General features: G+C 37.2%; 3 protein-coding genes across 4 annotated transcripts in view; 1 reads left to right on the plus strand and 2 right to left on the minus strand.

Annotated features, from left to right (window-relative positions):
- Positions 1-786: 786 nt before the first annotated feature.
- LOC117403537 (beta-1,3-galactosyl-O-glycosyl-glycoprotein beta-1,6-N-acetylglucosaminyltransferase 4-like) lies at positions 787-7,594 on the minus strand. The gene is made up of 2 exons (XM_034005710.3): positions 7,462-7,594; positions 787-5,510 (listed from the first exon to the last, which is right to left on the minus strand). Exon 2 carries the CDS (start codon positions 5,507-5,509, stop codon positions 4,232-4,234), a length of 1,278 nt encoding a protein of 425 aa, XP_033861601.3. The 5' UTR covers position 5,510; positions 7,462-7,594; the 3' UTR covers positions 787-4,231.
- Positions 7,595-9,634: 2,040 nt separating this feature from the next.
- Positions 9,635-47,241, minus strand: LOC117403656 (ankyrin repeat domain-containing protein 31-like). The gene is made up of 25 exons (XM_058992171.1): positions 46,545-47,241; positions 45,904-46,097; positions 45,361-45,566; positions 42,431-42,573; positions 41,582-41,729; positions 41,294-41,384; positions 38,933-39,084; positions 37,592-37,765; positions 33,850-33,992; positions 32,308-32,458; positions 32,032-32,105; positions 30,294-31,344; positions 29,524-29,697; positions 29,040-29,182; positions 25,507-28,060; positions 22,408-22,575; positions 21,499-21,641; positions 20,798-20,957; positions 18,353-18,465; positions 16,050-16,137; positions 15,153-15,249; positions 12,381-13,443; positions 11,128-11,268; positions 10,579-10,711; positions 9,635-10,005 (listed from the first exon to the last, which is right to left on the minus strand). The coding sequence occupies exons 1-25, from the start codon at positions 47,067-47,069 to the stop codon at positions 9,866-9,868; spliced, it is 8,169 nt and encodes a 2,722-aa protein (XP_058848154.1). The 5' UTR covers positions 47,070-47,241; the 3' UTR covers positions 9,635-9,865.
- Positions 47,242-53,232: 5,991 nt separating this feature from the next.
- LOC117973436 (3-hydroxy-3-methylglutaryl-coenzyme A reductase-like) overlaps positions 53,233-65,367 on the plus strand; it is a 12,648-nt gene continuing 513 nt past the window's right edge. Inside the window, exons 1-20 of one of the 2 annotated variants that reach the window (XM_034925751.2) lie at positions 53,233-53,612; positions 55,521-55,703; positions 56,224-56,335; positions 56,733-56,820; positions 57,264-57,348; positions 57,658-57,763; positions 57,882-57,988; positions 58,381-58,500; positions 58,609-58,769; positions 58,990-59,222; positions 59,318-59,490; positions 59,775-59,969; positions 60,073-60,231; positions 60,457-60,614; positions 60,704-60,809; positions 61,281-61,451; positions 63,399-63,539; positions 63,694-63,852; positions 64,027-64,181; positions 64,405-65,367. The exon at positions 64,405-65,367 is cut by the window's right edge and continues 513 nt beyond it. In XM_034925751.2, the coding sequence (XP_034781642.2) occupies positions 55,539-55,703; positions 56,224-56,335; positions 56,733-56,820; positions 57,264-57,348; positions 57,658-57,763; positions 57,882-57,988; positions 58,381-58,500; positions 58,609-58,769; positions 58,990-59,222; positions 59,318-59,490; positions 59,775-59,969; positions 60,073-60,231; positions 60,457-60,614; positions 60,704-60,809; positions 61,281-61,451; positions 63,399-63,539; positions 63,694-63,852; positions 64,027-64,181; positions 64,405-64,459 (2,649 nt within the window). In that variant the 5' untranslated portion in view covers positions 53,233-53,612; positions 55,521-55,538 and the 3' untranslated portion in view covers positions 64,460-65,367. Of the gene's footprint in view, positions 53,613-53,669; positions 53,792-55,520; positions 55,704-56,223; positions 56,336-56,732; positions 56,821-57,263; positions 57,349-57,657; positions 57,764-57,881; positions 57,989-58,380; positions 58,501-58,608; positions 58,770-58,989; positions 59,223-59,317; positions 59,491-59,774; positions 59,970-60,072; positions 60,232-60,456; positions 60,615-60,703; positions 60,810-61,280; positions 61,452-63,398; positions 63,540-63,693; positions 63,853-64,026; positions 64,182-64,404 lie in introns of those variants that run through there. The other variant, XM_058992225.1, reaches the window with a different exon arrangement.

Below are 65,367 nucleotides of genomic sequence, written 5' to 3' on the forward strand. Positions count from 1 at the left end.
TCCTGTTTTGAAAGAGACACATGATATCGGTTTCTGCTAAGGAAAGTTCTGTTTCCTTGCTTTCCTCTCAGGACATTTTCATTTCCTTTTACTGCAGCGGGGTCAAAAGCATGTTGCTGGCTGCAAAGCATTTGGCTCAATAGGGGATGCAGCTGGTTAATGACAGGAAAGAACGTTTACGGGTCCGTTTCATTCTGAAAGTGAAACGAGCAGCAAGTGCAACAAGTTTTACAATTAAAACACATTTGCTCTAGCATGTTTCCTCAAAACTGCAAAACAGCATGACCTTTGACAATACCTAAAAGCATGACTTGCAAACAGAGATCTCTTTAACCAAGTGTAGTACCACTCGGGTAAGCAGTGCTTATATCCTGTTGTCTCGTCCACGGGTCTCTGTGCTGTCTGTAGTGTGCCATGCCTAACCTGACATGCCCTGTTACACTGGGAAGCTGCACAAAACACTGCTTTCCTTGCCATCATCTTCATGTTTCTCCAGCCGTAGAGCTAGGCTATATGAGTGATGTCATTTTGGAAGTCTGCTGTTGAAGCTGGCAGGGGGTTCAGAAATGCAACACGAGGGGGTTGCTTCCCCTGCCAGTGTACAAACACCTGGAATAAAAGCATATTCCAGAAAAACAGAAGAGTCTTTCCTTCACAGAATTAGGCTCTGCGTCAAGAAGGTAGCGCTTATTGATTTATTTAGTCTGTTTAAAGAGTTTTGAATGCATGTCGCTGTTCTTGCTGCTGATAAAGAAACCAACAACAATCTGTTTTATTCGTATCGAGTCTTTTTAATCAATCTTCAAATTCAAACTTTGTGAGAAAGGGTCAATGATACTGCTTAGAGGCACAAATTAATAACCTTGTTTTGTATTTGTGATGACATTATTAAAGTACATTTTATTGCATACATTATTATCTTTGCTTGACAAATAAGTGGCTTTTGCATAAAAGTGACATCAAACCTTACAATACAACTCATAGAATTAGTATAAATTGCATATTCTGTAGACTCAAGTAAACATTCTTGATTTTTGGTCAAATTCATTGACTCTAAACAGTCCTTAATTACATACGGTAGAACCTCAGAGTTAGGAACACCAAACTTACAAACTGACTACAGTCACTCACCCATGTGTGCAATGCAACCACATAGGAGCTACTATAAGCGGCGTGCTGGTCATGGAGAAGGCACAATTACTGTACCAACAAATGCATCCAGAAAGGTGAGGCAGATTTCAAAGCAAGTCGGACAATTTTACAAGGAACATTTAGTTTTAAACAAAGCGCAGTTCCTTTTCCATGCCAAAGGAGGCCGAATGTCTGAGCAAGCTGCAGGAATGCATTTTGTTTAAAATAAAATAAAAGCAAGCGCTACGTTAACCCGGGTTTTCCTGGATGTTTAAATCTGTGTTTTTGCTACAGTTCCAATTTCCATAGTAACTGAAATTTAGCCTTTGTATCATTCTCCAGATTGAGGGTGTAGATAGCAGGTGTACATATTAAACCATTGAAAACTCATTTTCAGAGTTACAGTCTTTTCAGACTTACGATCAACCTCCATTCCCAAGGTGTTCAGAACTCAGAGGTTCTACTGTGATTATATAAAAAAGAAAAACTTAAAATCATAATTAATAAAATCATTACCAAAAAATATTTTTTCAAAAGGCATTACCAAGTAGAAATGTAAAAAAAAAAAAACATTACTTTTTTCTTTAAAAAACAGCTACATAAAGGAGATAATAAATATAAAAAAAATATTTTAATTGCGTATAGTCGAATAACAGTACATTCAAATGTTTTTTTCCGTGAGAATTTGGCCAAGATGGCATTTCATAATGTAAAATCCTTTACTGCATATCTTCTCATCAGAGTCCCCAGTGTACCCTTCAGTAAAGGCACTCTTGTGTTAGTGTCAGGTGGTTTGAATCCTGGTCGCGCTGAGTTGTAGATCTTGGCTGGAGGCCCAGATGGAGCACTGCATTGGTCTCTGAATAACACAGCCAACTGGTTTTTTTTTTAATACCACAGGGAGTATATGGGGATTTCCAACTAACGTTATTGCAATGCAGCGGTTTTAAAATAACTTTGTAACAATTAGGAAGTGACTCAGGACAAAGTGGATGCCTCTATTCACCCTCAGTGAGAACTGTTTCCACTTGTAATATTCAGCCAGAATGTGGCTGGGTGTGTTCGTTTTTTTATATATATATTGGAGTTCCATGTCATGATAGTTCTGTTGGCAGCCACTGGCTGACTTGGAGACAGTAGTCTTCTGTTCTAAAAGTTTGTGTATGCTCCCTCTTTCCCCTCCCCAAACTGTGTGCTCTGATACTGCAGACTAAAGTCATAGAGATTATTTCCGGATCTCTCCACACTACCTTCACAAAAAACCCTATCTGCTCCTCTCATGTAGCCATTGATCTGCTGTCAAGTGCGCCATGAAGATCTGCTCTGCTTCGTTTATTGTACTCGCACAGTAGTGTATACGGGTTCATTATTCAATCATTATGTGCTTCAAGATGTCTTTCCTCATTCATTATTAAGGTGCAATTCAGTGGGCTTTTTTTAGGTTACTTGAATTCTGTTTTCTTTGTATTCACTCACAAGAAACCTTTCTCCCTGTGTAAATTCCTTCAGGACTGTAAGTGCTTCATTATAGAGAACATTGAACATTCTTCAAAGGAAACTTGATTAACTGGCAAACTGTGATCATTTCTGTACAGCACACTATGTATTGCCAGACCTTCAATGCAGCTTCAGCACATAAGGAATCCGATATGAAGTTGTACAGCTGTAGTGTCTTCACATTACACTGAAAATACAGTACATTCATACTACTAATATAAAATATATTATTTCCATTCATTTCAAAAGATCAGTTGTTTGTAACTGCAAAGCTGATCTTAAAGGTATAGAAATGAAATCACTGAGAAGTTAATTTCTTCTGTTTGCATTGTCAGTGAAAATACATGCAGTGATTGTCATGACTACTGTTTTGATTTACTGCATAAATCCAGCAGATCTGGGAGCCTGTGAACACCTGCCTGACCTTTAAAGGGAATCATTAGTTCCTAAAACTGCCTAGCTACGGTATACACTGTTCCCCTGGGCAAGGACACTGTATAAGAGCATTCGTTACTGCCAGCAAAGCACAGCAGAGAAGACCTGTTTTTCATTTCTGCAAAGCCCAGTGACAATGTGCAAAAATGATGCAGAGGAAGCCATACTTGCAACAAAAGGTTATAAAAAATGAATTTCAATCTGCCCAGAACGTACTTTTTTTTTTTTTTCTTAAATCATACTTGATTTCTTTCTCCCCAGTTTGTGGCTTTTCCATATTTTAGTGCAATTACTGCAGGCTCTATGAATTATAAATGACAGGCAGAGTTTCACTGGCTCACATATACATCAGAGATAGAAACTCAAACATGTCCAGCTCCCAGGCCTGGCTTTCACAGCTCCTATTGTTTAGATATGCTATAGTAAAGACTGTGCTTATCCCAGTCACTGGCGCCTCAGGAGTTGCTTGTGCACCTAAAGGGGGGGAAACGTTTTTTAACTTGGTTTTAACTTCTCAAACTCCTGACTCCTGATCATTTTAAATAATAGATAAATAATAGAACTTAAATGGTGGGGATTTTTGAAACTCTGAACTGAGCGTAGGACTGGGATTCTAACCCTGAGCATTCACTTCAGTGAGCTGCCATTTGATTCCCTACTAATCAAATCTCGTAGAAAAAACAGGCTTTCTTCCATGATAAAGAGAGGGAGCTGGGAAAAACAGTCTGATTAGCAATAGGCCACAAAAGACTTGTAGACTTTCTGTGAAATTTAACAATGATGAAACCGGTACAGTAAAAAAAAAATGAACATAGCTACAGAGTCATTTATACATCGGAGCTGGCCAGAACAAAGTCATCCATTGTATGCAAGATGCAGACGTTAAATTGTTACAGAGAAATTTCAAAGACTTTTGCATTATTTCTAAAACTGTCATTTTTAAATGGTGATACTTCAGAGATTACTCTGGCTTTTACCAGTTCTGTAAACAGCACACTTAAAGGCATAAAGGTAACACGATCACGCATATAAAATAATTTCTTAAAAAAATAACTCTGTGTCACAAATTACCTTCTTGAAGACGTCACAAAAAAGCAAGGTTCATAAAAATATACAATTCCTCTTTGGGAATTTGAATAACATGTTTGCATTGCCACCAAAATGCACATCACTTGGTCAAGTTTACCCAATGCACTTGTTTTTCTTCAATTTTCTCTTCCAAACATTTGAGTAGAACGGGGTCTACTTTAGGATCAAACTTGTTCGCAAACCAATGGCCAAAATTAATGAGCCAATGAAGTTCTGCTGCCCCGTAGATACAGATGCTGCGAATGTGGGTTCCAGTGCAGGGAGGGTAATGGGTGCCCTCAAGGTAGCTCCACTTCACAAGTCGTGTCTTACTCTTCAAGTCTGTGAAGTCAGGATCGGACCTTGGAATCTCCCCTGGTACCTCAGGGACTCGCACCAGGGTAGCCCAGAAATGCTCATCAGGAGAATACGTGTCCGCAGACCAGGCCAAAAAGTCTTTCACTAACTGGCTCCCATTAATGTGCAGAATAAACTTGCGGCTCAAGACAAAGTAGGCACTTCCGCAAAACATTTCGATGTTGTGGGGTGGATGGTCCTTGATCTCCTTGGTTTTAAAAGGCAGCTTCTGGTATTCGTAAGGTGCATCGCGAAGCTCATAGCGGTAAGTGAAGCGTTGCTTTTTCAAGCTGCTAGGTCTGCTTGATTCCAGCATGTTGGCCCCATTCAGTTTCTTTAACTCCGACATGAGCTCGAAGTTGGGCTTGAGTGGAAAGTCCTGGCCGCACAGATTGATGACGTACTTCCACTGGACTGGGGAGCTGAGGAGGTCTGACAGACAGTTGAGATCGGCCTGAAGCCTTGAAATATGAGCGTACTGCACCGATTCCAGTCTGGATGCAATAAAGACATTTGGGAAACATTTGACTACATTTTGGACAGCAGCTTTGAAGCTTTGGGAGGATTTCTGATCGTAGTGGATGCAGTAGACATTCTGAGGCATGTAGATTGTATGCAGGAGTCTTTCAAACATTCCTGAGTGTTTGTGCACAACCAGAGAGTAGGCCAACGGAAACTGGCGCTCTTCATCTGAAACCGATTTCTCAGAATATTGTCGCAACTTAATATATCTTTGGCAGTCAGCCGTCATGTCCCTGACATCGTCATCCTCCAAATCAATAATCACTTTCCTTCTAATCTCCAGAGACTTGCCGATCTCCACTGGATCTGCATCATAGATGGCAGTGCAGTTGACGTTTTGATTTAATTCACTGAATTTGAAAGAACTGGAGCTCCTCCAATAAGGCTCCACAAAAAAGCGTTTCGGTGACACAGTTTCAGAAAGGATTTTTAAAACTCCCAGAATTAAAAGCACAATAAAAAACAGTTTATATTGAAAGGCACATCGCTTTATCTTCATTCTGTGAGAAAAAAAGAACACCAGTGAGTTGGCTAAAAATGTCATTAAACAACATGTTTGTTTGCTTGTTTTTTTTTTAACAAACTCTGTTTTTTCTACTGTAGCATCATATATAAGCAACAATTATGAATAGCAAGTTTTCTGTTGTTAATAACGGTCCGGTCTTTATTTCAATAAAATAACAGAATTAAAGAAACAATAAACATGACACATAAATACCCAAGTGCAATAGCTGCACAGCTGAAATCTAAAATCTAAATACGGATCTTATCTTTTCAGTCTGTGCTGAATCGATTCTCAGGAGTGCCCAAGTTTGCTGGAGCCAGCCTCTGTCAAGCCTGTTGGCTCGATGCCTGACTCTGCTGGCTGGAAACAGTGTGCCCCACCTTTTCACAGTAGCTCCTACTGGCCAGGCAGGGCTGGTAGTTTGCGTGAGCTGCTGTCAAGTTCCTTATTGTAAAGAGGTGATAGGCTTGAAGGTGGGAGCAGAGGACACCCACTGACCTGAGATGAACTGGGGAGTTACTGTGGTGAGGGAACAAGGGTAAAATAACTGGATCTAAATTAAAGGAGAAAAGTGGCATTTTATGTTAAGGTCTAACGCATTTGATGCATTCTACTTGTTATACTGGCCTATTTTCTTGTTAAATGCTTCCCTTAAGAATGCCACATAGTCCAGCAAGTGGTTTGTGCCAATACCATTAATAAAACAATGTTTTAACTGTACAGTATACTTGGTTCCAATTGCAATATACCATACATTCCTAATGGCTTTCTTAATGGAATTAATTCATGATAAATTACACACTTCTTCAAAGGTAGAAGCAATGCATTTGTTTGCTTTTCAGACAAGAATGATGTTATGTGACAGAATGTGAAAGAAAGCATGAGGTGTGTAATTAAAAATGCAGTTCTCATGAACGTGAAAGAAACAAAACAGTACCCAACTGCACCATACAAACCACTAAAGCTTTATTTTGCAAGATGGGGAATGGTACACTTTCATTTTTTACAAACCTGGTAAAATACATTGCAAAGTAATGAATGCAAAAATGCATTTTACAAAGTGGTCAATTAAAACAGTTTGTTGTTTTTTTCTGACACGAGTTTACAGCTTTTCTTTTTGCTGCTGCTTTGTGCTGCTAAGATATACATTTCAAAAGTTCTGGGAAAATCCTGTCCTTACTTTATGATACTAACTCTAGGAAGACATTTTAATTATGGTTCTGCTATCTTTATCTTTATAGTGACTTTGGAAAAGTGTGAGTAAAAACAGTCCTTTGTTTTTCTATTTGAATGTTGCAGCTTTGCGCTCACCCCCTAGCACGGGAAAGCACCGTGCTGTGCCTCATACAGAATGGCAGCACATTATGCAGCACATCACAACCTTGCCTACACTCCGACAACAACGGTACCGTTCGATACAGTATAGCAGCCTTGCTTCCCGTGGCTCCTAACACAAATACACACAAACATACTTTTTTAGTATAACGCTTTTATTATTATTATTATTATTATTATTATTATTATTATTATTATTATTATTATTATTATTATTATTCTTTTTATTATCGGAGACGTTTACGCCTTTTGAGTTATTACCATAACAAGAGTAAATACAGTTTGCCTAAAAACTTTATATCAGCGTAATATTTAGCATACTTTTATTATTTAACTATATTGAAAACATGTAGCATGCAGCCGTGTAAAACCTATTTGGATAATATGTTTAAACATATAATAGATCTCTATTCTAAACATTGAATAGAGTTAAGTCTGAAATATAACCACGTTGATTTGTGGTATATCAGCTTTTTTTTCCAAATGACACTTTCTAAATTTTATATATAATAATAATCATCGTTTCGTGATTCATGTAACTACCAGTACATCGTCTAAAACGGCATCAGTACTGATCCACATGAAAAGGAAAATAAAGTTAAAATACTTACAGTTATTATAGCGGGCACAGTATGAATACGAAAGTGAAGAACGCTATTTCAAGTAACTCGTGCAGTTCATTAAGATCCAAATGACAAAAAACTTTCTCCGAGGGCGATTAAGATTGCCGAATCAAGACTGACGAAGAAGAAATATTACAGTATGTTCATTTTATACATAGAAGGAGGTGACGCGCACGGAATGGGTGGGGCAAGAGAGTATGTGAAATTAACACAGCTGCTGATTTTAGTCCTGCTCCTGTAGAAAACAATAACGATCAATACATGTAGGCTAGAAAGCGTTTATACTTTGTTTAGCTTGTGCGACGCTAAACAGTTAACAGTATAATTTACAGCTACAATTGAATGTGTGGCAATGGTTACCACTATATTTGTAATCTATACAATTAAATGCAATGTAAATTACAATTCCACTCCACTTCCTCCTCACCTCATGGTTTGAAATTTAGGTTTCATACAGAAGGGTAAGTTGCATAGGCAGGGTTTTCCCTGGCTTTTATATCTGTAGTCATTAGTTAAGACAAATCCAGTACGATTATAAGATAATTCCCTATGAGCAGTTTAAACATCAAAATGTGCCTCCCTGCCAGTAACTTCCACACTCTTTTGTCTTATATTGTTTGAATGGTGGTAGGAAATGGCAATGAAGAAAGCTTATTGAGAACATCATGTTAAATATATATCCAGACAGCTACTAGTTTCACATTACTACAGGATAGTTTTTTTGTAGTGGTTACAGTAAATACTGTAATAAGTTCTGAAACCTTTTTTGTTTGACAAATGTTAAAGAAAAGCTGTACTGCAGTGGAAGCAGGTGTGTAAAAATGAGCCTGTGTCACACAGCCTGTCTCTCGCCACTCCAGTGAATGCCCATGTAGCTGTACATTAAATATGTATGTTGTTTTTACAAAAGACAAGCTTCTAGAATTTCCATGGACCCCAGTTTGAGAACCACTGCATTATACTACAAACATTTAGCATAGTAATTACTAGGTAACAGAAGAGTATCTGTAAGTTATTAATTACGCCATACTCCTTATCTAATGTCCAGTTAATATATAACAGGCAAAGACGACATGTGCAAAGGTAGTGCATTATGCTACAAAACAAGGTTGAGAAAAAATAATGGGTTGGAAAAACTGCCAGAACATTGGTGTAATATATTATTTGGACACCATAATCTTAAAACCTGTGGTTAGTATAAAAATATTTGGGCGTGACTTCTAACACATACAATATGTTTGCTCTAGATTACAATAGGAATGTTAATGAACTCAGAAAGAAGAACATATACCAAGATATAAAACCAAACTTGCTATCAGAACACTGTATTGCAAACCTGTTATTCCGTTTCCTGCCATTTCCCTGAAACATTTTGCTTTCAGTTGATAATTCAATTTTGTTTGCTTCCCTGGCAAAATTCATCCCATAGACATTCAAAACTAGACTTTGGTCGATCATGATCACATTGAAATAATCTTTATACATCCAAGAAGAATTCTGCCAGAGTGACATCAACCTCCATGGAGACAAGTGGGTCTTATCGAGAGCAGACTGTGTCAGAGTAGATAAGTAGGTCTTTCCTACAGCAAATTACATAAGACAAATACACATACGACAGGTCAAACTGGCACTATACTTTGTTCCATATAGTAACATGTACAGTAAGCATACCACAACACTTTTTGTCTTTGTTTGCTGTGTTGCATCACCATTAATCCACATGTAGTCTAGGAGCCCAAATGATTTGCAATGTATAAGAACACTTACCCACAATGTCCTGAAAGAAACTGGAAGTAATTTAATACATTGAGTTTAAAACTGAGGGCTTTGACATTACATTGCAGCCTAAACCAGTTAACCCCCTCTGCAGCATTAAACTATAATGCAATAGCTGAACTATTTAATATATGACCAGGTTTAGTCACTTCTCACATGCTTTAGTTTCCTTTTTACCCTTTGACCTCTCTGTCCATCAAGTAAGTAAACTAATACTTTGTAAGACGCTATGGTCTGTATCTATGGACATTTATGTTCTGTTGGAAGCTACTACTGTACCCTATGGCGTTATTTCATGCCCTTATGAAATTCCCCAATTGACAAGTGAACCACTGCATGTCTATGTACTGTATCCATTAGAATAATTTTAAAAACACTCACACACTAAATGTTTAAATATATTTTAATAGCAATAGCTATGTTTTTTACACAGATAAAAACTGAAATTCTTGCAAACAAGCTTGACTGCCCGAAAACCTACATGGCTCTTTGATAATTATACAAAATAGAGTTCAATGTACAGTCTCCAGGCAATGCAAAATGTAACTAAACATAAACAACCCCCTCCACTGTATTCTTACAATCAACCACTTAAGCGGAAATGAAATGAACTCTGTTAGAAAGCAAAGTCCTCACATTCCATAAAGAGAATCCAATGTTGATCCATAATGTGGCATGGGAGGAACTCATCATTACTTATTAAGAGAATCTCATTAAGTTTCAGGAAATTGCTGGTGTTCGTCTGAAAAGCTGTTTCTGTTGAAAAAAAGGCAGTTATTTTAGCTGCACTTATTCAATCAATTAATCTGGTAAAGTAAATAATTACGTTGCATACAGATGACCATAAATTGAGTGCACTTGCTTCAGTGTTAATGAGCCTGAAACGGTCTTTGTTTTGTTAGAAAATAATAGCAAATAATCATGTTAATTATAATGGCTACAGCAATATCAAACACAGCACAATCCTGGCCATGGTAAATATGTATCTATCAACTATCATTAAAGAAGCATAAACTAGAAGCGAGTTTGTGTAATGGAATTACTACACTGTTCAAGATTTATTTCAGATGGATTTAAACTAATCGTGGGCTAGCTTGAGAAAAATCAGGGTGTCAAAGAAAGGTAGGCTACTTTCTAAAGAATGATGTTTAGGGCTACTTTAGGTAGAGATGCAAGGGGAAGGGGAACATTTGAATTTGCCAGAGTTGGCATAAAAAAAATATCAAGTTGGCATTTAAATTAGTTTTATGAGATATTAACAGTTAAAATAGTAGATTTATAATGGAGAAACACTTATGTTGCACTTTGGCAAGCTGCATCTGTACCGACCTGCACAGACAGCTGGTTTAGGCAAAGGTGCCGACATTGTTTTTGGCTGTAAGGATGGAAGAGCCTTTTCTGTTGTAATCACTGGATCTACAATACTAAAATACTTTGATAGTTCCTTTCCTTTGTAAGTAACCTGAAAAAAGACACCCAGAAACCAGGTCATTACCGAACACACAAGCCACCAGTAAAGTCAAAATATTAGTTTACAAATAATTAAAAAAAAGAACATGCTGGTTAAGGTTACAACAACCTTTTTCAGTAAACTATGATGTCACTGCTCATTTTAGACTATATATTTTTATCACTTCTTTAAAAGCATAACCTTTTGCCAAAACGCCCTGTCAATAAGCAAGTATTTAATCTCTTCTCTTGTTTAATTTTAATATTTATGGAACCACTGCTTCTCGACTACAAAGTGTACAGCAAACAGTTTATAAAACTGAAAAAAAAAAGTTGTAATGTGCTGGCATTCAGTTTTATGAGGAAAGCAGAAGCGGGTCAGCAGAGTTCAAAGGTAACACTGTCATAAGATTGTATTTATATCTGTACCTTGCTCCATGCAAATGTTGAGCTGAAAGGGATGTCATTGCCAAAAAGTGTTTTAATCCATTGCACAGGACTGTGAAAGACACTTCCATTGCCAACCTTAATGCTTCCATCATTCAGAAGTGCAGCTTTATAACAAGAGCCCTAAAAATCAAAGATGTACATATACATGAAACAAATCATGGAAGCGCTATAGTCATTAGATAAAAACATAAGACAAAAATACAACACTGAAATCTACATGAAAAAACATAATATTTCCAACTACAGTAAGGTACTGTATAATCACATTTGCAATTTTATAGTAGATATTCCTCCTTAATTGATTGTCAAGGTCCTTGGTTTTCACCAGAGTAACATATTTAAACCAATTAGTTTTTTCATTGAATCATCAATAAAACTAGGTAACTGTGCAACAGGTTGTGTATGATTTGTTACTCAGAATGCAACTGCTCTATGATATGTGGATGCCTGCTTGAACTGCAACTCTGGCAGTTGTTTTTTCCTGCTCAGTCCGGTGACAGACTCATAGTAATCTTATCTTGTTCCAGGCTTTACATGTACAGCACGAATACAATGAAAACACTGTATTTGTAAAACTCAAGTTAGGAATGTTTTTTTGATTCTATATTAATGGTTTAATCGAAGTATTACAGAGGATGTATATGAGAGGCTTGAATCCAAAAATATGTGTTTCCCTATTGTGCATGGTTATAACATTAAGTGGAGAATTGCACAACCACCAGGTTGTATGATGTTTTGATGAACCCAAAGTCTACAGATACACATCTACTTCAGCAAACTGAGAACTGTAATTGCAAATTACAACTAATTTTAATAAGAGTCCCTGTATCTCTGGAAATACAACACAACTTCTTTAATGTACTAAGCCTGCAACGCCCCCCACCCCCTCCCCGTTTTATCATGATCTTTGGTTATAATGGTCATATTGTGTGTCCCCAGAGAACCGCATTATAGCGAGGGAGCACTGCATTTGTTATAGCATATAAATCTGATGTTATTTTCAACGGATGACATTATGAAGGATTTATATACTGTAAAAATTACTAATTGTTAAATTCCTTAATGATTAGAATATTAAATCTAGTCATACACATCTAGCTACCTATCCCCCTTACAGATGAGACTCACAAATGGTGTTCCATAGCATTCCTTATTCAGTTTTATAAAAATGAAAGACTCCCCCCCCCCCCCCCCAACAAAAATAACAAGTGCATTTTTGCCTACAGAATTACCTGTAGGTTAACTTGTAAAACGTCTTCCCCAGGCTTGATGACTCCGAGTCTGATAAGATGAATTAACTGTTGTTTTTTCCTTTTTTCTTCCTCTGTGTCTCCTTGCTGTAGCGGGGTATCTGGTTGACTGGTGTTACTCTTGCTAGCACCCTGATCCTGGACTAAAGACTGAATAACTTGTATATGTGCAGTGCTTTTCTGACTAATATTATTCTCAGTAGCAGTTTGTAGTACAACTGGAACTGCTGTGCTGGACTGTGGTCTGCTTTGTTGACTACCTCCTTGACAAATTAAGCCTGCTTGAGCTTTCTCCTGAGAATAACTGGACAGAGGCATATCATGAATGTTACTGTTGTCTTCCTTTGTATTTTGTAGGGTTGTTTGTATATTTGGTCTGTATTGGTTGTTATTGATACTTTTATTTTTTTTCTGATCAGATGAGCTTGTGATATGTTCAGACAAAATTGTCTGAGAATTGAATTTGGGGTATGAGTGCTCAATTTGTAAGTGTCTACTGATAAAATCAGCAGAAAACGGTGGTCTTGATATGCAGCTGGGTTCAGACCCAGCAATGTCACAATCAGTTGCATGGTATGATTTTATTCCATGAGTAGCTGTTTCACTGCTTGCTGAAGATAAGGTTTCTGCTAACTCACTTGAGGCCTGTGATCCAGAGTCTGGGCTAGATGGCATTGAAAAGCAATGGCCCTCCAGGATGTGCGTCCTGTCCTGATGAGGACTAGAGGCTGTGCTTGTAGAAGCAGTCTCCTCAGAGGCAACCTCTACAAGACTCCTTGCTCCCTCCACTCTTCCTTTCAATACAATAGGATCTTGGTGGCAGCCGGCAGTAATATCTGTTACAGTTGCATTTTCACTGGCTTGGGTTAAGCGTATGGTTTGGGTTATGTTGCTCTGCATATTAAAAAGGGTGTTTCTTTGGGTCTGTATGTTCTGCTTTAGTTCATCCTGTTTCTGCAGCACCTTTAAAAGCCTTTTTTGTCGGTTGGCCAGTGATGTCAGACGCTGTCTTAAAATTCCTTGCTTGAATGAATCTGATGATATCCTACAAAAATAAATAATAACAATGATAAAAGAGCAACTTGTCATTTCATACCCATGTGGCCTCTATACAGTTCTCAAAATGTCATCTAAGTACAGGTGGTACACTAAGAAAACACACACCACTAATGTGTAAAGGTAGTAAAAAAAAAAAAGTATAATTTATTGTAATAATAAAATACAAACAGAGCAGCTAGCTCTGGTCTCAGTAGGATGTACACCTGAGCCCCAGATGCTGGCTTGGGTCATCATTTATACCTGAGAGAGCTTTATCTCAAATTACAAGACATGCACAGCATTTCAAATACAAGGCATTTCCATATATAGTTATTCATAAGTAGTTTAATTAATGTGTACATATGTGACTCTCAGAAATGTGTTCATATTAAGCAGATAATATGCAGATAAGCAGATTATATACCGTGTTATATATTACGTACAGTGTAACCATTAACCTATCCCCCTACAACACCAACAAATAGATCTGATCTATTTGTTTTTTCTTACTGATGTATTACTTAGATCCACTTGGGGCAGAGTGTGTACCAGCTGTACCTAGCTAGATGACATAAAGTTCTAAGTTTAAAAAAAAAAAAAAGTCAGAAGGTTGTGATAGCTGATGTGATCTAAACAAGAAGAATATTTTAAGATAACTGTTATATTTCTGACCCTTTCTCTTTAAGGTTTGTGTTTTCCTAATTAGATGTACTGTTTGACACACGTCAAAGTTGTTTTGTCAAATGTATTTGCTAAGAAACGTTAGCATTGCTAAAATCAGTATAAAGGTGCTTTTGTTTGCATAGGATATCACTAAAGATACTTCTGGATTCCACTCCCCCCAATCTATCATCTGCATTTCTAAATTGTCAAACTGTTTAGTTAGTATTATGTTGACTGTGGACAAATATGTATGACCCATATGCAGTGTAACACTGAAACTAGTGTGGTACCATAGTAATGCAATTGATTATCAGTGTGTATTTAAATGGTAACAACCAGACACATCGAGAGTATGAGGAAATTCAAGTTTTTTGTTGATACAAAAAAAAAAAAAGTGTGATGTTATAATAGTGAGGTAGACTGCTGTCTCCAAGTACACCCAATGCTTTATGTTGTTATACCTATTATATGACAAGTGCTTTGGTCTTTACTTGTTTTAAGTGCCTGGATTTTTATTGAAAAAAAAGTGATTAGGTGACATTTCTTCTTAGTTTGATTTTAAAAAGAATCATTGAAGCTGGCAAACAAGTGCTTAATTATGCCCTCCTTAATTATGTAAAAACTATCTTGAAAATGGTATGGTTCACAACATAACATGACACACAGTGAAACACTTTAATATAGGCCACCTCTCATAGAACAGACACCGGTATATAGTGACAACCGTTAGGATTTTAAAGTACAGCAGACACACATTTCTCATTTGAAATAACCTGCACTGTATATAAGGGCCACCTGTCTCTAAAACACTTTTAGAGGTTGTTATACAATATTCAGTTTGGCAGTGTGTAAATATTTGCAAATATGTTTTGGAGTCTGTATGTAAATGGCAGTTCTTTTTGCATATTGTTCACCTGCAGGTCTCATTTTTAGCTATTCAAATCTACAAAAGATCTAGAAAAGATACAAGGTTAACAGGAATCATAGTTATATTGGTATTTTACAGTACTGTCCATATTTAGAAACAGTAGGTGGCTTGGACTTATCCTTTACCTGTACTTTTTTGCAAGATCATCCTTTTCTGCTTTTTGCTTGATAAGCACTTCATTTAGAACAACTTGCATCTGCAAAAATTGTTCACGGTACTTGCCTACACCAACAAAATAATTTAAGAACATATTAAAGAATATTGTTATATAAAATACACACATAAATCCGTTACCTAAAATTAGCTTATGTTATAGTGAAAACAAACTCGAAATTTGTGTTTTTGTGAACTACAAATATGGCCAGACGTTAAAATAATGGGACAAAGACCCATTATATTTTACTGTACAAGTGAATACACATATATACAAACATAAAAGACAATTACTCAAAGTGCACTCTACAGCAGAAACTTTATAGAGAAAAAGTCATGACCTCAATTTGGCAACCCATTAGGTTAGAACTCAATGCCACTGTCAGTTAGCAAATATGAATATATGAGGCTTTGACAGTGTGGTGATGGCAGCTGTGTAAAACAACTGCCACTAAATGGTTAGTTCTTCTTTCATGATACCCACAATCAAACTGAGAGAATCACAGAATTCAGTTGTGTGCTGAGTATGATGCTAGTATCTTGAATAATTACTATAGGTCTTTATTGTCTGGAAACCAAAAAGTCACATCACCCCAATATGGCAGCCATTTGAAGTAACTTACATTTTTCCAGAGTTTTCATTAATGCACTCAAAGTCCCAGTAGTTACTGTAGATAAAAGAGCCAGGCTAATGGCAAAGTGAGAACCTTTCTTAATTTATAAAATATTTTACAGCAATATATATATATATATATATATATATATATATATATATAATTTTCTATATATATATATCTATATATCTATCTATATATATATATATATATATATATATATAGATATATATATATATATAGATATATATATACCTGTATCTTCCAGTTCCTTAAATTCCCATTGTGACATTTTCTTCTGTTTGTCTTCTACATCATCTAAAAGTGTTGTAATGGTTTCATCCTGTGAACAGCAAAAATATTACATAAATAAAACATTAACACTTAAATATGATTTATTTATATATATATATATATATATATATATATATATATATATATATATATATATATATATATATATATATATATATATATAAATAAATACAGTGCCTTGCGAAAGTATTCGGCCCCCTTGAACTTTGCGACCTTTTGCCACATTTCAGGCTTCAAACATAAAGATATGAAACTGTAATTTTTTGTGAAGAATCAACAACAAGTGGGACACAATCATGAAGTGGAACGAAATTTATTGGATATTTCAAACTTTTTTAACAAATAAAAAACTGAAAAATTGGGCGTGCAAAATTATTCAGCCCCCTTAAGTTAATACTTTGTAGCGCCACCTTTTGCTGCGATTACAGCTGTAAGTCGCTTGGGGTATGTCTCTATCAGTTTTGCACATCGAGAGACTGAAATTTTTGCCCATTCCTCCTTGCAAAACAGCTCGAGCTCAGTGAGGTTGGATGGAGAGCATTTGTGAACAGCAGTTTTCAGTTCTTTCCACAGATTCTCGATTGGATTCAGGTCTGGACTTTGACTTGGCCATTCTAACACCTGGATATGTTTATTTGTGAACCATTCCATTGTAGATTTTGCTTTATGTTTTGGATCATTGTCTTGTTGGAAGACAAATCTCCGTCCCAGTCTCAGGTCTTTTGCAGACTCCATCAGGTTTTCTTCCAGAATGGTCCTGTATTTGGCTCCATCCATCTTCCCATCAATTTTAACCATCTTCCCTGTCCCTGCTGAAGAAAAGCAGGCCCAAACCATGATGCTGCCACCACCATGTTTGACAGTGGGGATGGTGTGTTCAGGGTGATGAGCTGTGTTGCTTTTACGCCAAACATAACGTTTTGCATTGTTGCCAAAAAGTTCGATTTTGGTTTCATCTGACCAGAGCACCTTCTTCCACATGTTTGGTGTGTCTCCCAGATGGCTTGTGGCAAACTGTAAACGACACTTTTTATGGATATCTTTAAGAAATGGCTTTCTTCTTGCCACTCTTCCATAAAGGCCAGATTTGTGCAGTATACGACTGATTGTTGTCCTATGGACAGAGTCTCCCACCTCAGCTGTAGATCTCTGCAGTTCATCCAGAGTGATCATGGGCCTCTTGGCTGCATCTCTGATCAGTCTTCTCCTTGTATGAGCTGAAAGTTTAGAGGGACGGCCAGGTCTTGGTAGATTTGCAGTGGTCTGATACTCCTTCCATTTCAATATTATCGCTTGCACAGTGCTCCTTGGGATGTTTAAAGCTTGGGAAATCTTTTTGTATCCAAATCCGGCTTTAAACTTCTCCACAACAGTATCTCGGACCTGCCTGGTGTGTTCCTTGTTCTTCATGATGCTCTCTGCGCTTTAAACGGACCTCTGAGACTATCACAGTGCAGGTGCATTTATACGGAGACTTGATTACACACAGGTGGATTCTATTTATCATCATTAGTCATTTAAGTCAACATTGGATCATTCAGAGATCCTCACTGAACTTCTGGAGAGAGTTTGCTGCACTGAAAGTAAAGGGGCTGAATAATTTTGCACGCCCAATTTTTCAGTTTTTTATTTGTTAAAAAAGTTTGAAATATCCAATAAATTTCGTTCCACTTCATGATTGTGTCCCACTTGTTGTTGATTCTTCACAAAAAATTACAGTTTCATATCTTTATGTTTGAAGCCTGAAATGTGGCAAAAGGTTGCAAAGTTCAAGGGGGCCGAATACTTTCGCAAGGCACTGTAAAAAGCACACACACACACACACACACATATATACATATATATATATATATATATATATATATATATGTGTGTGTGTGTGTGTGTGTGTGTGTGCGCATTTGAATGAAGTTTTGGTTGAAAGCCTTTATTGTAGGTTTATATGAAATAAAGTTTGGAAGTTGGTAAAGCTTAGGATCAGAATTCAGTTTCAGTCAGTCACTTTTTAATGCTCCTATTTACAGCAATTAATGGCCCAAGGGTTAAAAAAGTGTTGGATGACTGATTAACAGGAAGAAAAGACAAGAAACTGTTCAATACACACTAAGACAGCATCCACTAAACACTGACAGTGACGGTACTGTAAGAAGTTGCACCACACGGGTTATGAGATATAAGCAGTTGAAGTTGTGTCAGTTCCCCTTGCTGGGTGTTAAAGAATATCTGTGGGTAAAAGCACTTACTGTACAGTGGCTATCTCCATCCTTCACAAATTGAGTTCTATGGGGCTTCTTATCACTTTTACAACAGACACATTTCACAGGTGCCTTTCTCACCCTTGTTTCAGTTTCTAAGACTTAAATGAAACAAAGTTATTAATTCAGCAGTATTGGCTGGATACCAAATTGTTGTGTTTGTCCATGTCTGCTGTTACTCATAGGCAGTGCTATAGCTGCTATTTTTTAATTAAAACAGTTTTACCAGCAAGGTTTAAGGTAAAAATAAACTGCATCTGTTTTTTTATAGTTGACATTTTTAAGTTAATATATACCGTATTCCTTCGAATTTAAGACGCCCTCGAATTTAAGATGGAGCCCAAATATCCCACCCTCAATTTGAGGAAAAAATAAAACATCAAATATGCATTTACAAAGATACAACCTCAATTACGCATATGGATGCAGGTTGCGGCCGTCTGCTATCAGACAGAGCATTAGTTATGTGCTGCATCTCATTACCCACACCTGTTTTTCTCCCAATTTATGAACTGTGGTATTGCCTGGCATGTCGAAAAATACGGGGGTCTTATCCGCATTTCCGATCTGTCTAAGCCTGTCTGTCATTTTGTTAGAAATGCAGAAATTGTAAAAGCTTCTCTTTGAATTCCTCATGAAGCTAATGACGCTTCTTTGAAAATGGCTGCCTGTATGTCATGGATGATTCGAGATCAGGCAGTAACCTTTCGGTTCGTCTTTTCTCGGCAGTAAATCATGTTGCTGCTTGTGTATTCGGGCAGTGACATCTTTGTTCATCTTTTCTCAGCAATGTGTCACGTTGTTGTTTGTGTATTCGGGTAGTCACATCTTTTGTTAGCCATTTTTAATCACTATAAGGGCAGCAGTGTGGAGTAGTGGTTAGGGGCTCTGGACTCTTGACCGGAGGGTCGTGGGTTCAATCCCAGGAGGGGGACACTGTTGCTGTACCCTTGAGCAAGGTACTTTACCTAGATTGCTCCAGTAAAAACCCAACTGTATAAATGGGTAACTGTATGTAAAAATAATGTGTAAAAAATAAAGTAATTGTATGTAAAATGTGATATCTTTTAACAATTGTAAGTCGCCCTGGATAAGGGTGTCTGCTAAGAAATAACTAATAATAATGTACTCGAATTTAATTTAATTTCCTGTGTTGACCTGAATAATAAAATGTTATCGCATATATTGCTTTTTAAAGTCTGTTTTGATAGATTCCAGTTTTGCATGAATGGAAGCAGGTGGAGTCAACAGTTGAATGGTCACAATATCTCACAATTTTTCCAGGAAGTCCAGGAAGAAGAAAAAAAACAAGCACACAAGAAAGATGACAGCCAATTCGAATTTTAAAAATCATAGTATTAGAGAATGATTGCAACCATCATAGAAAGATACGGAAGGTTTGTCTGTCTGTCTGTCTGTCTGTCTATCTATCTATCTATCTATCATGGCAGGATCCCTGTCTGGAAGAAATGTGTTGGGGTTTGGCAGGGATAGGGTTCATTTCTGTCCCTGCCAGAGAAATATGTTTGCACAGCCACAGGTGTAATGAGTTTAGTTAATTTAATTGATACCTGTTTTATAGTTTAACTGATGCCACCTGCCTGTAATAAGAAGGCAGGTATTTAAACCAGGAAAAAAGTTGTTTCTAGATAGTCTCCAGTTTATGTGAAGAGAGGCTGTCATTGATGAAGAAACCTGTGTGGCTGGCTAAAGGTAGTGTGTAACTCTTTTTGTTTGTCGAGTTTAGAAATGGTTTTGTGTAATCTGTAAATGGCTTAGTTGTCTGATTTGTAGTTAGAGAAGAGAAGAAAAGTTTAGTTAGCACTCCAAAATGGAGTTAGCTTTTGTTTTTGTTTTGTTTTCAGTTCTTAATTTCTGTAAATAATAAAAATGGCACTTAAGTGCCTAAAAACTTGCACTTTTGTGTCTGGGTCTGCATTAAAAAGAGCTATGAACCAAAAAACAAATGAAATTCTTCACTATATATATATATATATATATATATATATATATATATATATATATATATAATTACACAGTGCTACCCTATTATAGTGTGGTTGTCTGGGTTGATAATTAGGAGGCCTTGTTGTTTGTGTTTTGCCTTATAATGAATAATGGCATTTTTGTTCCTAAAATGATTTACAATGCCCACAAGCCAAATTATTGTAGTGTACGGTGGAAAATGAAGGAATGAGACACACAATTTGCAGGTACTCGAATCCATGGTTTATGGTGCGTTGATGTGGTAAACTTACTTTCACATTCGGTGTTTGTAGCTATATGTAATTTAAAGCCACCAGAAAAATGCAGTACAGACTATATTTATCCTTGTATTGCAACTTTTTACTTAACTTGGTGTGCAGCTAAAATAACATCACCATTTGTGTTATATTTTACTCGCATGCCAAATAAATCAGAAAAGAAGCATACCAGTTGCTATTGGAGACTTCTCAACATATATTGCCGAAGAAGCAGAGAAGGGCAGAAGCAGTTCTTTGATCTTATCATCTTTGGCCTGGTCCAGGGCACATTTTCCAACTCCATCCTTATCATGCGGATTAGCACCATACTGGAGAAGCAGCTTCACGGCCTAATAAAAACAAATGAGAAAAACAGAAGAAGAGCAGGAACCACATGTTGGAATTTGATGGCAGTAGCTGAAGTGTTGCGTCCCTTACCATAAAAAAACCAGCGCTTTCAAGGGTGGGGCTTTCCTGTTACAGTTTGGGATTTCTGACTATTGGAAAGTGTCTATGAGAGTGGTTGTATTAAGTTAAGCACTGAACTTGGCTCATATGTCTTTGACTATAATTTCTAACGATTCTTGGTCGTGGCATCAGAACCTCTCAACCTCGTATTTCCTATACTGCAAGGTTTTCACCATTTTAATCTGAATGGGAACATTGTACTGCGCATTTAAAAGGTGTGAGCGTTATGTTTTAATCAACCTGTGTTATAAGCAACCACTGGCTTTGCAATAAACGGGCAATTACAGTATTTAGAATATACTGTAAAGAAAAATAGCAGCTATGTCAAAGACTTACAGGGCAGTGGTGTAGATTAGAAACTGAACACCATCTACCAGCTCTTCAAGTTATGCAACATGTTGTACTATACAAGGCTTTTAGCACCTCATAGTGACAGGCGGAAACTGCATCATGTATCGGTAAGACACCCTCTAGCCCTCTTATGTTAACATCGGCTCCAGCTTTCAGTAGTTCCTTCATCACAGCCGTAAATCCCCTGAAACTTGCTTCATGCAGAGCTGTCCACCCTAGTAATTAATACAAATATATACAAAGATTAAAATGCACATTTCTGCAATATGTTATAATAGACATTTGACAATATAAATGTATGTTTAAAAAAAAAAAAAAAAATCCTATCTTTATTATTATATCTAATAATAATTTATTTCTTAGCAGATGCCCTTATCCAGGGCGACTTACAAGATATCACATTATTTTTACATACAATTACCCATTTATACAGTTGTTTTTTTTTTTTTTTTTTACTTGAGCAATCTAGGTAAAGTACCTTGCTCAAGGGTACAGCAGCAGTGTCCCCACCGGGGATTGAACCCATGACCCTCCGGTCAAGAGTCCAGAGCCCTAACCACTACCTTTTAGTCTGCTATTTGAGTCTTCTTTGTCAACCCTCTGTCTCCTGCCACACAGTCATACCTAAACTAACTACTTCATGTAACGCAAGCAATGCTCCTGTATCTTGAAGTAGCACATGTCCACTAAATGTTTAATCACATTTGAGCAAGCTGTTATGTAGAGAAAGCCTTCATTAACCCAAGTTAACAGAGGCCATATCTAAAATGTTTCACTAATGCCTTCATCATTGTATAATTATTACACTGATAGACGCACTATTCACAACGTTTGTTTACTTGGCGCTTTTTTTTTTTTTTTTAAACTAAGATGGATTAATTAATGTCATCTCAAGATCTGCTCACACTATCTCGCATATACAGCACCACTGTTTACTGCAGTAACACTCAGCTTTTCATATAAAACAATAAACATACCAACCTGCATAATCTGCTTGGTTAACCTTCACTCCAGCCTCTATTAAGGATCTAGTCAAAGACAAGTCCCCCTTCTTGGCAGCCAGGTGCAGTCGAGTTTCTCCCATTGAATTTCTCTTGTGAACACTGCTGATGGGCACAGGTAAAGAAGCTGGGAACTGTTTGCTGGCTCCTGAGTAAGATGAAGGGAAAAAAGGAAAACATCTCTGTGAACCCTTATATGTGATAATATCAAACTTATAAAAGCATACAAAACTTATTAAACAATGGTTTTCTTAATGTGAATAATGAAACATATTCAGTAAAATATAACAATGCAGGTAAATACAGACATGGGCTATTGTTGAGTCACAATATTTTATGGCTTCTGATATCATTCCTCTAGCAGTACTGGAACTGATTTCATTATACTTTTGAAATTAAGAATAACACATCTGCTGCCTTTTTCAAACATTTTACACATTTGATTTAATTCATAAGTCTAAACAAAGAACATTATTCCACATTAAATTATGTCTAAGGCTTTAAAAGTAATCATGTGGACAACATAATGACCAAAACGCTTGTACTAGATTTCTTTTTTTTTTTACAAAGATTGAACATACTGTATGAACATCTTCACATAGTATATACAAATATATAAATGGCCATAAGAGTAAGCCTTTTCAATAAAGACAAGGTAAATGAGCTACATAAATATGCCCTGCCAAGGATACAAACAACATATTACAAATGTCAGTATTGTGAAGAAGTAGGTCAGATCACCATGACCTACATTCACAGCATGTGAAATAAGTTATTGTAACACATTTCAGTGTGCTGTTCTGAAGATGGAGCCTTCATTAGCGTACCCAGACAGATTTCCAAGACTGGGTGAGGGATTCTCTATATAGCTATATACAGTAACATACATCCCCACCACCAGGGATTTTTATAAGGGGTTTGGGGGAGCTGTCCATTTGAATGTGACTTTAGACAGAAAATGTTGTATTCTGCAGCTGATACTGGTTGGTGGATAGCTTACACAATCTGTAGTAGCCTATGAGGACAATGAGGGACTTTGAACAAATGCAGCTCTGCTCATTCTGATGTATGTTTTTACAATCCTTGGTGACTTAAGTCATTAATAATGGAATTCACTTAACAAAAATAAATGCCCAGACACTTGTTTATCTAGTGTTGAGTAATCTGTGGGTTGAAACCAGCCTTTCATTATGTCAAGCAGGTAACTGGGCTGTGTAATAAACTTGAACAGCTAATCATAATACAGAAAATGGTGACCAATAGTGGCGATGCTCAACAGCTGGACAAAGTGTCAAAGGTCAAAGTGAATGGTGTCGTTAGTTATCAAGTAGTATCCTTAACACAGAAAATATGAAGTTGCTAGCTGAAATGGTTTGAGATATTCGGCTAGGTGCGGCTGCGGATTTGAGAATTCTTACAAGCTCCCGTCACAGGATTTTTAAATATCAAGACAAAATAAGTGGTGAGGTGTCACCACTGTGATAACGTATGTCACCATGACCAGTATTCACTGTACATAATACATGAATGAAAAAACCGCATTACTTTGAATTTAGGACACAGCCCAAATTTCCCACCCTCAATTTTAGTAAAAAATAAAACATCAAATAAATATGCTTACAAAGATACAACCTCAATTACGCACATGGAGATAGATTGCTTCCATCTGCTATCACGCAGGTATTGCTTGGCATGTAGAAAAATACGGGGTACTGTTTCTTAGAACTGAGCCTAATAATGAAACACTGAAAGCTGTAAAAGCTTCCCTTCGAATTCCTCAGGAAGCTAATGATGCTTCTTTGAAAATGGCTGCTTGTATGTCAAGGATGACTTGAGATCAGACGTAATGTTTTTGTTTGTCTTTTCTCAGCAGTCAGTCACGTTGCTGTTTGTGTACTCAGGTAGTCACGTCTTTTGTTGGCGCTTTTAATACAAGCATCAGTATACTGCAGGTTATTTTCTGAGAAGAAAAAAAATGGTTTCAAATATGCGTCTTCAATTTGAAGGAATACGTTACTTTACAAATTTAAACGTAGATACCTGCCTTTATCTCCAGTACTGAATTAATAAAAAACGTTTATTTTAATTAGTTTTCTGCCTTTTTTTGCGTGGATGTCATCTCTAAGTTATCTTATTATTAGGGTGTCTGATTTTCGGGTTTTACCCGATTTAACCCTATTTCTCCGCTCCAGATGCTTTTTTCTGCATTTGGGTTAAACCTGAAAACTCCCCGAATAGGCATATACTGTATATGAATAAACGCATGCGCAGTTGTCTGTGATTCACATGCAACAGAGCAGAACTGCCGCCTATATATATATATATATATATATATATATATATATATATATATATATATATATATATATATATATTTGATTTTTCAAAATTACAGGAATACAGCTTTGAGGTTTTTGCTTTTTTGCACTTTTCTTCCCAGTTATTTGTTTTATGAGTGTGTGTTTAAGCCAAGAGCATGTAACAGTCGATCATTTCTCTTTGTAAAACAGCATGGATTAAAGTTGTTTAGTTTTCCCGTATGTTCTGTGTGCAATTATTCTTGCAACTCCACTACAAAATAAAACTTGATTGGAACGGAGAAATGCCTCCATATACAGTAAGTGTGTATGTGTGAGAGAGAAAGAGAGAGAGAGGGGAGAGAGACAGAGGTCGTCAAAAGTTTGCCTACCCCAAAGTGTGGAAATATCCACACGTTGGGGATTTAAACTGTTGATGACAACTTTGTTGTCAACGCTTTGTGCTTAAGCATTTGTTTATTTCTTTCTAAATAAAACCTGACTTCTACCCGAATATGTATTCTTTCTTGATTATATATTAAAAAATCCACCCAATTTCACCCAATTTTCTCATTAAATAATTCTAGCTGATTTTTTAAAAAGCATTCACCCGAATTTGGGAAAAGATTTCACCCGAAAATCAGACGCCTTAGTTATTATCAATATTTAAAGAGTTTTTTAGACTTCAAGAGAATAAACACACATGGCGAAAGGAATAAGTCAGTAATTCTCAGTGAGTACATAGTATCAACAAACAGAGGGGGGGTATGTAGTTTAAATACCTGAAGTACATGGAACCCTTGTATCTTCTGGTTTGTCATACAATATTTCATCTACTGAAACAGATTCCTTGTCATCTGCTTTGGATAGTTCTTTTGGCTTTGAGTGATTTTCCCTTTGGTCTGGAACTGTTTCCTTATTTGTAATTTTTCTTTCACCATTTTCTTCATTGACAGATGAACTGCCTATGTTTTTTGCAGCATTGCCAAAAGCAGGATTTACTTGCTGTTGAAGACGGCTTGTTTTCTTTGCCACAGCTTCCAAGATATCAGGATTCTCAACATCAGCAGGGTCAAACTCTGAAATCACTGTGCAATCTGAATCAGTTGTGCTGTTTCTTTCTTCTTTACCTTCTTCTGGCCCTGATGTGCTGGCCTCAACAGCTACAGGTGTGGCTTGCAGTTTATTATTACTTACACAACTACTGTTTGATGTTAACATGTTTCCATCACTTTTAAGACCCAGTACAACATTGTCTTGCCTTTTACCAGCATCACTTACACACACATCTCCAATGATATCAGTGTTGGTTTCAACCCTTGATACCTCTTCAGTGTGCATTTTGTTAACATTTGTGACCCCCAAGTTTTCTGACTGAGCGCTACTGCATTGTTTTTGATTGACCAAATCTACTCTGATGTTGCTTTCACAACCACTGGTATTGCCAGTTTTCACACATAGCTGATCTACACATTCTATTGAATCCATTCTGCTTTCTGGCACCACATTGGCAGTTTGCATTTTACTTTGCAAGATGATTTTAGTTTCTAATTCTGATCCTTGCTCTTTTGTGGCCATGCTTGTACACGTTGGTAACATTTTTAACATTGCTAGCTCCTGTTTGCTAGTGCCACTGGCTTCCTCGCTTAGTTCCTTATCCTTAATTCTGCACATGTTGCTTATCTCTGGAGAGCACTGCTGACTGGACTCAGCCTTCTCCAAATTAAGAGTAGGCTGAGGATTACCATTCAACTTCATTAAGTTTGACTCCTCCCCTACTGAACCCAATACATCTGTTTTACTGCTCTCTTTAATTATAGTGGTTTGGAAAATATTATCTGGGTGATGACTTTCCATACTCTGTCCTTGAATGGACGTTGATTTGGTTGTGGGTCTTTCACTTTCTTCATTCATTGGGGACTGTCTGTTGTTTCCATGCTGAATATATTCGTTGCTGCTTATTTGTGTACAAGAGGATGAAGTGCTGTAGTCACTTACATTAAGTTGAGCATCCTCCTCCTGTATCTCCCTTCTGTTGCTGCTGGTTCCATTGCTTTGCTTTGGAGAACACTGTTGGATGGATCCCACCTTCTCCGAACTAAATGTAGACTGAGGATCGCAATTTAGCTCCTTTAAGTCTGATACCCTCTCTAGAACACTGAAGCTATCTCTTTCACTGCAGTCTGAGGCAGAAAAAGCCTCGGGAATACCCAGTAAAGCATTGCTATTAATTTGGGTAGCAGGCAATGGAATGCTGCATTCACTTTGATTCACTTCAGCTTCCATTAACAAAGACGGTGTGCTACTATCACTGAACTTTTCAGATTCAGCCACAGTTGATCCCTCATAGACTGACACACATGCTTGAATTTTGTTAAATCCAGTCCTATTTTGGCGAGACACATTCAATGAAATGTTGCTCTCATCAATGTTTTCAAGCACTGTTTCCGCTCCCCATTTAGTCATATCTTTTGAACTTGGGTTTGTACATTCTGTCAATTCTTCAAGGACATTAGATCCACTACTAACTGCAGAAGTACAGGAAATGATTAACTCCTTTTTATCAACTTGCATTGGAATTTCGTTATGAGTACCCGCTACCTCTCTGCCCTTCAAAGCAGAGTCAGGACCTGAATTTTTGTGCTGGATTAGTGTTGATCTTCCAAACGCAATTACTTTATTACCATCGTCTGCAGAGGAATTACTAGTCTGTACTGTCTTTCTTTCTTCCTCCCACAAATTATTTTCAGCTTCGATTATCTCACATTCCCCAAAGAAAGCACAGGGATTATCATTTCTTCTTAATTTGTTCTTTGACTCAATGGATACATTATCATCTGCTGGATTTAAGACAATACTACAGTCGTTTCTGACTCCATCTTCCATTTGCAGGTCTTGTTGAGCCTCCTCTGCTTCAATCTTCTCCCTGCACTTCACTCCATTGCTACCTGCTGGAAGTTGTAGTAAATCATGGCTGTCATTATTCTGTACAGTTTGCACAGCCTCTGATTTTCCTTCTTCACATTGGTTTCTTGCTTCACACAGACTATCTGCAGGTTCAGTTATCTTGCATACCATGTAGAAATTGCAGGGAGTCTCATTTGCCTTTCCTCTTGAACTTTTCTTTCTCCTTTTGGGCTGAATGGGTCCTAAATCAGTTGCACCATTTTTCCGCCTTGAGCTTTTCACTCTTTCAGCTATTGTTTCTTCTTCAGAATCCCAGTACAAGAGAAGTATTTCTTTGATTCTATCATCAGTGGCCAGGTCTAAGGCACTTTTCCCAAATCCATCCTTGACACAAGGGTTAGAACCATACTCGAGAAGAAGCTTGACTGCCTAAAAAAAAAGGTAAGGTTACAGTGTTTTTGTGAACAACAGCAAAGTGGAATAGCGTATTGGGTTACAACAAAATCTGCAGAGAACAGAATACTTTTGTCTTGATTTTAGCGATGTTATCTTAATTGCGCATGCTAAAAAATATCTGGCTGAAGGAGCTGAAGAGCTAAAGCATGGATGGGTATTTCTAGTAAACACAGGATATAGCAGTTAACAATTCAGCTAAAACTATTATTTTAGCATCAAACCTCCCCACCACTGGTGAAAAAATACAGCTGTTTGTATAATGTTAAATTAAATCACCAGATTCTTTAATTTGTGCTAAAAAAATGACTTTACTAAGTTTCACTATAGTTGGATAAGTGTTTCTCTAGATCAGTGTGAGCAACCTAAGCTATCCGAAATGCAACATTATGTAGCCTTCAAAACCCTTGAGGGCTGCATAACCCCCCCTTACAACACAGCTCGTTAATAAAAAGTGAAATTCTTAGATTTTGATGAAAAAAAAAATACTATTTTAGATAAATTAGTCTGCCTTTTATTTTTAATCTTCTTGAAAACAAAATACTGTCCGTCCCCCCCCCCCAGGCATTTAAAGCCTCAGATTGCAGAAATTATTCTGACCTGATTTTAACCCTTATATTTAGGCACCCCTGTATGGTGGGCTTATATGATTGGCCCTTGAGCCTCAGGTTGCATACCTCAGCTCTAGATAGATGTATAAATGTAAGCTTGCTAACAAGTGGATGGACACACACGCCTCCATACGGTAAAAGGCCTAGTGGTCACCACACAATTATCTAAGTATGCTGTAATGGCAAGTTCAAGAACTACAATGTCTCTAATTGTTTATTTTTGGTAAAATTATCAAATGCATTTTCCAACAATATCCCCTTTTGGTGTGTCATATAACTGTCTAAAAATAACTTTTAGTGTTTTTTTTCTTCTTCATACAATTGAATTAAATACAAAACTAGACCTCGTAATTAGAACCAGAAACAGCTAAATGAAGGGGCAGTTCTCTGTCTCGACCTCTGATGTTAACATCAGCTCCAGCTTCTAGCAATTCCATGATCACCTCCGTAAATCCATGGTAACATGCTTGATGTAGAGCTGTCCATCCTAATAAAACAAAACAAAAAATGTATCAATATTCCATTTTTTAATAATATTTTGGTAGTTTCCAAAGCTATGTTTTAAGTTACAGCATAAACACATACCCCACCTGGGTTGTAAATACAAAGTTATCAGCATGATGATAAAGTAGATCATAGTTACACTCATAATGTGTTAGTATAAAGGTGCCTCTGTGATATTCATGTGCATCCCCTAACAAAGGGTAAAAAAAATATGTTTTGTTTAAATAACACTAAGGAAAAAAAAAGATTGAAAACTGTCCTCAGATATTACTACAACTCAATGTTCCTAATACATGTTGTAATGTAAAACAATAAACATTCAACCTGCATAATCTGAAAGGTTAACTCTTCTTTTATTAAAACATTTCCAGACTCTCAGATGTTCTTTAACTAGAGAGAGGTCCCCTTTCATGGCTGCCACTTGTAGCTGAGTTTGTCCACTGCAATTCCTTTTGCTGGGACAAGGCAATGAAGCTGTAGGTTTGTCAGTGTCTACAGCTGGGGAAATAAGAAAGAAATAACGTAACATATTTGCACTTTTTTTTTTAAGCAACTGGTTAAAGTAATTTTTGCACGTGTCTCTGGCACATTTTACAAAACTATCCTTCATGCAGTGTGAAAAGAATTCAAAAAGAACACATGTAATGCACTTCAAATTGTGAAAATGTAGCATGCATTGATTATAATTTTAATGTGTAATCCTTTTTTTTTGTCTTTGTCAATGGTTCATTTACAGGGGTATACTATCACCTAACTATATACAATATAGCTGTTACTTCTACTAATAGTACCACTACTAGTAATAGCTAGCTTTAAGTTACATTCACAAACACGCAAATCCATTTATTCTTAGGGCCTTTTTTTGTGCATATTGACTTTGATGAATATGGCTTAGAGACCACAAAGTAACTGTAGGCATATTAATTATTATTGGTCAAGGCCACTAACATATTTCAGCTGAGTTGTTTATAATTATAACCCTGCAAATATGAAGTTTGTTTTTGAGGTATTGAAGTGTGGCAAGGGATGCAAAATTGTTATTCAAGTGTTAATAGTCTAACGTGTAGTAGTTGTAATTATTGTTAGTGGTAGACCTGCTTGGGCACATGATGTACTTGGAGCTTCATTATCTGCTGGGTTTTTTTCGGTGTCTGTGGTATCCAACACTTTATCCATAGCTGTGGTCCCGAACAGACTGCTCTTCACTGACTGTGTTTCCAAAGGTACAAAGCTATTTAAACTAAGGAGATTTTCACTCGTAAATGACCCTCCACAAAAAGCAGCAACACACTCATCATCCTCATCCTCACTGCTGGTGTTCTGTGTCACAAAGTCTTGAGTAGCCCTTAATTCCCATTCATCTGCCTCGAAATCTGCAAGGCTCCATTTAGTAAAATCCACAGTGATGTCACTTTTGCAGTCACTGGTGCTATCACTGGAGCTACAATATGGATCTAAGAGTTCATTTTTATTATTTTCATCTGGCATTGTTTGAGCTGGACCTTGTAAATGTCTTGTGGTCCTATCTTCTTTTCCTCCCATTTTTTCAGTCTCCATTCTTGGTAAAGTGACTAGTGAATTTGACCTGTTTTTCCAGGTTGAGATTGGTGGAAGGCTGGTGTTCCAGCAGTTTTTAGGTTTAACGAACGCTAATCCAAACTGCTTATCATCTCTAACTCTGTTGCATTGCTCTTTAGACCACGGATCAATCAATCCAACCTGCTCATTATTAGCAGGCTGATGATCATTCAATGAAACGCTGCACTGATCAATGTATTCCTGCGCTCCTATTTTTGCTTTATGTTCAATATCCTCTTCTTCAATCCTCTCCCTGGCCTTGGAAGTAGAACTAGAAACTGAATTTCTTTTTGCGACCTCTGTCCATCTACCAGCAGTAGATGAAAAACTGAAATCAGTTGGATAAGGAGAATTAATTATGGATGTTGCTTTCTGCTGCAATGTTAATGAAGTTGAAATGCCACAAGGCTCAAAACTACTGGATGTTTCCCCTGAATGTGCTGTATCTTTCTTGTATTTTTTTATAACTTGGTTACTCGTTCCTATTTTTCTTCCTGCCCTTGAAGAGGTAGTAACGTAATTTTGAACATTCTTGCTTTGACTTTCTTGCTTCAGAACACCACATATCTAAGAAAAATAAAAAAATAAAATAAATATATATATAGTTATGACCAGCTGCATTATAAATATATTTCCCTGTATTTCTATAATGAGCATAACAATGTAAAGAAATATATATTGTTTCATTATTAACACTGATGTTAATACAGTAATAAACTAAGAACTGATTTTAATTAAAGAATGTATGTAAACATAATCCCTTATTCCATATTTACATACAGTGGCTCTCAAAAGTATTCACCCCCCTTGGACTTTTCCACATTTTATTGTGTTACAACATGGAATCAAAATTGATTTAATTAGGAGTTTTTGCCACTAATTAAATACTTATGCAATCAATTATTTTCTGTTTTATATTTGTAATTAATTTAGAAAAATATGTAGATTTTATTTTTCACTTTGACATTATGGACTTTTTTTACACAAAGTAATGATATGTCAAAAGAATGTTTAAAAAATAGGACATTCTGGAGAACAAACATTTGTGCTAGAAGGAATAAGGTAAATTGATTATCATTGAGGAACGGTCATGTATTGCCCCAGATTAATTTAAACACTGTGGCGTCGTATCAGCATTGTTCCAACTGCCCATTCTGGCCCTACACCCAACATATTAAGAGCTCAGTATCTTGCTTTCCACTAGTTTGCAAGATATATCTGTATATGTATTTGCCTTTTCCTGTCTCTACCCACCTTTTGCTTTCTCTTTAATACACGTTTCCCATCATCACATCCTTGCATACCACAGACTTGTAAAGGCTTTTGTGCTAAAGCAAGATTATATAATGGTTATTTTACAGTATTATACATACAACAAGGGATACAATTCACTAACATTTAACAACATGATAAGCACTCTTTGTTCAGTATTTTTTAAGGTCTTAAACCAAGAGAATCGCCACAATCTCATTTGAACGTACCTGATGGTGAATATAACAGGAAATTAAACAATGTTAAAAAGGATGATACCTGATTGGGAATTACGTCTGCCTCTGAGTCTAGGTAAATAACTCTCCATTAATTTCTTCAGCTCACTGTCAGTAGCTTCTTCCAAAGCAGGCTTCCCTTCATCATTCTGCTGTGTGGGATCAGCTCCGTGCTGCAGAAGAAGCTGCGCCATCTACAGGGAAAGAATGGGATTGCAGGTAAAAACAACTGAACTTACTGCATCTGACTGCATCCATAAGTTTAAATACTCAGCACAAAATATATACAATTACAACTAATACAATCAAGAGATTGCTGAATTCCTTTTCTCCCATATTTATAACTTTTTGCCATTTGTATATTTAGTTTAGATACTAATAATTACACTAGTGAATGCATAACCTAAAACACAGCATATACAGGTGCACTTCACTTAACGGACTCCAAGGGCCATTGGTAATCAGTACTTTATAAACGAAGTACGTAGTAAACACAATTCGAAATGCTGTATGTTAACTGCGAACATATACATACCTTAAATATAAACAATACAAGAAAGCTTAATTGCCAAATAACAGGAGTTCATATTTGTACAAAACACGGCCCCTGTGGGCCGTGCAATGTAATAAGTAGTACCATTTTACTAATTTATATTTTCGCTAAATGTAATTAAAATTGTATATGTTATACGTTTTAAACCGTACAACGGCTGTGCCAACAAAAACATAGAAGAATAAAAGTGAACAGCAACTGTCCCGGGCGTTCCTTATTGAACGGTCCTGTATATATTAAACTGTATGTATTGAACGGTACTGTATATATTAAACTGTACGCATTGAACGGTCCTGTATATATTAAACTGTACGTATTGAACGGTACTGTATATATTAAACTGTACGTATTGAACGGTACTGTATATATTAAACTGTACGTATTCAATGGTACAGTATATATTAAACTGTACGTATTCAATGGTACTGTATATATTAAACTGTACGTATTGAACGGTCCTGTATATATTAAACTGTACGTATTGAACGGTACAGTATATATTAAACTGTACCTATTGAACGGTACAGTATATATTAAACTGTACACATTAAACGCAAAAGACTTGCCTGTGGAACAGGAAAACTGTACATATTAAACGGTATATACATTATACACAAATTTGTTTTAACCAGAGTAATTCCCCATTAAATCCCATGTTGTTTGGCAGGAACATGCCTCCTCAATGCGTTGTAAATGGATCTCCGTTCTAACAGGATCCGTTACAAGTGGAGTGCACCTGTGTAAATAAAAATCTGTTTTCATGTAGTTAATGTATGTGTAACATTGAGAAAGCAAAAAACATACTATACTATTAATGATTGGAACAGGTTTCTGTAATGCAATGTATTTAATGTGCTTTGAAATAATTAGGGCTAATTAGTTAGTGGATGTATGTTCTACAGGACTAATTGTACAACTTTTCAGCAAATTTATTTTTTATGTCATTGAATACATTTTATAAAATTACAATAAAACAAATATTTGTTATTCTAACTGACAGAAAAAAAAGATTATTTAAGAAAAGGATTCTACCTGATGATATCCGTATTTAACTGCGTCATGTAGAGGTGTTACTCCACCTCCCCCCTTACAGTTTACATTAGCACCGGCTTTGAGAAGCTCCAAGGCTATCTCATAGTAATCTTGTATTACTGCTTCATGCAGTGGAATCCATCCTGATGAAAGCAAGAAAGTTGCAATGACTTATGAGTTTTAAAAGGGTATGTGTATGTAAAGAAATGGGCACAATATACACACACATATATATATATATATATATATATATATATACATGTATATATCTAAAGCTAAGCTTTTAATGATTTAAACAGTGGTAGTGGTTTGTTTTATTACCACGGTTTAGATCAATAACAAATGTACTTTTATATAGCGCTCTTCATGCCAAGCTATGCCAGGGCGCTTCACAATTAAAATGTAAAAGACCCCTCTTTTAAAAAGCAGTCAGACATTAATGCCTTCAATCTACTACTCATGTATCTGTAGGCTCAGTAGCTTCTTCCCATGATGTCAATTGGTATCTGTGGAAGGATGGCATTTAGGTCATGGCTAGCAGTGGGAAAAGCACAGGCAGTAGGCAGGAGATTGCAGTTCAAAAGCACTTTTCACTCAGTTTGATTTAATAAGAAAACAAACAAGATTTAAACAAACAAATCAAAAATCAAAGAATTGAAGCACCCACGCTTTATTGTAAGGATGAGATTTTAACCCCATCTACATTTTAAATGCTTATTTTTGACAAGGACTGAAAGGCACACTCCTTTGGTAACATTTAAACATTGAACTATTAATACCCCAACCTCAAATACAATGTATTTAAGACATTCTGAGATGTACGAATAATTTTTGGTTCCACTGATCATCTGAGATAACATTCGACCCATTTGTTTTCAGTTAAGTTTTACAGGGTTCATACAGCTTTTCTGATACAAATTTCAAGGACTTTTTAAGGACCTTCAAGGGCCATTTTGACAAATGTTATTTAACTGTATAATAGAAATCTAAATTATACTCACTTTGAGTGCAGATAAGCTCTGGACCAGTAGGTTTTCTTATTCAATAACACTGAGTCAGTTTTGGTACCTATACCCGTTTCATTCTAAAAACAGTACAACAATTCAGTGCTTTAATCAATGTCAGAAGCAATAGTCCAAAAAACGTGTGTCTCAATCACAGGCGCCTAACTTTGTTAAAAAGTGTCTGGCAAACGGAAGGGCTAACTGCTGAGCATAGAGAGGCAAATGCATTGCTTTTTTTTTACAATTATGAAACTCTAAGAAACCAAGCAAACAGTTTTAGTAATTGCAAACCTACAAAATTGGGCAGGTGTTTCAGCATAAAATGTTCAATATGTACTTACTGAGCATGCATTAATTACAAATACATGCAAGTAGCATCAAATAGCACAACCAGTACCAATGGCATCTCTGCACAGTGCTACACCTGTAATTCCCACATGTAGTTTATCAAACAAAGTTAAACAAAGAAAAGCAAGTACTGTTCTTTTGAAGGTAAGTATTCCATAATGAAGGCAGTTTAAAATACTTGCCATGTCAGAAGCACTGGTTTACTATAAATCAATTTCAACAGTATACATTTAACAGTATATACTTAGTTCCAGGAAGGACCAGTCAAGAGCTGTTTCTTGTTTTATACCATTGTAAGAAATTCTAAGAAATTGTGTCTTTGCTTTTGTGCTTGCTTATAAATATGGTCCATTGATTTAGAGGGCAATTATAAAATAACTTAAAACACTAATGTAACTGCTGCTAGTCATCTCTTGCTAGTTTTAAAATACATTATTTTATATCTGATACTGCACAGGACGACAGGGAGAGTAATTTAAGCAAAAAGATTTTAATTACCTTACGATTTCTGGTGCCTTTAAAGTAAGATGGCACGGGCTGTGAAAAAGTACTGCGCCTCTATTGTCGATTTGTAAACACAAATAAGCTTACTTGACTTAAAAAAAACCCATCTTAAACAGTGCAAGCAAATTCTTACTTGGTTTGACTGAATGAGCACAAAGAGCTTAATATGAAAGCTGAAAATTAATAGGAGGCTGTGTGGTCCAGTGGTTAAAGAAAAGGGCTTGTAACCAGGAGGTCCCCGGTTCAAATCCCACCTCAGCCACTGACTCATTGTGTGACCCTGAGCAAGTCACTTAACCTCCCTGTGCTCCGTCTTTCGGGTGAGACGTAATTGTAAGTGACTCTGCAGCTGATGCATAGTTCACACACCCTAGTCTCTGTAAGTCGCCTTGGATAAAGGCGTCTGCTAAATAAACAAATAATAATAATAATAATTTCAATAAAGAATGCTAAGTTTTTAATAATAATAAAAAAAAACATTCTAGCCTACTTCACTAAAGTAAAAACTGGCTTTCGTTATTTTGAAATATCACTCCTTCAGATTATTACTATCCTTAATAACAGTAACAACATTTTATTTAGAGTTGGTGTTGAAGTTAAACCTGACCATGGCCCTGCAGCAACACGAACCTACTAACTTCCTTATTATTATTAAAAAAATGTTTTAAAAAATAACCATCAGGTTCTCTCTTGCCTTTTTTTAAATGAATATAATTGAATTAATACAGAATAAAAACAAACCTAAACTAACAACTACCTAGTGTATATTATTTAATAAATAATTGTTTGTAGTCTCCAAACTGCCCAGCATCTTCTGATGCAGACACCGCTGCTGCAACGTCAGCTGTAGTAAACGGTGCAGTGCAGACTATGGGTCAAACCAACGTTCATGTACGGTGCGTTTTATTGTGTTGTATCGGACTTCTGCCATCTTCTGAATGACTCTGTTTTTTATTACATTTTAAACTGTTTAAAGGCAAAACCACAACAAAAAATTGAACAATAGTGTGTATACACTGAGCAAAACAAGTAGAGGGGCAAAATATAGTTTACCTCCCCTGTGCCCTATTATTAATTAATTAGTCATTTAGCAGATGCTTTTATCCAAAGCGACTTACAGAGACTAGGGGGTGAACTATGAAATAACAACTGCTGCAGATTCACTTACAACAGAACCTGTTTTACGTCTCATCCAAAGAATGGAGCACAAGGAGGTTAAGTGGCTTGCTCAGGGTCACACACAGTTAGACAGTGGCTGTGCGGGGATTAGAACCGGGGACCTCTCGGTAGCAAGCCATTTTCTTTAACCACTGGACCACCAAGCCCTATTGGTTAGGTGCCTACGGTCTCAATCAAGTTACAAGTGCGAAGTCACAAAAATCAAGTGTGTGCAAAAACATTTTTACAGTTTTCCACAATAAAAAATATATAACCCCCCCCCCCCCCCCCCCGTTATTTTTGGTATTTCTACAACATGAATCATAGGAATGGACCTGACTGAGGCCATTTTGACGGAATTCCGTCTACAGACAGAAAACTTTCACCCATGCATACTCTCCATCCTAGTGTTGCCCTTTGCAAAGATTAAGCAAGGATGTACATGTCTTAGTTGCAAGTCCATTACTTAGCAACCTAAAAAATAAATACTTTTTTTCCCCGCAGAAGCAGCCAAGGAAACAGACAGAGACAGAGAAAACAAATCGGTAGTCTAACATATAGTGCAGTTCAAATAATATTAAACATTTTGTCAGCAATTTTTTCATGACTTTTCCAAGACTTTTATCGTGTATTCTTTTTCCAGGCCTGGAAATCACCATTTTCAAATTCTATGACTTTTCCAGGATTTCCATGACCATACGAACCCTGGTTGTAATACTTTATTGTACCTGCATAGTCTGCTCTGTTAGCACTGGCACCAACTTTCAGCATCCTACTGACCATCTGCCTGTCACCATCCTGAACAGCTTTATGTAACAGCGTCTCTCCATAGACATTTCTTCTGTGTATAGCTGTGATCGTTAAATTCTTCCCAGATTTGGATTTGAGAGACATTTCTTTGTCTAAAAAAACCCAGATGAAATAAGTATTATAAGTTATATTATCAATGCAAGACACAGGGAAACAGGGTCACATTAACACACATTAACACTGCAGGGGTACTTTCAGAAACTAAAACTGTAAGTGTGTTTTAAGATTGCAGTTTAGATCAACTCACAACTTCAAATATATTCTATACTATAAATATTTCTTCAAATTGAATACATTTTTTATTGCAGTTAATCTACAGCTAGTTTCCACATGAACCACTGCAAACTCTTAAGTGTGATCATATGTACCTGTGGCACCAACTGAAAACTGTTTTTATTCCACAATGAATAATAACTCATTATTAATGATTAACTGACTATACTTAGTGAACTTGAACGGAGGTATAATGTAAGGGGAATAGCATCTCTGACAGTTTGGTTTGTAACACTTAAGTAATGTACATGTAAAAAATATTAAAATGTAAAAAATATTTCAAAGAAGTCATTTATGTCCTGTACATTTCTTCTCATTCCACACTGTACTCTTCTGTACACTGTACACATCCCTTTAATTCGCACTGAAGAACATCCGTTTTTTGTACCCAGGTAGTAGCACTTTTTTGGTACCCAGGAGGCACTCTTTTACAGAGAATTGTGATGGTCTGGAACCAACTCCCCAGTAATGTTGTTGAAGCTGACACCCTGGGATCCTTCAAGAAGCTGCTTGATGAGATTCTGGTATCAATAAGCTACTAACAACCAAACGAGCAAGATGGGCTGAATGGCCTCCTCTCGTTTGTAAACTTTCTTATGTTCTTATGAATATACCAGCATGTTTTAAAATGCTTTTTTTTATCTCAACTCTTAAGAAATAACACAGAACTCTAATACTTGAGTGAATAGAGATGTTTTATTAAATATTCCAGTCTACTAGTGTTAATAATTCTGCCAAAATAATCAATCAAATCATGGCACATCCTTTGTCAACTGATGGCTTACTGGTTTGAAAGCAGAAGGTGCTAATACAATCAAACAGTTTTAGAAGGGAAATTTTCAGTGAAATGATGAAGCACATGTACATTTTACATTGTCAGTAAAACATTGCTTCTTATGTTTTATAAATGAAACCAATCTCTCTGTGTTATATAAAAAAATGTATTTGATATAAAAATACATATATATAAATTATAAAAACTTTACTTTCAGCGTTTTCTTGTAGTCCTTCCTTGTTAAGCTGACAGCAGCTTCTGTTGTTGTTTCTGATAGGTTTTGAGGATTTTGAGATATTCCCGGTTATGACTGTAGAATGCTTCTCAGGCTCTTGGCAGGTCTCTTCTGTGTTTTTCTTTCCCCTAAAAACAAAACATTTTTGAGAACTGTTTCTTCCAGCTGGACCTTTTTTTCAAGGTGTCTGTGGGTCACATTCGACATATTTAGTTCTCCAGTCTAAGTACAAGAGTATGTTACATGTACATGATTTTTTAACTGAAATTACTGTTGTGTCCTGACGGCTGTGATGGTAAATGAAGAATGCAGATCTACTAATGTAAAAAAAAAGCAGGGAGGACAACAAGTTTAGGAAGTATAACAAGTAGGGATGTGCTTGTGATACATTTTTATGAACGTGTAAATGCTATGCTTGTGTCAACGTCTAACCATATCTACATACACACACTCTTTATATTACATTCTGATGTATACTGACAGCCCTGGTTAGTATTTTCTAAGCAAATAAACCCTAAATAAGCAAATAACATTTTAACATTGTAAACACTTAACTACAAAATAAAACAATACAAAACAATTAAATAAATAAATAAATAAAAAACCAAACACGTACACACTCAAGTATATATTGAAATTAGGTCTGTCACTGGATTCAAATTCTTGAATGGTTAATTTATGGGCATTAGTTGATTAACCAGTAGAGTGCACGTTTTTAATAAAGGTAACAATCTTATCCTGTCCTGCATGTAATACTACAAAATGAATAGAATCTAAAATAAAAAAAAGATTCCTTAAGGATAGAAAGAAGACAAGCGTATTGTCAACAGAACTGGCAGAAGGTACAGGTGTCGTTGTCCATCCATCAACAGTCCAAAGCACCTCTGACCATTGTTCCATAGTCCAATTTCTGTGTTCTTGTGCATAGTTTAGCATTTTAGTCTTGTTCCCCTTTCTAACAAAGGTATTCTTATTGCAACACATCCTTTAAGTCTGGATTTCAAGAGTGATATTCGTACTGTTGATTTGATGGACAATGACACCTGTGCCTTCTGTCAGTTCTTTTGTCAATTCAATGCTTGTCTTCTTTCTATTCCTTAAGGATATTATCTTCAAGTATTGCTAATCCTTGTTAGGCAACTTTTTGGGTCTTCCAGTCCTGGGTTTGTCAATTACAGATGATGTTTCTCTGTACTTGTTGATTATGCTTCGGATATCACGAGTGATGCGAGCTATTTCGAAAATCGAGTGATGCGAGCTATTTCACGCAATGTTTTCCTTCTTTATGCAAGTCAAGGTTGTTATAATAGTAGAAAACACTAGTGGAGGCTTTGAGTAAATTGTTTATGCTCATAATGCATCAGAGTTGAAAAATGTAACATGTTTAAAACTTTTGCACAGCAGTGTTTTTTTTTCTTTTTTTTTTTTAAACAATTAGCATAAAAGCTTACTGGTAAATTAAAGCATAGACATACTTTATTTACACGTATGCATTCTCTGAATTAATATTGAAAAAAAAAAAATGTCCTTTTAAAATCGTGTTATACATCTTCATAGGGATGTAAGGGCTAAATAAATGTCAGTCGCCACCTGGAGCGTTCTGTTTATTACGGATGTTTGCTTTTTACTGCCATCAGTAACTCCATCCACAGTAATTCTGAATGTTTTCAAATGGTGAAGCATTGAAGGTGTTTTTACGGCAATTTTGTTTGGCATAATTATTTACATACCACGGTTTTCTCATCTGGTTCCTCAAAATAATTCCAAACGTGGCTTTGCTTCGTTCCTTTGTTTAGAGGTGCCATTTTATTAAAAGCATATAACAAACTTCAGAAAAAACGCTTGTCATTAACTTTATTACACCGTGGAGTTGATACCATACCATGCCCACCACAGCACAAACACTGAGTGCACCAATGAAGCGCTGGATCGACCGAGAATAAAACACGCCCCAGTGTCAATCTTTCTGTTGCACCAATTAGAAAAGCTATATAGATGCAATTGCCAAACCCCTTCCTTTTTTTATAAGATCTGCCCTTTGGCTCGACGCGACGGAGTGACTGTATATGATAATACCGGTAAACTACTAAAATGAATTCATTAAAAAATATGCGTTTGGTGAAATTTGTCACATGACCGATTATACGTCCAGCATATTATTTAGATTTATAAATAATCTGTGACTTCCAAGTCTCCACATTCCAATGGTTAAAGAAAATTGATGTTTTCTGTAACAGTGCATTGCCTTAATATAAGACATGTGTTTATAGTGGCTCCCAGTAACAGCACCTGAAATGCTTTGATTTATATCCAAATATTAAGTTTCAGTTCACTTACCCCTCTTGAGCGTATCTTTTTCCGTTGCTCCTGGTTATCCTTTCTGGTTTGTTGCACTCCACTGAGCCTTTCATATTAATCTGGTGTGATCCTAAAGAAAAATTGGACACATCAGTTTTTCAAAAACAAACTGCCTACCATACCATCAACAAAATGCACTGCAATAAAGGTCTACAGTCTTTTATGCACCATGCTGTGAACCTGAACAGTTATTTGGAAAACTGTTCCAATTTAAAAAATATCAGGTATCTTCTACATACAGTATATACTATACATACAGCTTTGTACCTGTTTGAGAATCTGATGTTTCCGGTTTCAGTGGGTAACTTTTAATCAGTTCTGCTAACTGGTTGTCAGAAGCTTCTTCCCATGGAGTTTTCCCTTCATCATTCTTCAGTAAAGGGTCAGCTCCATTTTGAAGGAGCAAATTCACCATCTACAGTCCAATCATGATAATACAGTTAGATTTGTATTATCTAACAGTAACTTACTGTTTAGTATGGCAGATCAATTAATAATATTATAATAATACATATATAAGGAAGTTACTATATCAAGAATGATATGGTTTGATGAGGTGGGGATGTACAGTATGATTTCTCGTAGTTATTTTTGTACATAAAGCTTTTGGGGGAATTGGAAGGGTAAGATAGTTACGCTTGATATTTTGCTTGACTGTGAACATTGATAATTGTTCATTTTTATAAATCATTGTATGGCAAATAGAATTTATTTGCCATTCACATTCATTCCGATTCCAAATCATGTTAACCTGTACTAACATTGTGGATAAACAAATGTTAAAAAGGACCATAGGCTGCCTCTATTAAAAAATGAACTGTCCTATCTTGTATTCTGACTGTTTGATACACCCTTGTCTGAGTTATATTTTAGCACAGACCTTAGTGTGTCAAACATGAGCTGAGAGAACATTCATTAAGAGTGATGGGCACACAATGTGTAAATGTGGTTTTAGTCACCACAGTGGTGTACTGGGTAAAGTTGCTTCAGATTAACATCAAAGGCAATGATACTGTCAGTATAAAAAGTTTACCCAATACCCCCATCATGGTGATTTAAAATAACCACATTAAATCCAATCTATATACAGTAATTGAATTTCTTAAAGAAAACTACCAAATGATGTCCCTGTTTGGCTGCATGATGCAAGGGTGTAATTCCACCTCTCCCTTTGCAGTTCACCTCAGCACCAGCTTTCAGCAGTTCCAGTGCTACAGTATAAGAGCCAGCTAAACTGGCTTCATGCAATGCTGTCCACCCTGAAAATAAGAGGGGGTTCATTTTTTATTTTGTAATTCAGTTTTCTTCTGTAATATTGCTAATCTTACACCATTACATTTACATGTTTTAAAAAAATTGCTCTGTACCCTAACAATATCTCAATTTACAATTTAATCTCAAATATAGTACCCTTCAACTAATATATACAGAAACTTATCAAAGATATACATTATTATTATTATATGTATTTGACAAGTTTCTATATAATAATAATAATAATAATAATAATAATAATAATAATAATAATAATAATAATAATAATATGTACACGCTGATGTACATTTAAAAAAAAATAAGATCGCAACTTAATGCTGAAAGACCTGATATTTAGATTTATCTAAAAAAACACATGAACAAAGTTTGTACTTTAATAGTTATCAAACACATTGCTTAGTATTTTTCCTTTCTCAGAAAGGTGGTAAGGAGATTTGGTTAATTAAGTTAAATCTGATATCCCAGAAAATCTAGCTGACATACTGCTTTGTCTTTAAACTCAAACAAGTGCTATACTACTTAGTGGTAAATACATATAATTGATTTTCAACTGAATCTGTGTATAGATCTGAAATATTTTCAAGTCCATCAAGCAGAGATGAGTTTTTCATAAGTATCGCGATACGAATCGCATCGTGGCTTGGTGTATCGTCTCACTCCTAGTGTTCAGTGCAGTTTGATAAACTTAAATAATGCTATTAACTATACGTGTTACAAAAATTTAATTATTTAGATCGATTATCCAGTGTCACATACACATATAGTCAACTAAACAGTTAAATAGGCTGAAGATGATCGACAATAAATAAAAAAAAAGCAAAATACGTTTCAGCTCTGGATCGTATGAAACAGTTTCCAGTAGGAACCTTACATGCAGATGGTGATAAATTGTTTTAAATCTTGTAATGTGAGTCTGGAGGTGTTCAGACGTTCAATCAGTACTGTAGTCTACAGGTACGATCAGTCACCACCTCGGTTTACACAACCGGCTGCCTATTTTTTTAGTGCTATTCGCATTTTTGACCCAAATCAGGTGCCTTTTCTGTGTTTTGACCCTGAGCTAATTAAAGCAATGCCTGGATGGCAGAAAGATCATGACAACAAATGTGCTGCTTACCTGACCTATGTCAAAGAATGCCACATGACTGACTTATCTAATTTCTGTCCCATCTCCAATCTCCCTTTTCTCTCCAAAACTCTCATCTCACGGAAACATCTCACATCATCCGGTCGCATCACAGTACTGTAACTCCTCTGCTCCGGTTCGTGAATTATCTCCTGCTTAATGCTGCTGCTGCTGCTCCCTCTGTGCTTGTCCTCTTTGACCTAACAGCCGCTTTTGACACCATAGATCATGGCACTCTTCTTGACCGCCTTCAGAAGTATGCTTGGATCTCTGGAACCTGTCTCTCCTGGATGTCCTCTTACCCATCCATGCAGTCTGTTTTCTATGTTGGATGCAGTGATGTCGCAAACCCAGTCACTTGTGGTATCCCCCAAGGATCTGTTCTTGGGCCCCTTCTCTTCAATATCTACAGGCTTCCCCTCGGCTTGCATTCAAGACATCGAGGCCTGGATGTCTGAGAATTTTCTTCAGCTGAACATTAGCAAATCCTTACTCCTTCTAGTAGGATCTAAAACTCAACTTAAGAATCTCAATATAGCTGCACTGAACCTGGGAAACTGTCTGCTGCTGCCTTCCCTGGCAGTACAAAGTCGTGGTGTACTTCTTGACAGCAACCTCTCCTTTGATGCTAATCTGCTATTAGCTGCTGTGTTGTTGCTACTATTTCATGTATTATGCTACTATATCATGTATTATGCATTTTTCACTGTATTTAATGTATAATGCTTTTTTTTTTTTTACTGTTTTTCATGTATTGTGCATTTTTCACTGTATTGTATTATGCATTGTTTTTTACTGTATATCATGTATTATGCATTTCTCTGTATTTAAAGTATTATGGATTTTCTTGTTGTTACTGTGTAAAGCACTTTGTGATGGTGGTCCACTATGAAAGGCGCTATACAAAATAAAGAATGATTGATTGATAAAAGTAACTGAGTTTTGTTTCTGATCAGTTTCCAAATCTCTACAAGTTGGCAAAACGCTACCTTACAAATCCAACCAATTCCGTGGATGCAGAACGTGCAATTTCAATGTATGGACAGGTATTCACAACACAGAGACTGCAGGTGAATGCTGCATGCTGGCGTTTAACAAATAAAACTGACAAATAAAATTTTTAGTAAGGTAATCATAAATGTGCAACTCTAAGCTTTTTGTACTATTCATATTCTACTTTGTTATATATAGTATATGAACACATGCAGGAAACATCCCCGGAATCTGCTATTTATGCCGTGACCAACCCGCGGAAAATGTTTAATTTCTCTGCGATTTAAGCAGACCACTACCTATAATAGACAGACATTTTGACGGGCTTTGCAGCAATTGAGAGGGGCACTCACAGCAATTGCTCCATGGCCGCCGTTAATTTTGAGCCCTGTAGATCTATAGGTATAATGAAAAAGTGAATCAGCATATGTACATGTAAAAATGTAAGAGTAACATACATATTGTACGTAAAAATGTGACTTATGCACAGGAGGACTGGTTCTTCCATAGGTCCTCAGATTCTGATGCTCTCATCAGCGTGCTAACCAATGTCCCAACCAAGTTCTATCACCACTGTATCCCCATCATCAGGGATATGCATCCCCAGCTGCAGATTCTAAGTGAATGAATTACTAAAACAATTTTCACTTACTTATAGCAGACTTCTGATCCACTTCCTTGCCTGTCTGACTGTGGTTTCTGCTAGTGACGCTTGATAATTCTGATGAGTGCTCCTGAACAACAAAGGTAGGCTTCACAACATCATGGCCAGTGTTACTGTCCTGAAGTACAAAGCTAAATGTTGGAGCTGATGAAATTTTACTTGAAGTCTTTTCTTCTGCTAGACCACTCCTCTCGCTGTGTATGAAAGTAGGTATATTAACCGATGAAATAGATTCACATGTACAGTATTGTGTCTGTTTTAAGTTGCTTCACTCCATTCTGGCATCAGATTTTCTATTTAGTGGCTTTTCTCTTTCATTAAGATGTTTATATAAGTGTCATAAATGTCTGAATCTGCAAAAACCTGTTTCCTTTGAATTTTTACATAAAGCATTATCTCCCCAAAACAAACTAAATATCTAGGTATACCTCACTAGACAATCACCCCTAAAAATACGCAAAATATTTTAATAAGTATTAATAAATATGTGATTCTGCTCCTCTAAAATAATCTTAATAACCCTGAACTAACCTCTTTTCCAGTTCTGGTAGTTTGCTATATGCAATCTGCTGCAATCTGTATTGTTTTGCTCTGCCCTCTCCTCCTATGCAAGACAAATCTTGATTGGACAAGGTGATACTTGTGCATGACATATCCTTTGAAGTATCTGAATTATCATTTTTAGACTGTCCTTCAGTAGAATAATTCTTGAAAGATTCTGAGACCTGTGGTTCAATTTCATTATGAAAAACAGACAACAAATCACAACAAACATAAAACATTGAAAAACGAAATCACTATTGCACACTGTATCTGTTCTTTATCTGAATTTAAATGATCATAAGAATATGAGTTCAAAATCATACAAGAGTATGAATCAAAATTATTTCAATTGTATCTGTTTTAACAGACATTAAAAATGACAAAGACTAATAATACTATATTGAGATACCTGACTTGGCAATAATAGATGCTGAATGTATATTTTCAAAGCATAACAAATGAATGGAAATGAGGAATGGCGATAAACTCAATATTTTGGTATCCTTCACTAGACAATTGACAATATGGGTGGGATAGTTCTGTATTTTACCCCAAAAATGTATTCAATGACATTCAATGAGACACCTGTCTTAAGAGACTAACTTACAATAGAGATCAATCAAATGTACCTGTAGTGAACCTAATGCATCTTCCTGTGTTTCAGATTCCATTGGATGTCCTGACTGCATATTAATTTCCTCAGTGTGCATTCCAGAATGGAAATGCACTTCCATTATTTGGGTACACTCATCACTGACAGCCATGTGACTGATGTTGGATGTGGAAAGGGCATCCTGCTTTTCAATTTTCATGCTAAGGTTCCCTTGCCATACCAGCTCCTCCTCTGCAGTGCTGGAGAGCACTACACTGCACTCTCCATCCTGCAGGTTCATGTTTGGATCCAGTGTAGACCGTGAGGGTATGCTGTTCAGTTGTGTTAGCAGTTTGTTGGGCAGTGTGTTTTCTTGGCTGTCTGATTCTCCCTCTGCTGGCAAAGTGTTCTGGGATTTCAAAAGGCATTTAAATGAGGACATGTGTAGTGGGGTTCCAGTCACTGAATCATTACTGAGAGGTTTTAGTAAGTCTGCAACTTTTGTTGAACTATCCTTTTCTGTGCATGTTTCACTGGTGCTCAACAAGTCAAACTTAGGCATGGTTGCTGGTAACAAATGTATTGGGGTAACCTGTGTTTCTGTAAAAGTCAAATATTCTTCTGACTTTTCTTCAGTAGGAGTCCCTTCCCTTTTTGCTGTGAAGGAGTTTTCAGATAAAACAGCACTTGTGGCACTTGTGGTAAGGCACACCTGTAGGGAATCATTTCTACAACTAGAGAATTCCTGTATGTAAAAAAAAAAATACAATTGTAAATATCAAAGTGTGCATTCAGTATGACCTACATGCGCACAGGCATTACATATGGTATAATGACTGTATAATACTGTATTTATTTTTATTTTTTAAATGAGATAGTTCTCAAGACCCACCATCTCTTCACTTGTTGTTTGAGTAGTAAAGTTAATTCTTTTCTCCGTGACACAGAACTCCGTATTTTCTGTAAAAAAAAAAAAAAAAAAAAAAGATACTTTCAGAACAATATTTTATAAATGTGTTTGTTAGCTTGGTTGTTGTTATGAAAACCTTGGTTTCTCTGCTTTCCACTGACTTACTTCCAAATTCTCAAGACTATTTTACCTGTGAATAATTAAAGCTCACCAGCATGTATAGGGTTCAAATGTGGCTCTGGTCTGAAGGGCTATTCTTACATATGAAATGGAATAATGCAAAGGGTACCTCTACAGTAGGTCGTTCCTCTCTGTATCACTTGAGAAACTCCTGAACTATATTAATTGTGTGTGTTATCAATCACTATGTTTTGCTGGAACAATGAAAATGTATACATTTACTGTAATATAAACTAGACTTTAAATGAAAGAATACTGATCCTGAAAGTTTTTCTCCTGAGGTCTGATCAACACAAATAGCTTGTTTAATTGTCAAAGCAAATTTGTATCTAGTTCAAAACAACAGTTACCAAGAAATTATCTTCACTAGTGTAATCACAAGACACAAAGTAAGCCACCACAAGCTAGTTCTGAGAATACTGTTTGCAGTAAAGAGTATTTCTATCCCAATTCAACGAGAGGTTCTGAAGATATGTGACATGAATACAGATGGACAGACAAGCAGATGGACCATGACCAACATGAAAGTTGAACTTCTGTTCCAAATACATTCTAATACTTCAAAATTGAATAACTGGCTTTACAGATATAGCTCAAAAAATTGTGAGACCCCGTATTTATTTTTCAAGTCTATGTTATTAACTTAATAAAGTTTGATATTTGTTTGTGACTCCATTTTTTAGAACATAAAGAATAATGTAAATTAGCCTGTTTCCAGTAGAGGGTCGTAAAATGCAGGTGGTCCAGTATGTCAGTGTTCAAAATTTGCTAACAAACAGTCCAATGTAAACTCATGTTTTATTATGTATTTGCCTATGGTACCGCTTTGTATTTTAAATGTATTTTATGTGTTTATTTAACGTGTTAAAACCTCATTTGATCTGAATACAAATTTCCACAAGGGCAGAATAAAGGAGTGACTCCCAAGTGCAAAAAGCTTTTACATTACGGTAAATACATTTGACAGTTCGGTGACTTTTCAAAGAGTCACCACAAGATGGCAGTGTTCACTGGGGGAAAAAACGACCTACTCTTTTTTTCTTTTTTTCCCTCTCAATTGCTTACCTGTCATATTATTGTAATGCTTTTTTTTTTTTTTTTTTTTTAACACAATACAATGCAGTTATACTGCAGAAGTTACTTTTCAGTACTGGTGAGGAAAGAAAACTTAGCTGCTGTATGTTGTGTGTGTTCTGAAACAAGCTTCCTCTTATTCAAACCTAATTGCCAGTGTCACTCTGTGATCCAAATAGGTATGCTTGCTTTCTACTCTCAGAAGTGTAAGGTGATTAATTACATATTCATATTATGTTATAGCTAAGAATCAAAAAAGAAAATAAAGAGATTGCCTTTTTTCCAAACTGAGGATTTTTTCACATCTCTACAAGCGCACTGTGCCTTGTTTATATCGTATGTGATATCTAACATTATGTGTTATTCTTTAAACAAAACAAAACAAAAAGATAAACCAAGTGTAGAGTTCTGGACTCCACTTCAGGAGCATTTTCCCCATAGTAAGTCGTGCTGGACCTTCAGGATCGTTGAGTCGGTGAAATAACGAGACAGTTTCTGCAATCAAGCTGAGTTTATTCACCAGAATGAAGGCTATACATAGCTCTTTTCTAGTTGCTGTCTTCTGAGTAATTATCATAGCGAGTATGCATACAGGGATAAGTAAAGTATAACTAGCAACATAGCTGAAGGTTTCAAACAGACTTAGTAAGCTGTAGTAAAGTAAAATAACAAGAGCGCATGTACTCCGTTACTAGTTATCCGCCATATTCCATTCTCTTTCACAATGTTTTGACTACTGAGACGCTACAAGAGGAGGAACTCCCTAGGAGAGCGGCTAAGCCTGATATCAATACATTTCAGTGCAAGGTGTAGCAGTTCATTAGACAAGGCATCTGTCTAACTCTTAACCATGTGTGAGCAGGAATTAGCTAGCCTGAAGACATGGGTACCACACATACCACTGATGAAGGCATTTACCAGCGTTTGTCTTACTGAGTTAATCTACTTACCATTGGACATACCAGTGTAATCCATAAGACTATTGTTGACATTTGATGCTGTAGCTGCACACGTTATGCCAAACCTAAGAAACAAAAAAAAAAAAACTATTTTCAGCTAGATGTAATTTATATTTAGTAAATTAATAAATTGGAATACAAAGTTTCATCCAAAATGATAATATATATATATATATATATTTTAGCTCAAAGAGCCAGCTGCCCTTATATATATATATATATATATATATATATATATATATATATATATATATATATATATCATTTCCTGCTCCTCTGACTTGACTTTCTCACTGACTGATTGCTGTTAGCAGGGATATAGCAGGTGATTCATAAATTGGATTTGTTCATTATTATCATTATTAGTCATTTAGCAGGGTTCTGGGGAACAAGCATAACAAGTATTTGCATTATTCCACAAACTCAGCATGAAATGAAATAGGGATTCTTTAATGAATACACATGTATTTTTTAATGCTCCTGGCTGTTATTTATTAACATTTTATTTTATCTACCTTGAAACACCTTCATTCAAAACTGATGAGCCCTGTTTAATGGTTTAACAGAAATCACCTTAATAAAGACGGTGAACCTTCATCACCCGTCATCACCGCATTCACATTGATCTGCACACAAACAAAAACATGTGTCTAGTCTGGCAAAAAGCTTGCAAATATGAAAAGACTGACATTTAAATACTGAAGTTTGCCATAATATAAAGAATGTACCTTTTGTGTGATACTTTGATCTTTCTGTTTATCCTCCAGACTCAGCTTTGACAACATCTGCATCTCAGGGGAAAAATCTAAAAAAAACATATAAAAAATAATTTACTAAAACATAAGCTAACCCAATGAGTAAACAAAAAATAGGCTTCAGTTCGTTTTCTTTTATTATCATCAGTATCTTTAAATATAATTTCAGATTTACTATACACAATTGGTCCTTGTAACTTAAGTCACATTTAAGACCAATTACAATGTAGACCTACCTCCTTGAATCCCATTCTGAATGGAAGGGAATCTTTTGTTTGAGTGGGAGGAATCTGCACGATCTTTCATCACACACAACAACCTGAGCAGAAAGAACAGACCAACATGGAGATTTGATCACAATCTGGATTGCAATGCCGTACAAAAACAACGCTATAGTTTAAAGGAATTAACGGTAAAATAAACAAATTAAGAACCAAAAAAATTTCAGTGCAATGATATTATTTAAGTAATCATGTAAAGAAACAAATGTCAAGAAAACGTATTATAAAGCATTGATTAACAAGGCTTTAATGCAGATGATTGATAGTGCCATCATTTCTTTATACATTTTTATAGTCAACAAGTAATTTAATACGATTTTTTTTTTTTTTAAATACTTACCTTAACATAGGGTTAGGAACATTTAGGGCAATTTATTTTATTTTTCAACACTCGATATTGTTGAAAAAAAAAAAATATTATGTATGAAAGTAGGTATATTAACCGACGAACCAGATTCACATGTACAGTGCTGTGCCTGATTTAAGTTGCTTCATTCCATTCTGGCATCAGATTTTCTATTTAGTGGCTGTTCCCTGTCAGCGGCAATCTCACTCGCCATCATTAGCTCTCAGTGTATCGGTGGTCATTAAAACAGAGCACACGGGATGGAAGCGGTGTACAGTGGGTCTCGAGAACAAGCAACCTCTCAAAGTGAACGTTTGTGTATCCGAAATAATGTAGGAGTTTGACATTGTCCCGTGTTTCTGTACCAGGTAAAGAGCGGGGCTCGTCTGTTTTCAATTAATGTAGACCGCAGTTCTAGCTAAGCTGATCGACAATTTGTGTGATCGATTTTAAAATTCTGCTCTTCTTCGCCAACGTTTTTACCTGGTGCAGAAACTCAAGAACACTACGTTGGTGTCACAGGCCCTGGTAGCACTAATACCGGGGCTACCTAGGTAACATTAGGTAGTGTGTACAAGATTAGCGCATTTATTCAGAAAGGAAAAACACATTGTATAAAGTTACCATACCACAGATAATCAACTCAAATATTTAATTTCGGACCAACACGCGTTTCTGTGCTAGTTTCAATTCCGTAAAACAGGTCCTACTATGATATAATTGTTGTTCTTTTTTATTGTATGTTTTTGTAGTAGTAAACTGAACTCTTGCCTGTTCATATAGAGTTCTTCGTCCACATCGCTCTCTGAGTCGGCCACCAGTGAGTCGCAGTCAGACAGGTCAACCTCGCCACCATCGCCTATCATCATCTCTCTCTCTCTCTCTCTCTCTCTCTCTCTCTCTCTCTCTCTCTCTCTCTCTCTCTCTCTCTCTCTCTCTCCCTCTCTCTCTCTCTCTCTCTCCCTCTCTCTCTCTCTCTCTCTCTCTCTCTCTCTCAGAACTTCAATCCTTGAGAAACACTGTTAAACTGAACCCTACAGCAGCCAAAGTCGCGTTTTTTTTTCTTGCGTTTTCTTTGTTTCGGTTTACTTAGTTTAACTACACCAATTTCCAAAATAAAACTTTAGTTTATCTTAGTCATCGATTTCTCACGCGAGAAACGTTTCATGACGCAACAGGAGTGCGTTCAATGAACAGAGCGCGCCAGGGCGTGACGTGGCTTCTCCTATTCAACGATGCGCTCGCCGCCCGCGAGCGCTTTAACCGCAGCGAGTCAAGCTCTGAGCTGCCTGCCTCGCTGGAGGTTCAGAATGCCCGACCTGTGTTATCAGTGCTGTGGCTGTAAATTTTTTTTTTTTTTTAATATGGGTTTGTATGACCAACACATCTGTGATAAGAAGTGATCGTAGAATTTTAAGTTTTACACCTGTGGTGGGCAAAAAAACATGCAAGGCTTTTTTGTGTTTGTTTGATAACCAAATCAATACACTTTTCATATACAATCATCAACACAGGCAATAAAACCGCTTCTGGTGTACAAAGGTCAAGGTTGACCCGAACCCAGGACCTCTCGCACTAAGCATGGCGCCGATACCATGGTACAAAAGAGCTGGCTCCTTTTGCAAGGAGCCTATATCGGTCTCTTGAGCCCTACTGCTGCCTACCCCCCGTGCACACTACAATATATATCTTGGCTGAGCAGAAAAATAAAAATACATTTTCAGAGATCATCTTCACATTAACAATGTTTCAGTTATGCACTGTAAAAGAAAGTGTAATATGTACAAAACTAAAGCAATAAATGCGCTGGGAAGTTGGGTTGATAAAACACGTGTGACTACAGGTAAATGTGTTATTATTATTATTATTATTGTTATTATTATTATTATTATTATTATTATTATTATTTAGCATTGTATAATGGTGAAATATACAGTATTGGTGTTGTACATTGCATTTGCTGATGCAGTATAGGCTATAGTAAGAATCATAAATATGTATTTATTTATTTATATGATACAGTAAATTCATGTCTGTTTATATTTCAGGAAGATTTCATCTAAAAAAAGAAATGTATCAACATTATATATATATATATATACACACAATAAAGACATAATTATTATTTGTAGCTATACATCCTTAATCGACCAATAGTACCACTCCGGTTGCCCCAATCTCCTCTCAAATTGGTTCATACAGCAGTGGTAAGATCACGCGTGTGCTTTTTAGAGCCGCCCCCCATTCTCCAGTCCTGGTAACTGGTAGTGACGTAAACGACTGAGGGGATCGTGTGCTAGGATTGGTTGAGTCGTCAGACGATGAAACCCTCGCCATTTTCACACCGACTACAAACTGGCGTTCGGAGGTCAGCAGCACAGCCCTGGAGGCGAGCACCAGCAGCGGCGTGCTTGAGGCTCATTTAATATATCTTTTTATTTTAATTACGTAGCTGTCTCCGTATTAATTGTGTAATTAACAAAACAGCGCGATATTAGTCAAGTTTAATTGAACCTTTCTGACAGAAGACAGGCATTGAGCAAGACACATTCTGGGGTCCTATTCAGCTGGTTGTCTACGACAAGACGACTATAAAACAGGTAGGAAGAGATTTTGCTTGTACTTTTTTGTCAAGTATTTGAAGTAATGATAATTTGAAATGCGTCGAGGGTGATAAATATTGTGTGTACTACACATTTTTTTTCAAAAGATTATGCCTGCTGTCCTTTTGATTTGAAGTCACTACGGCGGTACTCTGCAGTTGATGCGGCGTAGTCGAGTACGTTGTGGGAGGTTCGCACTGTTTCTGGCAAAATAACTGGTTCATGTCTTTCTGTCTGAAAAGGCAGCAGCCTCCTACCTGAACAGCTGCTTGAATGTCTTGATGTGCTGCCTGGTTAGATAATATAGGCACCGTGCAGTATTACGGACTAGTGTTGTGGTCCAGTCAAAAGCTGTATTTACAGGGCCCGTGAATGTCCTTGTGGGTGAGCAGGTAGTGGCACTGTACTAAAATACATGGAAACAGATGTAGGAAGGTGCCAGAAAAGCATTTATAAAATGCACAAGACAGAAGTTATTTTGCAGTTAAACTAGGCGCTTTAGAGCCAACGGGTCCGAAAGACTTTGCTGTTGATGACAACAGACATACCGAATAGATGAAAAGTGTTGTAAACGGTTTTCAAGTCACAGAATCCCATACACATATTAATGATGCCACCCAAAGCGCTGCAGTATATTTTTGGGTTGGTGAGGTGGGCGGGTCTGCCTTGACGTTCACTGCTGACGTCAGTTCTGACTATTGGGGAGGCATGGCACAACAGAACAGCATTGTTCCGTTGATGAAAGCTAGACCATATAGCTTGTGGACTGCTGGATGTGCATTTTCCCTGTCGCACAAGCTTAAAGGAATAATGATTTGGTTTATTGTGTGCTCTGATTTGCCACCTCAATCACATATTTGTTCAGTGCTTGCTACAAGTAATCCTAATTTTAGTGCCAGCTGTCATTTTAAACCTTGTTGAGATCTGAAAATGTTATATGATCTAGTTCCCAGCAACCTAGAGACCCAGGCTTCTGAGCAATCTGCTCTAAACGGATCCTAGTTATTAACCAATATACTGCAATCCGTCGCATATCCGACTACGGTGGGACCAGAGTAAGGACGGGTATGCAAAAGTCAGAACGAATCCAGTTTTAAAAAACATGCTAGACAGCTGTAAAAATTACAATATTAACACAATTGTTTTGAAATCCAGCTTTTATTAGGGAGCTCCCCTAAATCTCTTGTTTAGAAAGATACAGGGTATAATGATTGTGACAGAGTAGCCGTCTGCCGTGTGAGTGCGTCCATTCACTGCAGCGTGACAAGCAGGAGATCAAGACAGAGGTTAATACGCCCCGCAGGCGGACTGGATTTATTTACATATCAACACACTGAACAGCTTGCGTGACACTACCAGCAATGGTTGCGCATGGAGCACATACAACACAGTGTACGAAAACTTTGGTAGGATCTACAATATCTGAACTAATTTTCTCTGTTCAATAATTTGAAGAGGTTGATCATAGCGGATATGTGACTGGTGGGTACGCGATGGATGACTGTAGTTCTGTATGCCAGGAGTTGATTATTAGCTGGTAACCTTGGATAGAACCCTATTTAACTAAGCCTAGAATTTGATTGCAGGTATGTTATTTAGTAGCACATTTCTAAATGGCCCTCTGATCTATCCTATTAGGATTAGGGTTATGCTTGTGAGGCTAATGGAGCACTAATCAAATTGTATATTTCCCATGGGAGTGATGTAGTGGTGATTGCGGAGGTTTAGTTTCCTGGATGTCCCCTCTTCAATGATACTGCTTGCATGCTCTGTGATTTAGTTTAGGTGATTTGTTCTGTAGAGTTGAAGAACTAGGTGTAGCACATATTGGTCTTATTTGAGAATTAGATGCAAAAGGGTTTCACTGCTGATGCACGTCTATTAAATTGTTTTCTTTTATTGCAGCACAAGGAGACCGGCACCATGCTGACAGGGCTGTTCCGTTTGCACGGGCTGTTTGTAGCCTCCCATCCCTGGGAGGTTATAGTGGGGACGGTGACGCTGACCATCTGTATGATGTCAATGAACATGTTTACTGGGAATGATCAGATCTGCGGCTGGAATTACGAGTGTCCGAAGTTTGAAGAGGTGAGAACCAGAGTTCAATCCCTTTTGGAGTATGTGTGGTAGAATGCTGAACATACAAACTGGCATGAGAACATTGTGTATGGACAGGTAGAGGATAAAGCATATTGGAAGGAATTGTATCAGTACTGTAAGGAATTAGATAGTACCTAAACATTTGCTCTATTTGCTTTCTTCAGTATGACCCACTGATGAAGGCAAGTTTGTATGTTTATTTTGTATCTACTGGTAGGTGAACAATAAATAACCAGAGAATGTATATAGCAGTTATTTCAAACCAAGTTGAGACGCTCCGCTTTGGGGTAGAATTTTACCTCCTTAAATTTGGTTGTTAAAAGAGAATCTGTGAAGTGAGAAGTAAGAGTCGGCCCTGTTCTATGAGAACTACAACTTTTCTAACGTGCTTGCAGCTCACAGTATAATATTGTTTAAGGCATGTGTATTTGGAGTTGAAATGTGTGTTTTTGGTTTTGTAACAGTGCTCTTTGGAGTCTTTAACATTCTTAACATTTGTCTTTTACAGGAGATTTTGAGTAGCGATATCATCATCTTGACAATCACTCGCTGCATAGCAATTGTATATATTTACTTCCAGTTCCAAAATCTGCGTCAGCTTGGGTCAAAATATATATTGGGTATGTCTTCCCTTTTTATAAGACTGTTGCACAGTATAATGCATAGCATGTGTCCATTTAACTCTTTAACCCTTACTCTGACCTGAATCGCAATGCACAGTGAATCCGTTCCTGAAATCTAGAACTTATGTATTTTAAAAGCACCTTCATTCATCCTCTAGGAGGGGGGCTTGTTCTGTTTAGTTTCTAGCAAGAGCACAAGCAATTGCTTTTCTCTTAATTTGTGCAGACTCTCTCTCAAATTGTTATGTTTTCATATTGTTGCAATGTGAATCATTTCTTTGCTCTTGCATGGTCTGAGACACAGCAGAACTGTTTGTTTGGATCTGTCTTTTATAGCTGCAGTTAGGGTAGTAAGGAATAAGACTCGGCAATGTTTGTTTTATTTGTTTTCCAGGTATTGCAGGTCTCTTCACAATTTTCTCCAGTTTTGTATTCAGCACTGTTGTTATCCACTTCCTTGATAAAGAACTGACCGGCCTCAAGTAAGTGTTCATTTCTCTGAATGTGTTTAGTGTGGAGAGTGCTTTTAAAAAAAGGTTCTGTACATTAACAAAGGGAAATGAGTTTTTATGGACTTCCCGTTAAGCATTTAGGCTGTATTTCCACTTAACCTGCACCACACCGTTGATTCTCTGTACAATCAAGTTTGTGCAATTCAAGTACAATTACCATTCCAGATAACATAATGCATATAAAGGTTAGATGACATGAAGTATTATCTGCAACATTTGCGAGACAGACTGGTAATTGATCATTTTTTACTGTATGACCTATCTTCTTTCCCCACCCTATCTTTGTTAATCTCAAGCTGCATTTTTTGTGTTGCAGTCACTGCGTCTTCTTTTTTTTAAAAAAATGAACAGTGTAGCATGCAACATTTAGATAAAGCAGAAAAGTAACCCTTGTACACATCCATGTCTTTCAGCGAAGCCTTGCCGTTCTTCCTGCTGCTGATTGACCTCTCCAAAGCATGTGCGTTAGCTAAATTCGCACTGAGTTCTAACTCGCAGGTATGATGAATTGATGTGCAATCTGCTTCAGTTATGTTATATTGTTGAGATAGTCTCTGATATTACACATGATTATTTGTATAGTCTTCTTTACTAAAGCCCATGGAACAGTATAACTAGTTACTGAAAGATGCATTTTGTTTAATTGTTGATTTAAAACACATCAATGTGTCTGGATCTATGTGTATTAAAACTTGTTTGTTAATGCATGGTGCATTCAATTACACTGCTTCACATTAGAAGGTCTGGCAACAAACTGTCTTTTATATAGTGTGGTTAATAGTGTTTTTCTTGTGGGTTGTGTTGCAGGATGAAGTGAGACACAACATTGCACGTGGCATGGCCATCCTCGGACCCACCTTCACGCTCGATGCTCTGGTTGAATGCCTTGTGATTGGAGTTGGTACCATGTCCGGTGGGTAGTGAACTAAAACAAATACAGCTTTCTCCACAGATTTAGTATTAGCAGCACTGGAATACAATCTGAAGATTATTTATTAAGTTTCCTTTCCTTCTGTCTCCTGTTGTTCCAGGTGTTCGTCAGCTGGAAATCATGTGCTGCTTTGGCTGCATGTCGGTCATGGCAAATTACTTTGTCTTCATGACTTTCTTCCCTGCGTGTGTCTCCCTGGTATTGGAGGTAAGTAGTGCCTGTGTTAATCCTCGAGACACGCATATTTAAGAGCAGTAGTGCCCGTATTAATCCTCAAGAGACACACATATTTAAGAGCAGTAGTGCCCGTGTTAATCCTCGAGACACACATATTTAAGAGCAGTAGTGCCCGTGTTAATCCTCAAGAGACAGACATATTTAAGAGCAGTAGTTCCTGTTAATCCTCAAAAGACACACGTATTTAAGAGCAGTAGTGCCTGTGTTAATCCTCAAGAGACAGACATATTTAAGAGCAGTAGTTCCTGTTAATCCTCAAGAGAGACACATATTTAAGAGCAGTAGTGCCTGTGTTAATCCTCAAGAGACACACATATTTAAGAGCAATAGTGCCTGTGTTAATCCTCCTCTTTCCCCTGTAGCTCTCTCGGGAGAGCCGTGAAGGTCGCCCGATCTGGCAGCTCAGCCAATTCGCACGCGTCCTGGAAGAGGAGGAAGACAATAAACCAAACCCAGTGACGCAGAGAGTGAAGATGATAATGGTGAGTTCTGAGTACGAACATTTACGAAAAAAAACATCAATGAGGCCTCCTCGTTATTGTATTCGCAGATCAAAGGAAACTGAGGTGTCTTTTTTTTTTCTCTTCTAGTCTTTGGGATTGGTTCTTGTTCATGCTCACAGTCGCTGGATTACCGAACCATCCTCTCAGAACAGCACAGTGGAGACCTCCAAAGTTGAACTAGGACTTGATGAAACAATGCCGAAGAGAATTGAACCTGAGATGCCACTGTGGCAGTTTTACTTGTCCAGGTAGGATTATATACTGTGCTGCCAATTCTTTCATTATTAGTGTCCTCTCTTTCTAAACTGCATGACATTAAACTGTTTTCCCTTCTTGTTGTGGTATTGACGCATTTTAATTTGTATAAATTGTTCCAAAGTAACTCTGGACGTGCTAAATCACACAGATTAAATGGGTTGCTTAGCTGTTTCTAATGTGTGGCTTTTTTAATCTTTTCAATTTTTACAGAATGATTAGCATGGACATTGAACAAGTGATCACTCTCGGACTGGCCTTGTTGCTCGCCATCAAGTACATCTTCTTTGAGCAGACCGAGATGGAGTCCACACTCTCCCTGAAAAACCCCATGTCATCACCGGCTGCTCAAAAGAGAATTGCAGACGATTGCTGCGGGAAAGACAATGGGTTGAAACACTCCCACAAATCTGCAGCAGAGGTTACAGTTACAAAAGAGGATACAGGTTAGCTGCATTTAGTTTTACTTGCATTTGTTACTGTTTTATAATCATCGGTGTAAGATATTCTTGCTGTAATATTATTTTTCAATGTTTTTCAGCTGAAGTCATTAAACCTTTGCCAGTTGTTAGTGTAGCGGAGACCAAGTTTGTAGCCGGTGACGACGTTTTTTCCAACGCATCGTCTCTACCCTCCTCTCCAGCGCCACAGGTTCAATTACCATTGGATCCCCGTCCCACTGAGGAGTGCCTGTCTATACTTAGAAACACAGAGGTGAGGAAGTCCATTTTTTGGATATTCTAAAATTGAAAATTTTTTAATACACAACGAGACTAGTTTACAATGTCACTCACAGATTCTAAGGGTCGGTTTGTATCAAGTGCTTTTATAATGACCCCCACCCTGCGGAAAGACATCCATGGCGATAGGAATATAGTGGAGGCAGCACATCAGAGTTTTACTGTTAATCTGATTGAGTTGAAAGAATGTGGGCATGTATGGATGCATCTGTGTTCCCATTCCAGAAGTATACTGGAGTTTTTTTTTCTCCATTGCAGAAAGGTGCTCAATGGTTGAGTGATGCTGAGGTTATCTCCCTGGTCAATGCAAAGCACATTCCAGCGTACAAACTGGAGAACATCATGGAGTCTCCTGAACGCGGTGTGGCGATTCGCAGGCTGATGCTGGCATCCAAACTCCCAAACCCATCCTCATTGAAGACCTTGCCTTACAAGGAATACGATTATTCCATGGTAAGTCAGCATGCAGTTTAAATAGCCTAGCGGTAACCAAGAGAGTCTGTGAGTTGAGGGGTGTTGGGTTGAGAGAAGTTAGGAACTATTCTTTCTCTTTTAGGTCATGGGAACGTGCTGTGAGAATGTGATCGGATACGTGCCTGTGCCAGTTGGAGTCGCAGGCCCGCTGATTTTGGATGGGAAACAGTTTCAGGTTCCCATGGCAACAACAGAGGGCTGTCTTGTGGCGAGCACAAACCGAGGGTGTAGAGCAATAGCAGTGAGTACAAGCTATTTCTTACAGGTCATGTGTGGTTACCACCCGCCCCCCCTGCCCCCAACATGTAATCCTCAATTATTGAAAAACTTGATTGACCTATTTAACCATTTCAGTGCTTGGATGGTTGTCTGATTTTTATGCTGTCCATTTTCACAGACTCTTTTAAAGTCTAGTGTGTAGATATTGTTTAATCCCGTTGTTCATTGCAATGCCTCTCGTGTATAGCTTGGAGGAGGAGCAAGCAGCCGGATCCTGGCTGATGCAATGACTCGAGGCCCCGTGGTGAGACTGCCCACAGCGTGCCAGGCAGCAGAAGTCAAAGCATGGCTGGAGAGTCCTGAAGGGTTCAAGTGCATTAAAGAGGCCTTTGACAACACCAGCAGGTATGCGACACCAGACATTGCAATGCTCATCTAGCGAAACACATTTCAAAAGAACAAGAAGAAAATTATAATCACTTTTTTCATTTCAGGTTTGCACGCCTTCAGAAGCTTCTTATTGGTCTTGCTGGACGAAATCTGTACATCCGGTTTCAGTCCAGAACTGGAGATGCTATGGGTATGAACATGATTTCTAAGGTAGGTTCAGCCTATACACAGATCTAACATCTGAAGGAAGATATTAAATAGGAGAATTTTGGGGATTTATGCAGTGGGGCACATACACAAATGTATGGTTGAAGAACTACAGTTTTTGTACTTATTTGTTTTTCTCAGTGCTATCAAACAGCATATCTAGAGAACTGCTTCTCAATTGAATCCTAATGAAACTCGATAAGGAGCTTTTTTGGCACGTGTTGTTTAGTGTCAGTATTTCGGGGGTTGTCATGTTTTTACATGTGCATATGATGGACAGTGATTTACTGTTTCTGATTTTGTACAAACAGCCATGGCAGGCCATGAGATGCATGTCACATGTTCTACAGACACCTCTAATGAGTTATTTTTAATATCTCATTTTGACATCACATCTTTTGAAAATGATATTTAGTTGTTTTCAGAAGCTTTACTCTTTGGCTGCAGTTTGTAAAGATGCTGTTCTCATGACAGGGCACGGAGCAGGCTCTCTCCACACTGCAGGAGAAGTTCTCTGAGCTGCACGTCCTGGCAGTCAGTGGGAACTACTGCACTGACAAGAAACCTGCAGCCATCAACTGGATTGAGGGGAGAGGGAAATCCGCTGTGAGTGAAGCCATCATTCCAGCTCAAATAGTGCGAGAGGTGAGGTTTTTACCACCGAGTATCCATGTTGTCATCAACATGTCTTCTATCTGTAAACCCATGATGAGTACATTTCCAAAACAACAACACGAAACGTGGTAGAATGTAGCTTACAGCCCAAGTCCAGAAGCCTAGTTAAAGAGGTTGGAATCTTAGGTTTATAAGTCAAATTTACTGTTCCTCTTCCTCTTTTGGTGGCAGCTGTAGGTGGAATGGAAAACTGTATATATATATAGATATACAGACGTGCTCAAATTTGTTGGTACCCCTCCACAAAAAACGAAGAATGCACAATTTTATCTGAAATAACTTGAAACTGACAAAAGTAATTGGCATCCACCATTGTTTATTCCATATTTAATAGAAATCAGACTTTGCTTTGGATTTTTTATTCAACATAATATTGTAAATAAGAAAAAAAATGAAAATGGCATGGACGAAAATGTAGCTCTCAATGAGACTTCTGCACCTGTTAACAGGTAGTTTGGCCCACTCTTCCTGAGCAAACTGCTCCAGCTGTCTCAGGTTTGATGGGTGCCTTCTCCAGACTGCAAGTTTCAGCTCTTTCCATAGATGTTCGATAGGATTCAGATCAGGACTCATAGAAGGCCACTTCAGAATAGTCCAATGTTTTGTTCTTATCCATTCTTGGGTGCTTTTAGCTGTGTGTTTTGGGTCATTATCCTGTTGGAGGACCCATGACCTGCGACTGAGACAGAGCTTTCTGACACTGGGCAGTATGTTTCGCTCCAGAATGCCTTGATAGTCTTGAGATTTCATTGTACCCTGCACAGATTCAAGGCACCCTGTGCCAGGCGCAGCAAAGCAGCCCCAAAACATAACCGAGCCTCCTCCATGTTTCACTGTAGGTATGGTGTTCTTTTCTTTGAAAGCTTCATTTTTTCGTCTGTGAACATAGAGCTGATGTGACTTGCCAAAAAGCTCCAGTTTTGACTCATCTGTCCAAAGGACATTCTCCCAGAAGGATTGTGGCTTGTCAATATGCATTTTAGCAAATTCCAGTCTGGCTTTTTTATGTTTTTCTTTCAAAAGTGGAGTCCTCCTGGGTCTTCTTCCATGGAGCCCACTTTCACTCAAAAAGCGACGGATGGTGCGATCAGAAACTGATGTACCTTCACCTTGGAGTTCAGCTTGTATCTCTTTGGCAGTTATCCTTGGTTCTTTTTCTACCATTCGCTCTATCCTTCTGTTCAATCTGGGGTCGATTTTCCTCTTGCGGCCGCGCCCAGGGAGGTTGGCTACAGTTCCATGGACCTTAAACTTCTTAATAATATTTGCAACTGTTGTCACAGGAACATCAAGCTGCTTGGAGATTGTCTTGTAGCCTTTACCTTTACCATGCTTGTCTATTATTTTCTTTCTGGTCTCCTCAGACAACTCTCTCCTTTGCTTTCTCTGGTCCATGTTCAGTGTGGTGCACACAATGATAACAAACAGCACAGTGACTACTTTTCTCCATTTAAATAGGCTGAATGACTGATTACAAGATTGGAGACCTGTGTGATACTAATTAAAGAAACTAATTAGTTTGAAATATCACTATAATCCAATTATTTATTATCTTTTCTAAGGGGTACCAACAAATGTGTCCAGGCCATGTTTGAATATCTTTGTAGAATAAGCAATAATTCATCTCTTTTCACAGCTTCTTTGCTTTATTCTATGACATACCAAAGGCATGCATGTATACATGATAAAATAGCTTTTAATTTCATCACTTTTCAGGAGGAATGAAACATTATTTCAATTAGCTGTAAGGGTACCAACAAATTTGAGCATGTCTGTGTATATATATATAGATATCTAAATTTAGAGCATGATATGGTGGGCATGTTCTGAAGCCCTAACTGAGCATTAACCACTGACAAGTTGCTGCAGAGGTTATATTTTTCATAAATGTTTTTTGGTTTTTGCTTTTTTAATAAGGTTTTGAAGACCTCCACAGAAGCCTTGGTTGATGTTAATATTAACAAGAACTTGGTTGGCTCTGCTATGGCTGGCAGTATAGGTGGCTTCAATGCACATGCAGCTAATATTGTAGCTGCCATCTACATCGCCTGTGGACAGGTAAGAATATATCCTCTGTTTGTGAATAACATCATGCATCAATTTCTCTGTTTTTATTTTAAAAAACATGGAACTTTTTACAGGGCAGTTTCATTTTTTTTTTTATGCCATGCTGCCCTTAGTGAAATTAACAAACTGCGTGTGTTTGTGTTAGGATCCTGCCCAGAGTGTTGGCAGCTCAAACTGCATCACCCTCATGGAGGCAACGGGTCCCACAAATGAGGATCTACACATCAGCTGTACAATGCCATCTATAGAGGTGGGGACTGTTGGGGGAGGAACCAACTTAGCACCACAACAGGCCTGTTTGAAGGTATGGAACTGCAAAGAGAAATCACATTAGTAGTGCCTTAAAAAGAGTTTCAAATGAGCCTGATGTTGTCAACTAAGCTCTACTGATTTAAAGCATGATGAACCTCGCTATACCTACTATATTCTTAGGACTCATATTGTGACTTCTAATACAACAACGATTGTCCTCTTGCAGATGTTGGGGATTCAAGGAGCCAGCAAAGAGAATCCAGGTGAAAATGCCAGGCAGCTGGCGAGAGTTGTGTGTGGGACTGTGCTGGCTGGAGAGCTGTCTCTAATGGCAGCATTGGCAGCAGGACACCTTGTCAAAAGTCATATGACTCACAACAGGTAAGGAAATGCCTGCACACAGTCAGTTCATAGCATTTGTGACTGAATGTATCATTTAAACTCAATAGCTATAATGTATGGTTATATATATGGATATGATTATTGAGATCTTTGTGCCTATTTTAAAGGCACACTAAACACCCACAATGTAAGGTGGTGAAAAAAAGATACATACATATATATATATATATAATTTATTGGTCTTCCATTTTTTTATTTGTAGGTCAAAGATGAACCTGCAAGAACTCCCAGGTACCTGCACCAAGAAAGCAGCCTGAAATACCAAAAGAGACCCTATTCAGAATCTTACAAAGATTTGACCATGAAATTGAACCAGGGGTGCTGAAAAAAACACTTATAAAATGAGAACTGTATGAACAAAATGGCCATTGTTCAACTTGATTTCACATCTGCTTATTATGAGAAGGTCACATTCCTACATGTGGTTAAGGATAAAAGCTGCAGTGGCAATACTATTAAAAAATATATTTGAAGGTTATTTCCTGTAGTCTAATCAGTGGCAAGGTTCTGATTTACAATTTTGTTTTGCTTACCTGAGCAACATAGGAGCTTGTTTCTAACATTCAGCTTCTGCAGACTACAAAGGAAGCATGTCTGTGATGCACACAGACTGAAGAGAAAGCTGCAAAGTGCAGGCAGCTTGGGAGCCTGCATCACTTTTAGGGAATGTACAGACTAGACCGTCTGGATTGTGATTGATGTAGTGTACACAAGAAGCATACACTCTGAAAGAATGAAGAGTCACAAAGGAATAATACTTCAGTATGAAACGGACCATGGTCACTGCAGCTTTAAAACACAATCTAAAGCCACAGATGTATGTAATTGGATGTGATGGTCTGTGTGGTATTTTTGTTGTTTTTTTGTATTTTTGCTCAAGTGGAGTCAGTTCATTTAACACTTTTGCTATATGTTGTGAATATTATACATCTAAATGCCAACATTAATGTAAAAGTTACCAAACGATGTGCTTACGATCACCTGAAATGTGTTCAGGCAGCCAAGTGTGCTGGACAAACCTGTTTTAGGAACCTGTTGCTGCTATATTTCTATGCTTTTACGCTGGCTGTAATGTAATATAAGATATGCAGTTATCTTTATATAAAAAAACAAGCCCTATTGTCTTGTGTTCCAGTTTATTTACAATTGAAAAGGTCTAGTTTGA

This window comes from Acipenser ruthenus, chromosome 1, assembly GCF_902713425.1.
Source record: "Acipenser ruthenus chromosome 1, fAciRut3.2 maternal haplotype, whole genome shotgun sequence".
NCBI classification, from domain to species: Eukaryota; Metazoa; Chordata; class Actinopteri; order Acipenseriformes; family Acipenseridae; genus Acipenser; species Acipenser ruthenus.

What these genes read in the sequence shown, in the direction of transcription:
- LOC117403537 (XM_034005710.3), bottom strand. Translation starts at nt 5,509, where the DNA reads ATGAAGATAAAGCGATGTGCCTTTCAATATAAACTGTTTTTTATTGTG.
- LOC117403656 (XM_058992171.1), bottom strand. Translation starts at nt 47,069, where the DNA reads ATGCCTAAGTTTGACTTGTTGAGCACCAGTGAAACATGCACAGAAAAG. An exon ending in ATGCATTAGGTTCACTACAG is followed by an intron (nt 46,098 to 46,544) that starts GTACATTTGATT and finishes ATTGAACCACAG; the next exon opens with GTCTCAGAATCTTTCAAGAA. An exon ending in AAAAGATACGCTCAAGAGGG is followed by an intron (nt 39,085 to 41,293) that starts GTAAGTGAACTG and finishes TTTTGTTTTTAG; the next exon opens with GGGAAAGAAAAACACAGAAG.